Raw genomic sequence first — 72,089 nt, 5'->3', positions numbered from 1 at the left:
GCTTCTTTCAGAAAAAGGAAAAATAGAAGCTGCAGCCTTTCCATCTGCAGATATTCCCCCCACTGCTGAGGCCCTCGCTGCTGTCTGGGCAGGAAGAGCACGCGTTGGAGTTGAACCTTCCAGAACAAGGTGCCAGTCTGCCCTCTCAACACCTGTGGGAGACATGCAACACCTCAGAAGCGTGTTTGGTACTGGTTCATTCATTCGTGGGTGCACACTGCACCAGAGCTGCGTGCTTTATTTAACATATCTGACACGGGAGAAGGGAGGCCCCACCGGTGTGCATCCAGACTCTCCCGCTGCATCTGGGAACTACACCCGGGGAGCCAGCGCACCTGGGCCCCGTCTCCATCGTGACAGGGAGCAACATTTCTGACATACAATTCGCCCTCACAAACTACTTCACAGGAACCTGATGAATTTTAAAAGCTTTCTGTGTTTGGAAACGCTAACTAAGGATACTGTCTAGTATCTCATGTAACACTTCTCATATAAAACTCAAATGAAAATGTTTTATATAAGATCATTGCCAGAAAACATTTGCCTCTATAGATAAAATTCTGGTGTGAAAAGGGAAATTAAAACTACATAACCCATCACATTTTCCTCCAAGTCATGGGTGCCAAATATCTTAAATTCATTGTCTTAGTACTTCTCATCTGCTCAAGTCAGGTGACTGACATTTGTTTTTCTTCAGCTGTTTATAAAAATGGATTATCTGTCTGTCTTTCCATTTGTCCATTTGTTTATTTATTTATTTATTTTTTGACTGAGATTTAGCCTGTAAGAGGGCGTAAGTCCTTGGCAGGAGCAGGTATGCCGGTGCAGACTAAATTTGAAACTAATTCCTCAGACTCTGAATGAGATAGTTGTTTCAAATTGCAATAATTTCTTTACAGTTGTATTAAGACATTTTTCAAGGCTTGCAGAATGGGATCAATTTCTGCCTTTTAAAAAAATCTTATTTTTTAGAGAGAGGAGAAGGGAGGGAGGGAGAGACGGAGAGAAATATTGACACCCGTCTCTTGCCTCTCGCTCGCACCCCAACCAGAGGAAGTGAACAGGCGGCTCTTCATTTTGTGGGACGAAACCTGACCAACTGAGCCACACTGGTCAGGGCATTTCCACCTCTTTTGAGAGAAAAGCTGCATGGGTGAGGGGGTGGCACAGGGTGGAGGGCCAGCAGCTGCATCCAGGGAGACTGTTTCTGTGGCAAGACCTTGGCTGTCTTCCTGCTGCCTTGGATTTAGCCCACGTTCCCAGGCTGGCTGTTTTGCTTTCTGGCCGGCTTGTGAGCTCCCTGATATCTCGCCTGTAGATTCCCTTTCTTCTTCTGTTAATCATATGGAGTTTCTNAATATTGACACCCGTCTCTTGCCTCTCGCTCGCACCCCAACCAGAGGAAGTGAACAGGCGGCTCTTCATTTTGTGGGACGAAACCTGACCAACTGAGCCACACTGGTCAGGGCATTTCCACCTCTTTTGAGAGAAAAGCTGCATCCAGGGAGACTGTTTCTGTGGCAAGACCTTGGCTGTCTTCCTGCTGCCTTGGATTTAGCCCACGTTCCCAGGCTGGCTGTTTTGCTTTCTGGCTGGCTTGTGAGCTCCCTGATATCTCGCCTGTAGATTCCCTTTCTTCTTCTGTTAATCATATGGAGTTTCTTTTGCTTGCAACCAAGAGCTCTGACTCATGTATTCAGTGAATTAATTAGTTCAGTGATTCACTTACTCAATTAGCATTCCCTGAGCAAAATACCAGTGTGAAGTAGATATTATCTCATTTTTATTTTATGGATGCAGAAATTGAAGCTCATGGAATGTTAGTGTTGAACATTAATATTATACTCTAATGTTTGGTATTTAAAGAGGTGTTTTCCATTTCTTCTTGATCTCCCTGGAGGCAGCCGAGTCGACATTTCATCTCAAATCCTAGAGGATTCTGAAGCCTCATCACTGGGAAAGTGCCAGCGATCAAGACCCTGCAGTGACTTACCCAGCTGGAGCTGTACCCCTTCTCCAGGAAGACCCGGCTCTGGTGGCCAGATGGCCTTTCACATGCATGAGCTGACAGGTCCCAGAAGGGAGAGATTTTAGGTGGCAACTTTTTGAACAACACCTCTGGGGAGGGATTGAAATCGGAAGGTTGGGTCCCATAAATCATATGTCATGTCCATCATTTCAGTAAACTATTCTATCTAGAATCCCCAAAGAGGAAGGATTTGCAAATTCATTCCCCTGAAATGAAACAAAGGTCTTCTTCCTCTGATATTTAAGGATAGGCTAGCCCTATTCTTCTCCTTCTAGTCAAAGAAAGAGAAAACAGTGTTAACAGTTTGTAAAACATAAAACCTTCACTCCCCAAAGACCTGGCACAGGGAATTGGAGGTGTGCAATTATTTGATGAAACTAACTATGTGGACAAATGGATAACCAATTTAAGGACATTCTACTAACTCTAAGGTCACTATTCTATAGGAAGTAGATAAAACAAACTCACCTACTTTTTTTTAAGGCTTCTTGGTAAATATTTAGTAAAGGAGGTCTCCAAGCTTCCTATTGTACTTACAGAGGGTGGTAGAGTTGAGATCAGATGGGAGGAACTGGCAAATGCCCTTCTGTGGGTACCTCTTCTGGAGGAGGGGTCACGGAGGTTTTTTTGAACCACGTGTATGGCTGGTGGGGACAGGGTAGAGGTGGCCTGAGGGTAAGGATGCTCTCCAGCTACAGGCTGCATTTTAACACCCTGTAAAGGAACTGTGGAACATGGTAGAAATTCTTTTTTTTCAGTAGTTTATTTTTTATTGTATTTTTTCATTACCATTTATCCTCCTTACACCCTCTTCCACCTCTACCCACTCCCCATCCTCCCCCACCACCACACTGTTGTCTGTGCCCATGAATTCTTTGTCTTCTTAGCTCAATCCCTCCACCCCTCAACTGCTCCCTCTCAATCAACAGGGTAGAAATTCTTAATCTGACAACCCCTCTTCACCTACTGTGCTGTTTCCAACTTATTCCTTAGTGGGTTATTTTCTAATTCTGCATTCTTTTTGCACTACAATTATTGTCATTTATCATCATCTTCATCTTTGGAGCAAGTAAGTTGGCTGGCTGTACTGATAATTATGTCATTTTTCCAGTTCACACTCTGGAAAAAGAGAAGGTAGGGCTGGCCTCAGAGACAGTGATATGTGAGGACTCGAACACCATAAGATCTTTCTCTTAATCGTTATGTGTTGGCTTCATTTCTTCTTAGTACACTCAGTAGGGGATGCAGCTAATAGCACTTCCAGGGTCTTGTCTTCAAAGCTTTGCCACCAGACAGGAAAAGACCTTTTTTCCTTAGTTCTAATTTTTACATTCTCTGGAAGAGGTTCTAATTGGTTTGGGTCAGTCAGGTCATGTGTTCATCCCTGGGTCAATCATGGTGGCTTATAAAAAAATAGCCATTCTGATTTGGCTCATATTATGTGGGGGCAACTTTGCCCGCAAAGTCCCCCCATCCACCATGGATGAAAGTGAAACTACCAAGACATGATCTGCTTGGTGAGGAGAGGTAACTGATCCCTCAAAGGAAAAGGGCCAAGAGCCCCTTCCTCAAGGGGCTTTTTTTGGGGTTGTTTGCACAAGATTACAGGTAAGGATCAAACAATAGATAGCATTCAAAGAACTATGAGGGCTTATTCTCAGTCAGGGTTAGATAGCTAAAGAGCCATAAAACTTTGAGGGAAAAACTTCTTGTTTGGATTCTTATCATTTAAATGAAAACATTTTAAACACAGCAGGTTTCACAGGATTTCATATTCTTTCTTAGGCTTGATTACCCCGGAGAACACACCCTTTCCAGCACAGGGCTACACCACCTTCCCCATCATAGATTTTCAGGCTTAAGTGAAACGCCGGAAAGCGCTTCTCCCAGAGGATGTGGGGACTCGGGCTATGTCAGAATAGCCAGGGGGCGAGGGTCCATCCCTTCCTCTTTGTTGCAGCCCCCCCGCCCCAGTCCTTCCACGATGGCCTCCCAAATGATTGTGTCTGGCTTAGATTGCCCCCCTCTGAGGGGTCTTACCTGTCATAGACTAACCTACCAAGCGTTGGGGGTAGGGGATGAAGCAGAAGCAGCGTTTGCTACCAGAGATAAGCTTTGTCTCCTTAGTGGCTCACATTCCAAAGGTTGCTTGCTCAGCCTTATCCATGGGGGCCCTTACAATTCCTGAAATCAGGCAGAGCAGTTCCCAACAATATTATAGCATGGAAAGCGATAGAGGAAGGAAACTATTTCCCAAAGAAAGAGGACATTATTCCCGGAAGAAAGGCGAGCTGCTTGGCTAACATACAATAAAGTTTATTGAGCACCTAGTATGTGCCAGACAGCACATGTAGAAGCAGGAGACCGAGCCAGAATTGTTCTAAGAATATAAGCACTTTGAGAATTTTCAGATACATTGTAGATTTCTGCAGAGCTTGAAATGGGGCTTCAAGCCAATCTTATCCAGATGACAAAGGGTTGAGAGATCTTAGCAGATTTCTGTTTGCACTATGGGTTGTTTGTTTGTTTGATTTTATTTTAGAGAGAGAGGAAAGGAAAGAGAGATCAGTTTGGTGTTCCACATATTTATGCACTCACTGGTGGATTCTTTTTTTTTTAAGATTTTATTTATTTATCTTTAAAGAGGAAAGGAAGGAGAGGAGAGAAACATCAATGTATGTATGGTTGCCTCTCGTGAGTCCCCTGCTGGGAACTGGCCCGAAACCCAGGCATGTGCCCTGACTGGGAATCGAACCGTGATCGTGTGGTTCTCAGGCCCACGCTCAATCCACTGAGCTACACCAGCCAGGGCTCACTGGTGGATTCTTGTTTGAGCCCTGACTGGGAATCGAACAAGCAGCCTTGGCTTATCTGGATGATGCTCTAATCAACTGAGCTACATGGCCAGGGCCCACATCATGTTTTAAATAAAACAAACAAACAAAATAGTATCGATGGCAAGAAACTCTAAAGATAGAGACTTTTAAAATTGAATTTATTGGGGTGACATAGGTTAATAAAATTATATAGGTTTCATGCGTACAATTCTGTAACACATCATTTGTACATTATATTGTGTGTTCACCATCCAAAGTGAAGTTTCCTTCCATCACCATTTATCCTCCCTTTACCCTCTTCTACCCTCCCTCACCCCCTTTTCCTTCTGGTAATCACCATTCTGTTGTCTGTAGCTATGAGCTTATTTTTCTTAATTCCTCCACCTTTTTCACCCAGGCCCTTAACCTCCCCCCCTGACAGCTGTCAGTCTGTTCTCTGTCTCTATGAGTCTGTTTCTGTTTTGTTTGTTATTTTGTTCATTAGATTCCAAATATAAGTGAAATCACATGGCACTTATCTTTTGTTTTTCCCCAGAAATTCTGACTGGTGGCACCAATGTTCTTGAGTTAACTACATTAATAAGGAACTAAAAGTGGATATGATATAGTGCAATGTAGCAGACTTTTTTGTCAGAAGATTTGATAAGTGATGACTCTGGGAATCGCAGATTGGGCTCCCCAGACAGCAGATCCCCAGGTGGAGGTCACTGGGTAGGAGCTTTGCTAGGACATGCCTCAAGGTCAACACCAGGGTCAGGAGGAAGCAGGCCTGGCAGAGAGGGAAGTTGGTCCTGGATGTGGTCACAACAAGGGCTCTGGAGTGGAGTGGCCCTTCAGAGTGGTCCTAAGTTGGGACAAGCCTGTGTTTGGATGCAGGCTCGCTGCAGCAAGGAATGGGATCCTCACAGAGTCAGCTCTATCTGGGCCAGTGCAGGCCCCGTGGGGAGCGCCAGCAGTAGGCTCAGCCGGGGTACTCCTAACAGCTGGGAGTTGTTCCTCAGTCCCGAAGGAGAACCTGGGCAGCCTAGCCCCACATCGTCTGCATGGGTAAGTCATGTCATCCCTCCAGCTCAGCTGGTCTCTGGTCTATTCCTAACTTAAAAGTCTTCCATTACACCCTCAGGTGGTCTACAGACAGAGGGAGCTGCAGTCCCCAGGGCCACCCTCCTGTCCTCAGTCATGGCTTGTGGTCTGGTTGCCACCAACCTGGGGAGTGCCTGAGGGTACACAGTGGGGTGGACCTGAGGTCAAGAGCTTCATGCTGAACCTGGGCAAAGATGGTAACAACATTTACCTGCACTTCAACCCTCGCTTCAGTATACATAGGGGCACCAACACTGCTGTGTGGAACAGTGAGGATGGCAGGCCTAGGGGCTGGGCAGCAGGAGCCTGACTTCCCCTTCCAGTCTGGAAGTGCCACAGAGGTGCGCATCCCTTTGACCGAGCAGACCTGACCGTCAAGCTGCCAGATGGATGCACATTCAAGTTCCCCAACTGCCTCAACCTGGAGGCCGTCAACTACCTGGCAGCAGAGGGTGACTTCAAGATCAAGAGCATGGCCTTTGGGTGCAGCCAGTCAACCCATGGCCCCCAATAAAGGCACCTGCTTCTGTTCCCCCTGAAAAAAATATCTTCCATTTTAGTGCCAGGTCAATGGTTCCTGTTTTCCAAAGTCCTAGGTCATAAATATGCCTTTGAAAATACCTGGTGATACATGAGAAAGAACAAAGATCTTTATTAATGGATTTAGAGGAACTTCTAGGATATATTGGTAAGTGAAAGAAGTGATGTGTGCACTGGCTAATGGTGCCCATGGCATCATGGATGAGATATGAGACAAATTCACACAGACTACCGAGTCCTGAGGAGGAAGAGGGACCACACGGCTACTCTCTCAAGTTGGGGGGTAGTGCCTCAGAATGGCCTGGCCACTCTCTCAAGGGGAGAGCACGTTGACCCTTGCCCAGAAAGGCTTTCATTGGGTTTAATTTGTGCAGGAATACTGGTACAGCTCATTAATCATTGTCAGGCAGTAAGGATCAAACAGTAGATAGCATACAAGGAACTATTAGAACTTCTTCTGAGTCAGGGTCCATCAGCTAAAAGGCTACAAAACTTTGGGAAACAAACTCATTTCCTGCTTGGACCTTTATCATTTAACTAAGAGCATTCTTAGCAAAGCAGGCTTTACAGGATTTTACATATCCTTTCTCAGGCCTGATCACCCAGGGAGCCCACCCTTTCCAGCACAGGGCTGCACCACCTTCTGTCATTGTTTCAGGATTAAGTCAGGCAGAGGAGGCAGATAGCCAAGGAAATTTTGGAGACTTCTCAAGGACTCAAGGGAGCCAGGTTTCGTCAAAACCTAGGGGTGAGGGTCCATCACTCCCTTTCTCCATAGCCTGCCAAGTCCTTCCCTGGGGCCTCCACATGATTGTGCCTGTCTTAGGTCAATCCTCCCTTGAGGAATCTTACCCGCCATTGGCTAACCGACCAAGCACTGGAGGCCAGTTATGGAAAAAGGAGCAGAAGTGATGCTCCTGCCTGGGAGATAAGCTTTGTCTCCTTAGTGGCTTATGGTCTGAGGGTCACTCACTCAGCCTTAGCCAAGGGAGTGGGGGTGGTGTTAAGCTCCTGAAACCAGGTAGGGAAGTTCCCAACAAAGTAGCAAGGTGCAAAAACATGTATAGCAGGTTATCCTTTGCCCAGAAAGAAGGCAATGTGTGTGTGTTGCAAAAAGAAACACAATAAGGATAAAGCAGAAATTAATAACATCTATAATGAAGTAGGAGTGAGACTGAGGTGTTGGGAATGGGTGTGGGAGTGTTTGAATGTCTTATATAGCTGGAAAGTGAAATTAAATTAAAAGGGATGGAAAGAAGCAAACTCCAACATTAAAATACAATAATTAAACAAATAACTCTAGCTATATTGTATTGATAAAATAACCACATAGAGAAAGGAATTGATTCCATGAACTTTTTAAAAGTATTTTTTATTGATTATGCTATTATAGTTTTCCCAATTTCCCCCCATTTATCCCCCATCCATCCTGCCCCTGCAACCCTCTAGCATTACCTCCCCCCCTTAGTTCATGTCCATGGGTTGTACATATAAGTTCTCTGAGTCCTGTTTCCTATACCATTTTTTTAATCTTTCCCTGTCTATTTTATGCCTACTAATTATACTTCTTCTCCCCTCTACCTTTCCCCCCATTCCTCCCTTCCCCCTCCCCACTGAACTCCCTCTGTGTGATGTCCATTTCTCTGATCCTGTTCCTGTTCTGGCTGTTTGCCTAGTTTTTGTTTTCATTGTTTTTCTTTTTCTTTTAGGTTCATTTGTTAATAGCTACGAGTTTGTTGTCATTTTATTGTTCATATTTTTTTATTTTCTTTTTTCTTAAATAAGTCCCTTTAACATTTCATATAGTAAGGGCTTGGTGATGATGAACTCCTTTAATTTGACCTTATCTGGGAAGCACTCTTTCTGCCCTTCCATTGTTAATGATAGCTTTGCTGGATAGAGCAATCTTGGATGTAGGTCCTTGCCTTTCATGACTTGGAACACTTCTTTCCAGCCCCTTCTTACCTGTAAGGTTTCTTTTGAGAAATCAGCTGATAGTTTTATGGGCACTCCTTTGTAGGTAACTGTCTCCTTTCCTCTTGCTGGTTTTAGGATTTTCTCTTCGTTTTTAATCTTGGGTAACTTAATGATGATGTGTCTTGGTGGGTTTCTCCTTGGGTCCAACTTCTTTGGGACTCTCTGGACTTTCTGGAAGTGTATTTCCTTCGCCAGACTGGGGAAGTTTTTCTTCGTTATTTATTCAAATAAGTTTTCAATTTCTTGCTGTTGCTCTTCTCCTTCTGGCACCCCTATGATTCGGATATCGGAATGTTTCAGGTTGTCCCAGAGATTGCTCAGCCTCTTCATTTTTTTGGATTCTTGTTTCTTTGTTCTGATTCAGTTGGATGTTTATTTCTTCCTTTTGTTCTAAATCATTGCTTTGAATCCTGGTTTTCTTCTCGTCACTATTGGTTCCCTGAATATTTTGCTTTATTTTCTTTTTGGGTATCTTACATGTTTTGACCAAGCTCAATCAGTTCTGTGAGCGTTTTGATTACCAGGGCTTTAAATTCTCCATCAGTTAGGTTGGCAATGTCCTCACCACTTAGTTCTGAGGTTTTGTTGTGTTCTTTCATTTGGGCCATATTTTTTTGTCTTGGCGAAGCCGATAAATTGTAAGGGGCAGGGCCTTAGGTATTCACCTGGGCAGGGCGACCCTCTTTGCTGTGCTGCCTGTGGGGGAGGGGCCAGAGAGGGAACAATGCAGCTGGCCTGCTCCTCTCTAGTGCGCTTTCCAATAGACTCTCGAGTCAAACTGGAAGTATCTTCCATCATGGCAACCCCAGCCGTAGCCCACAGTCAGCTCTGAGTCTCAGTTTTCCTCTTAAGTCAGTCCCTCCCTCACAGCTCTGCTGAGCTCAGCAGTCAGCCTTGCCCCTCAGCCATCTCCCCGAGGTTTTTCTGAGTCGCCCCCTCTCTGGGTCCACCTTACCAGTCTGGTTGATTTTTTCTTTAATTCCTTGGTTGTCACAGTTCCATGAAGTTTGATTTTCTGGTGCTTGTGGTTGTTTATTGATTTTAGATTGGTTGTTATCCGCCTTTTGGTTGTGAGAGGAAGCAAAGGGTTTCTACCTGTGCCTCCATCTTGGCTGGAACTCTGATTCCATTAACTTTTGATACTGGGACTCTGGCTGACCATGCCTTAGTGGGATATATCTTAAGAACAAAAAGACTTTAATGGCATATAAAGTTTTATTATGTTTATTGGTTATTAGTAATGTTAGCATTATAATTTTGAAATGATACATAAGTTTTGTGGGACAAATCAAATAAGTGGATATAGAAATATAAGGGAAAAATAAAAGTAGAAAATAAAAGAAGTTTAGAAAAACACTTTATATTAAATTTGAATATGTGAAGCCTTAAATATATCTATTCCCTAGCTTTGCCCACTTGAAAGGACTCACAGGCAATGACACTTGGGTGTAATGGGTGCACTTGCTGCCCAGATCTTGATGTGAACATCATTTTCCACCAAAAAGGAACACGACTCCCTGGAGAGTGGTAGAATCTAGGCTTGGGGAAGAAAAACCATGAAACAAATTAGAAAAATTTTATTTCCTTGCTAGTCAGCAAGGAAAAACTGAAACAAACAAACAAAAACCAGTGCTTTCTTACAGGAAGGATATAGGATTCATCTTAATGAGACTTTCTTTAGCAAAATTTGGGATCATGTGGACATCAAAAAGAATAAAGGAAATGATTATGCCACATTACATAAAAGAGAAACTCATGAGATCATAGTAATAAGAGGGAGAAGGAGAAAGAAAGGAAGATAAGAGAGGGTAAGGGAAAGAGAAATTGAGAGACAAGAAAGAGAGAGAGCAGGAGAGAGAGGGAGAAAGAGAGGGAAAGATTAAGAGATGGAGAGAAGGAGAGGGAGAGAGACAGATAGAGAAGAAAAAGTAAAAGGAAAGCTCGTCTTCACAGCAGAATGCTTACTAATAAATACAGAAGGAAGCGCAGAATTAGACAATGCCTGTAACCCAGCATAGTGATGGAGACAGGGATCTTCAAATAGTCACTAAAGTAGTTGGGAGAGAGGTTTGGGGGGACAGTTTATTCATATAGTGTCCCATCACTACTCCACAGATCACTAAGGACAAAGGAGGGGAAAATGGACCTTCACTCTGGGGAGATCCGGCCATCACCACCTTAGCCATCTCAGACTTACCGTCACAAATACTGAGACAGTCTGACACCACGTGTCTCCTTGTGTAAGGCGACATGAAGAACACTACATTGCCTACGAAGCGTTCTTGCCAACCATGCTTAACCTGAATCAGATCAAGTTGCCAGACCTAGTGTACAGTGTACAGGAAATAATGGAAATGTGGTATATTTCACCACGAGGAAGCAGCCTTATCCAGAACATGTAAACGTTCTACAGAATAACTGGATGCCTCAAAAAATCAATGTAAAAAAATTGTGAAAGAAAGCACAGAAAGATGAGCACTACTCAATACTTGAACATTTTGAAGGCTAAAAACGTAAAAAGTACAAGAATTGGTACAATTGTAGAAATATGAATGTGAACTTGATATTAGATTATATGAGACTGTGGTAATTTTCTTAGATGTGATTATGATATTGTGGTTATGTACACAATGTAAGAATGTCCTTATTATGTGCATAGTGAAGCATTCAGTGATGGAATGTAATGACTGTCAGTGATTAAGTGATTTCACAACAACAATATTAATATATATATACATTCCTTCTGCATTTCCTCTGTAGATGGATAGACAGATGGATAAATAGATAGATAACAGTGGAGGCAAAAGATAAAGCAAATGCAGCTTAATGTTAACAATTGGTGAATCTAGATGTTAACTCAATTCTTTTATCTTTACTATAGGCTTGAACTTTTTTCCTCCCAAAATACAAACTTAGGAAAAAATGCCTGACTATAAAACTTAGGATCTGGAAGGGTCTTTGGATTTTTATCTTATAAATGTTTCATTTGTAAACTGTAAAATTAAAACCCAAAGAGATTAAGTAGCTTGCTCAGGTCACAGAGTTATTTACCGAGCAAGAGAGCTCGGCCTCTTATTTCTGCTAGTCTTTGCTGTCCCTTGTGAAAGTTAACCTTGCTTTGTTGGTATGTAAAAACTTGAATCTCTAGTAATCCATTGGCTTTTCCATACCAAAACGACTGGGGGACGGCAGGGCACGAACGAGGCTTTGGCATTGGTCCCCAGGCTCTCTTCAGGCTGTGGTTTCTCTTGCTCATTAGCCCTTCACACCTGGACTACAGCATGCCTTGGCGTTCTCCATAACCCCTCACACTCGGTTCCCATCCCAGCAACCAGCGTTTTACCATTTCCTCCTTTCATTATCTTGGTGCCACTTCCACTGACCTGGTCTCAGCAGTTTTCTTAATGTTCTAGGGCATTTTAAAAAAAGATTTTATTTATTTATTTCTAGAGGGAGGAGAATAAGAAGGAGAGAAACATGAATATGTGGTTACCTCTTGTGTCCCCAGCTGGGGACCTGGTTCACGACCCAGGCATGTGCCCTAATTGGGACTCAAACCCCTTGGTTCACAGGCCAGCACTCAATCCACTGAGAGACACCAGCCAGGGCTCAGACTGATTTTTTAAAAAAATCTTTTTTGCATCATTGAGACAAACCCTAACATAGCCAAGCCAACACACTCATACCTCGACCATGCTAACTGGAAACCTCAGTTGGAAACAAAGGTCTACACTCAGAGCAGTAACATCCCCCGGTCTCCAAAGGGATAGCTTGAAATACTCCAGACAATAAATTAAATCACCACCCTGAGTTTGCCCAAGAATATCTTACAAGTAGAGAAACAATAAGAAATAAATATGTGGCCCAATCAGCCCTCTTCCCCCAAGGGAGATGATGGAGATGCCCAGTGAAAATGAAGCATAAACCACAGGGCTGAAGCCTGCTGGGTAGAGAAGTGAGAACAACTCAAAGATCTTTAAGGCGGGGTTGAAATTTTCTGCTATCTCCCTCCCATTCCCTTGGCCTTGCCTTTTTTTCCCCCCATTTTAACATTCTTTTTCTTTTTCCTATTCTGATGTGCCTTGAAATTTATTTTTTTTTCTTTGACTGGAACAAAAATGGTTTTCATTCTTAATGTGCATTAGCAGTTTGGTCTAAAAATTTCTAGACACTTAACCCCCCAGGTTGTCGCTTACCATGAACCTCTTTTCAGTGAATATCTAATGGAGGCAGCTGTTAAGTGACAATGAGTGTCATGTAAAAAGTCGAGAAATGTTATCTTCTACCTTGTAAAGAAAAAAATAGATCTGTGTGGAATGTGCAAGTATAATGTATAGCCGAGCTGGAAGACCATGACATCAGTCACAGAGGGGGCAGGAAAATCTAAAGTCATCAAGGAACGTTGGAGCATATTCTAGGTACTGCAACACAATGCCCAGAGCTTCAACGTGTTCGCTGAGTAAGGCCCTTGGGCAAACAGTCCTGTGGGTCTACATTATCGGCACATTCCCTCCAAAGGAGAGATCATTTCTCCCGATTTTTTTGGGCTGAGTTTCTCAGTTCTAGAATGTTGTATGGCTGCATATGAGGCTCTAAAATTAGCTTTAACAGCAGGCACAACAAGCTGCTGGCCTGGATTTTATTTGGTCTGTGCAGTATTTTTAAAATCAGAAATGTGCACATAAAACCCCTGATTTCCAGCTTCTCTTGACATATTGGAAAATCTGGCAGCACTGGGCTTGAATCTCCTCCTGGTAACGGATGGTTGTCTCCCGTGGCTGTGAACTTGAGGTTGGCTGCAGTCCCTGAAAGTCCTTGTTATCAGGCATCCAGGCAGCTTTACTCAAATGGTTGGCTCCTGCAGGCATCTCAGTTTGAGACCCATGCTTCAATCCATTTAGATTAAACAATTTCTTTTTGACAAATGTAGGTATTTATATCTATTAAGGCATTTTGCATCACATCATTTTACTTAGTACTCTCAACAACCCTTTGAAATAAGTGTAGTTATTTATGACCACTTTGAAGATATGATTCTGAATCTTGGTGACACTGTGTAACTTACCCATGGTCACATAGTTAGTAAGGAGCAGAGTCAGGACCCAAATCCAGCGCCTATGCTGTCAGATAACTGAGGAAAAGTTGCTGTTGAGGCCACAGTTATCTGCAGCTAATTTCCTTGCAGAGCAGAAAAGCAACATGGCAGCATCAGGAGGACCACGGATTGAAGACCCAAGAATTAAGGTCGTGAATACAGGATTTTTCCTCCCTCCCACACTCCTGAGGATCTTACCACTTAGTATTAGTTGGTAACTTGGGGAAATCCCCTTTCCTCTCTTGACCTCAGTTTCACAATCTATAAAGTGAGGGTGCAGGTGGGGGTTGGGGGTCGCGTGGGAGCAGTGAATGAGGAGACCTCTAAAAGCCTGGACCTTTGGTTTTACTGTTTGGTACCTAAGCTGAGCAAGAACTTGTTCCTTTTCTTTGGCTCCCTCTGCTGGACGTGGAGTAAGAGAACACATTTTGTTGCCCAAGCTATTTCATAGTTAATTCGATTATTTGTGGAGGGCTTGCCCTCTACAAGGTCGTGGTGGGCTCCTGGTTATGAGTCACTTTCTGAGAAGATTTTATTGTATACATGGAAATCACAGACTCAGAAAACGGTGTAGTAATGATCATGAAAGTAATGAAAGCTAATATTGAGTACAATAGGCCAGGAAATAAAATATCTCAAGTACTTTATCAATTTTCCTGTCCGTTGTATCCTTAATGTAACCATAACAAAGTTGTTGTTTATTACCCTGACTTTGCACTGGGAGGGCAGTTAGAATCCAATCCCCTCCTTTTCTAGATAAAGACACCGAGGCCCAGGGACATTAAGTAACCCACAGTCATAGCAGCTGACTGGTGGCGAAGCAAAGACTAGACGCTACTCCAGAAATCTTTCTATTCCTTCATCTAGCTTCTCCAATTTAAAATCTGGCTGAGGAGATAGGACTCACACCAAGAAATAACCACCAGAAGGGAGGCACATAATTAGAGTCTGAGATTTCAAGAGTTGAAAGGGGCCTTAGAGGCTATCTAGTAGGACTTCCTGCTGGGGCAGAAACTTCTCTGCATGCCCCCAGGTCAGCGGGCACTCAGCAGTGGTGTCGAGACCTGGTCTAGTCCTAATCTCGTTCCTGGAGATATATAGGGTATAGCTAAGCCCTCTTCTCTATCTAGTCCTCCAAGAATTTGAAAACAGCTCTTGCGAACCTATAAAACATCACGACTGTATTAAAACTCCCAAGTTTATTTAAGTCTTTCACACTATACAAGAATTTTAGAATATAATTCATTACAATCCCGGTTGTCTTCCTCTGACGGCCTCCAAAGAGTGACCCCTGGCACTCCTGTTCTTGTGTTGTCTGCCCCACACTGAATTCTGGCTCTTCCTTGACCTACATGGACCAGGCAGAGGTGACTGTGACAGTTTTGGTCCAGAGCCTTAAAAAAGCCTAACAAATTTTATCTTTGCGTTCTTGGAAGCTGGCCACCGTGTAGGGTCAGCTGCTCTGCTGGAGGGGAAAGCCTTGGGTGATGAGATGCCCCACGGAGAACTGAGATGTTGGCTCTGTTGAGTGGAGCAGCCGCTCAGTGTCCTGCCTGTGGCTGCAGCCGCAGCAGAGGTTCCCAGCCAAGCCAACGAACATCCAGCAGAGCCCGACCAACACACAGAATCGTGAGACACAGAATAAACAATTTTAAGCCACTAAATCTGGGTGGTTTTTTATACAGCGATAGATACCTCGAAACAACCCATTCAAACCTATTCCCGGAACCAGAACTGACCGGTCTCCGGCTGAGGATGGAAGGAACAGTGTCTCTGTTTATATCCTGATGCTATTAACACTGTCCTGGCTTTAGTTTGTGTTTAGCAACCCTATCATTAAATTGAACGTGCAGCCAACTGTAAGTCCCTGGCACTGGTTATAGAAAGACTGTTGGGCTACTTCTTTCCCATGGTTTCCTAAATGGCAGTATGAGCCTAAATAAAGGATTGTTACATATTTTTTCTTCGTAATTTCATCTTGTCTGCTGTGACATCATTCCAGCTCGATAAGATTTTTAGAAGTGTTTGAGTTCTGCTGTCTGATATTATAATTATCCCTCGTGTTCTCTGCAACTTGGCAAACATGTCATACATGTATGCATGTCATGTATGCATCTTTTATCCACGTCACTGAGGGAGTTGCTGAGTAGGACCAGACAAAGTCGGCCTGTTAGCAGCAGGGCCCTGAAGATCTTCTGAGTAGGTTTCGATACACTGAGAACCATTTTTAGAAGACGGACATTCTAGCTAAACAATCTATTCAAATCCGTCATCCAAAATAATCGTCATCCCTTGTGTACCCTGCGATTTGACAAACATGCCGTACATATTTTATCCAAATCATTGATAAAATCATTGGATTGGGACCAGGCAAATTCAGAATGCTAGGCAGGTTTTGCTGTATTGAGTGAGTAATACTTTTAGAAAATGATCATTCCAGCTACAAGTCGGTTGAATCTGTTGTCCACACCGCTTTCCTTGTTTTGATTCCCAGTGACATTGCAGAGAATCTGCCTTGCTGATGTCAAGGAATATTTAGTCTCTAGCTTTTCTGGGTAAAACATTCCAATAAAGTGGTTTAAGTTGCGTCGCACACAATGGGCTGCCCGGTGCAGTCAGTGACCTCATGGAGTCCGGTGAACACCACTTTGCTTTCTGCACAATCGGGGATGGTCTGCTTCAGAGTCTGCGGAGCACAGGCGTGGCCGTCCAGAACACCTTCTCTGAGCTTCAGCTTCTTCAGCGGTGAAATCAGGATAGTAATGCTTTCTTCATGGGTTCCATGTGACGGCTCAGACGCAGTGATGTGTGCAAGGCACCTAGCACTGTGCCCAGCATGTAATAACTCAGCCTATGTTGGGCTTCATTTTTGTTATTGTCTCCTTATTGTAGCGACGAGCTGTTTCTCAGTCTGTAGTTTCTATATTTGACCTCTTTCTTTTCGCTTTTCTGCACACTTGAACAACACATGCCTCTTCCTAATCTTGTGGCGCTGTGTCAAAGAATAGAGCAAAAACAAAGTGGGGCTGCTTTCGATCTGCCCTCTGTTAAGATTAACCATCTCCCCAAAGCTGAATTCAGCTATCCATTTATGGGCATATCCCTTTTTTTTCCCCTCTTCTTGCTCAGAACGTTGATTAAAATGTGTCCCCTGCCCCATGCCCAACTTACAGTTTTTGTGATCCTAGCATATTCCACATGGCTCAGCCCACGGGGACTCCATCTGCCATCAGACAGACCCTTGGGGCAACTATGTTCCTTCTGTATTTTGCATTGGTCTGTCATCATCAGGAGTGAGGTGGGTGGGATCTAGACATTATTTAGCTATGTTAGGACCTAAGCGGGTAGGAGACCATCCAACATTAAGAAGTCATGGGAGCAAGTCTTGGAGAAGCAGGAGAGCACCCTAGTCAGGAGAGCACCCTAGTCATGGATCCGACCATGACCTTGTATAGGGCAAGGAGAGCAGGAGAGAACTAGGCCACCAGGAAAAGAAATGGAACCAAAAATTATTGTAGCGGGACCTGGGTACCAACTCATAGACCCATGTACAAGCCTAACATATTAAGAGATCAGCAAGTATCTTAACAAAAAACCCAGGGTTTCTTACATCCCTCTTTGAAAGTGGTGGTACCAGATCTTAGGGCTGAGTTGAGTCTGTTAAGTAGTATTAGGTGGTCCCAGCAGTGGGGGTTACTGTGCTGTTCCAGCAGAGAGCCAAGCAAGGCACTAAGATACAAGAGAACTTCCAAGGTTCCCGACCCTTGCTCTTCCCATCTGCTTCTTCCAGCTGGCCCCGGATTAAATCCTGGAGAGCCTTTCTCTTGCTGACTTCTGGGTTTTCTGAGAGATGACCTTATTGCAAGGCCAGGGAGAAACTACTCAATGCTTTTCTTCCTGTGGGATGACAATATTTGATGATAGCTGAGTGGGATCAAGGTCACCGGTGACGGGAAGTACTCAAAATGTCAAGTTAAGGCTAGAATAGATTCTATAAGAATGGAGAGAAGAGGTGATAGGTTATACTTCATAACACAGTCATTTTTAATCTGCTTTAATGCCCTGAGGGAATGATACTGGTTATAATTTTCTGGCTGTCTACGGCATCAAGATGTCCTTAAATGTCACTTAAAAGCCATCTAAGACTTTTGTCATTTTTAATCTTTTAAAACTAAAAAATATATTTAAAAGATTTTGTTTTGAAGGAGATGGAGAACTAAACCCCACCACAATTCTACCTGCGGAGACAATCTGTTAAAATTGCGGAGTGCCTCTGAGCTACCTCCTTCCTGCCCTCCTCTCCTCCCCACCCCACTTCCTTTCCGCCCTCCGCCTTCTCTTTCCCTTTGGACCTCAAGGTCAGAGAGTTATTTATTCTTCTCCATCATAGCACATTGTCAACATTTGCATGTCCTTGCCTTTGCTTCTATTATATTTTATTATTTTCCTTATTCATCCTGTTTTTTTCCTCCCTGTCCCTGCTCCTACCGCTGGTAGCTATTCTAAGATGCTATATTTTTGCATTTTCATGCCTTATTGAAGAATGTATTGTATTTATGTATTTTCAGTTTATATAAATGGTACTTGGTCTGGGTCTTGTTCTGTTTCTCACTTTCTATTTTTAGCTCAGCACTGTTTATATACTGTTTATAAGATCTATTTCTAGTGTGGGATGCTAACAGGCTCATTGCTGCTAACTGCTGTGTGGTGTTTGATGGTACGTATCCACCACATTTCAATGATCAGTTTCCCTAGTGATGGACATTTGGGTTGTTTTTAACATCCTGCTGTCAGACAGCAATCAATGTCCCCATGTGTAGGCCGCCATGGCTCTGATGGTCGGAAGTACACAGACAGCGGTGAGGTTTCTGAGTCATAGGGGTACGCATATTTAGTATCACTAAGTGCTTCCATATTGCTCTTAAAATGGTCATAATGTTTCCTTTTATTGAGAAATGATTCATGTACGATAAAATTTGCTCCTTTAAAGGTATATAATTCGGTGGTTTTTAGATCACTCACAGAGCCGTGCATGTAATTCCAGAACCGTTTCAGCACCTCCAAAAGAAACCTGGTAACTATTAGCAGTCATTACCCATTTCCTCTCCCCCTGCCCCGTCAGCCAGGGGATGAGAGTCTGCTTTCTGTCTTTGCAGATTTGTCTGTTTTGGACATTTCACATAAATGGAATTATATTCCGTGTGGCCTTTTGTATCTGGTTCCTCACACTCAGAAAATTGTTTTCAAGGGATACACCTCATTCCTTTTGGCTGCTGAATAATATTCCATTGTATGGAGATACCACACTTATTTATCCATTCATCAGATGACGGACATTTGGGCTGTTATTTTGGTTATTGTGAATAAAGTAGCTATGAGCATTCATGTGCAAGTTTTTGCGTGGGCACATGTTTTCAATTCTTTTGGACACACACCTAAGCGTGAAATTGCTAGGTCATAGGGTAACTGTTTAATTATTAGGACTGTTTTCCCGAGTAGCTGCACCATTTTATATGCTCATCAGCAATATATAAAGGATCTAATTTCTATATATGCTTATCAATGTTTGTTAATGTCTCCTTTTTATTTTAGCCATCCAAGTAGGTGGGAAGTAGCATTTCATCGTGGTTTTTGATTTGCATCTCCTAAAGACTAATAATTTTGAGTATATTTGTATGTGCTTGTGGGCCATTTACAAATCTTCTTTGGGGAAATGTCTAATTTAAGGCCTTTGCTCATTTTAAAATCAGATTATTTGTATTTTCGTTATTGAGTTGTGATAGTTCTTTTTATATTATGGATACAAACTCCTTATCAGATATATGATTGCAAATATTTTCACCCATTTTGTAGACTCTTTGAACTTTCTGGACTGTGTCTTCCAAACACAAAATTTAGTTTTCAGAAAGTTCAATTTATTTTTTCTGTTGTTGATTGTGCTTTTGGTATAAACCATTGTCTAATCCTAAAGTTCATAAAGACTTATGCCTATGTTTTCTTTTTTAATATATTTTATGGATTATACTATTACAGTTGTCCCATTTCCTCCCCTTCCCTCTACCCTGCACATCCCCTTTCACCCACATCCCCCCCTTTAGTTCATGTCCACGGGTCATACATATAACTTCTTTGGCTTCTACATTTCCCATACTATAACCTTCCTCTATTTTCTACCTACTGTCTATGCTACTTATTCTCTGTAACTTTTCCCCTTCTCTCCTCCTCCCACTCCCCTGTTGCTAACCCTCCATGTGATCTCCATTTCTATGGTTCCATTCCTGTTCTAATTGTTTGCTTAGTTTGTTTTTGTTTTTGTTTTAGGCGTGGTTGTTAATAACTGTGAATTTGCTGTCATTTTACTGTTCATATTTTTTATCTTCTTTTTCTTAGACAAATTCTTTTAACATTTCATATAATAAGGGCTTGGTGACAATGAACTCCTTTAACTTGACCTTATCTGAGAAGCACTTTGTCTGCCCTTCGGTTCTAAATGAAAGCTTTGCTGGGTAGAGTAATCTTGGTTGTAGGTCCTTGCCTTTTATGACTTAGAATACTTCTTTCCAGCCCCTTCTTGCCTGCAAAGTTTCTTCAGAGATGTCAGCTGACAGTCTTATGGGCACTTCTTTGTAGGTAACTGTCTCCTTTACTCTTGCTGCTTCTAAGATTTTCTCTTTATTTTTATCTTGGGTAATGTAGTCATGATGTGCCTTGGTGTGTTCCTCCTTGGGTCCAACTTCTTTGGAACTCTCTGAACTTCCTGAACTTCTTGGAAGTTCATTTCCTTTGCCAAATTAGGGAAGTTCTCCTTCATTATTTGTTCAAATAAGTTTTCAATTTGTTGCTCTTCCTCTTCTCCTTCTGGTACCCCTATAATTCAGATGTTGGAATGTTTAAAGATGTCCTGGAGGTTCCTAAGCCTTTCCTCATTTTTTTTGAATTCTTGTTTCTTCATTCTTTTCTGGTTGGATGTTTCTGTCTTCCTTTTGGTTCACACCATTGATTTGATCCCAGTTTTCTTCCCATCACTATTGGTTCCCTGTACATCTTTCTTTATTTCACTTATCCTAACTTTCATTTTTTCATCTAATTTGTGACCAAATTCAACCAATTCTGTGAGCATCCTGATTATCAGTGTTTTGAACTGTGTTATCTCTTTGTCGCTTAGTTTTATTTTTTCTGGAGCTTTGATCTGCTCTTTCATATGGGCTATTTTTTTTTGTCTTGGTGCACCTGTTACATGTAAGGGGAAGAACCTTAGGTGTTCACCAGGGTGGGGCAACACATGCCGCTGCGTTGTGACGCTGTACGTGGGCAAGGGGTTCAAGAGGAAACAATGACACTTGCTCTGCTCTCTGCCGGCTTTTAGTCACTTCCCCCACTTCCTGCAAGCAAACTGGGCCCTTCTGGAGCTGATTCTGGGTAAGTGAGCTTGTGTACATTCTAGGATTCTGTGGGTCTCTCCAAAGAACTCTCCTGTGAGGCTGGGAGTCTCTCCAAACACCTCAACCCCCACAGGTGTTTTCAGTCAGAGGTTTGAGGCTTTATTTCCCTGAGCTGGAGCTCTGGATTGCGTGGTCTGTCTTGCTCCCCAGTTGTTCCTCCCGGTTTATCTGCGAGAGAATGTGGGACTGCCCGGTCTGCCAGTCACGATAGCCTTGCTGGCCAGTTGCAGCCTTGCACGCCCCACTCCACAATCCAGTGCTGGGTCTGCCAGTGGCAACCTTGCCTGCCCTGGTCTTTCAGCTACCACCTTGCCGTGAGTCCTCTCTGCATGCTGGTCTCTGTCCTTCCTACTGGTCTGGATGAATGTGTGTTCTTTAACTCCTTGGTTGTCAGACTTCCATACAGTTCGATTTTCTGTCAGTTGTGGTTGTTTTTGTTTTAAAATTGTTGTTGTCTTTTTTTTGGTTGTGTGAGGAGGCACAGCATGTCTACCTTTGCCTCCATCTTGGCCGGAAGTCCCTATGTTTTCTTTTAAGACTTTTTTAGCTTTAGCGTTTACATTTAAACCTTTGATCTATTGTGAATTTTTTTTTTGTATATGTTTTAGGGTATAGATCCAAATTCAATCTTATGCAAGTGGATATCCAGTTGTTCCAGTGCAATTTGTTGAAAGGCAATCGAAATATCTTTACACCCTTGTTAAAAATCAGTTGACTGCACATATGAAGGCTTAATTCAGGACTCTCAGTTCTATTCCACTGTTACATGTCTCTCTTATGCACACTGTCTTGATTACTGTCACTTCTTACTGAGTTGTAAAACTGGGAGGTAAAAGTCCTCTAACCCTGCTCTTTTTCAAGGTTGTTTTGGGAGTGTTTGGGAGTGTTATCTCTATTAGTTTGTTATGGCTTCTGCAACAAATGACCACCAATCTGGTGGCTTCAAACAACGATGTTTTTATTAACTTACAGTTCTGTGGGTCAGAAATTCCACATGGATTCACCGAAACCAAGGCACTGCGATCCATGAACTAAGCATGGCCCCGTGTAGGTTCTTTGCACCTGAGTATATTAAGAGAATTGTCATTCACCACGCTATTATCCTTAGGGGGAAAGGGGGGAGGTAGAGATGGAAGAGGTCATAGGGGAGATAAATGGTGATGGAAAAATAAAATAAAATTTTAAAAAGACTTATATGAGCTTTGGCGATCAGACCACCAAAAGGCCGCATGAATGCCAACCTCATTAGAGTTTTGCCTTTGGAAATAACAACATCATCATCATTATCAACAACAATAACAAATGATGATAATGATGATGATGGTGATAAAAAGAAAAGAAAAAAATAAAGAGCAAAGGCAGAAAAAAAGAGATAATTGTCAAATCTAAGTCAGTCATACATTGGATTGTCAGCAAATATACAACCCCAGAGAATTTTCTTCATCAGTTTTTTTTAATGTACGCAAAACAGATATATATAGTTGAGTATGTAAATGTGAGATAATGATAGAATTAGCTGACACTTACGAAGAGGGAGATAAACTGGCACCATGTTCAAAGTTCCACAGACATTTTCGTCATAGTTTCAACAACAGAAAGCACGAGCCAGTACTACTCCCACTTGATGGCTGAGGAGACTGAGGATTAGAGGGTCTCAGCTGTTCAGCAGAGAATCAGGGTTCCTCTTGAGCACTAGCCACACAGCCTCCAACCTGTGATCTAAGACTCCTCTCACGGCCTTGTTCAGTGGTTCGGCGACAGAACACCTATTCCCTACCCTTAGACCAGGCTAAGATTAGGCCCCCTTGTGGGCGGTGTGTGGTCTGCTCTTTCCTTGTTCCATGAAGGTCTTCTCTGCTCTGTCATCTGCGAGATGGGAATCTTATTCTGAGAATATCATCAGAGATTGGCCCGCTGAGGGCCATCGAAACCCCCTTTTAGTAGAGGCGATTTCCTTTAGACACAGGTTGAGACTTATTGTGCTACTTTTTATTTGCTTTTATTTCCAAAAGTCTGAAGTCTTCAGGTAAAGAAGTCCAAGTAAATAGGAAGTAGCGAACAAACACCATAAAGATTATAGTGCCTTAGACATTTTTAGGTTTTCACTAACCTCAGTGAGCTAGTGTCTCCCCAGTGATGCATGGCTGTTAAAATGTGGAGTTCTGGGGGTGGGCTGGGATGGGAGTAAAAAACAGAAAACTGTGCCTGAACAATAATTAAGTTTAAAAAAATTTAAAAAATGTGGAGTTCTGTTCACAGTGCACTTTAGCTTTTAAAATATGAACATTTTGTAGAATATGCATTTTTGATGTAACAACAGATACTGATGATTTTTTCCACAATTTCAAGTAAATTCAAGAATTCCTCCGCACCTAAACACAATTTCACTCCTGCCAGATGGCTACTTTTAGTAACAGTAGGCAAAGGCATTTTCCTTTTTGTGTAAAAATGAAAATATTTTGCAAAAATCTTATAGACCACTCTGATACAAAAGTGCAAAACACAGGTGAGCAAGCGCTACAAAACCCTAATGTTCTCCTGAGGACTCAGACTTCAGCATAAACTACCTGTCTGCCGTGGTCACAGAGGCCACACTGTCATCTGCCGGAGCAAAAGGGCGGTCTCACCAGAAACGTACACTGTTACTGCATATAATGTGGATGACATTGAGAAATTATTGGTAATTATTTCTGTGTGATATTAATATTTTTAAAGAATTCTTATCTTTTAGAGATACATATTCCATATTCCTGAATACAATGATATCATGTCTGGGATTTGCTGCAGAAGATAATCCCAGGGAAGCAGTGAGGCAGAGGTGGGGACAGAGAGGAAACACTACTGGCCATGCATTGCAACAGTGGCAGCTGGGTGGAGACTACATTATACTATTGAATTCTCATTCTACTCTTCTGTGCTTTGTGGATTTATTGGCGGTGGTGGGAAGTGTATAAATCCTGACTCAGTTGGCAGGGTGACTGACTCTTCCCAGCTTTAGCACGGACTTCAGACATCTCAGAAAATCCTTGAGTCCCAGGCAAACTAGGACGGTTGTCTACTCCCCTTAGACATGTGATTTGCCTTCTGCTTTGGCCACAGTTCACTCTGAAACTTGGTGCAGATCACTCAGGCCTCTAAGCCTCAGTTTTCTCATCTCTAAATGGGGATAATAATCTACTTGCTAGGCTCCTCTGAGCATGTTATCAGATACTAGATGTGAAAGTGCTTTGTGAACTGTGAGACTGACACAAGAATTATGTGTTAGTAACACAGCACAGGGTTTCTGTTGTTTATGGTGCCCAGGGCCCAGGACCCCCTTGATTTCTTCTCAGGAAGTGAGAAAATACCCTTTCCTACTAGGTACTTCACAAGGAGGGAGGGTCCAAGATATGGAGGATCCCCAAGGCCTTGGGCCTGGCCTCTGCAGTATGCCTCACAACCTCCAGGACTCCCAGAGCTCTCTTCTGTCTTCACTCCCACCTTGGGTTTCAGTCTTCCCTGGGCTCTATCTGCTGAGACCCTATAGGCAGAAGGTTGAGGGCCATGAGGAAAGAGGCTGCTGTGCGGCTGGGCTCCAGACACCAGGGGGCGCGCTAGAGGAAAGAAGCAGGAGGCAGGGCCAACTTTTTCATTCCACACAAAGCCTACAGCTCATTATATTTTCAGTAGTCCACAAAAATGTTTTAATCTTTTCTAACATGATATGAAAAAATAATATAATAGAGTCTAGCACCAGTACAGTCATAAAATATAATTTATAATTTGTGGTGGGGGGGGTAGTAGGGGGAGAAGGTCCCCCAAAAGCAAAAGTGCCTAAAGCCCACAAAAGACATAACGTAGCCCTGGAGGGAGATAAAATCAGATTGTGCTTGATAGTGTCTACACATTGTTCCATGGATTCTGTCAGCTAATTCGGCGCATTTGTTCATATTCAGTTTATAAGCGGGTTCTCCCTTCCTTAATCCAGAGACGCTTCTCTTGGATAGGAGCGGCTCCCTCTCCTTGGATAAGGCTTGGTGGATCGCTTCGGTCATCTGCCTCTCTGCCTGCCTGTCTCTCTACCTATCCATCTGCCACCCACCTACTTACCTATTTATTTGTATAGACTAGAGATTCAACACAGTAAGTCTGACCAGGACTACCGTTTCTTCTCTCCGTGTGCTGTGATGAATAAACATGTTATATCAGAGACCCCAAAGGCCCGATCTGAGAATTGGTATGTGGCATCTCTTTGTGGGTGATGTTTGGTGTGTTGAGTAATTCTGTTTAAACTATCTAATTCATTTATTAAGAAGCCTGAAAAATTATGTAAGTTTGAACTGACATAGAGCTTTTGGTAGTTTCTACCCTTGAAACTATTATAAAAATGTTCAACAACTTGTTCCAAGTATTTTACCAATGGTTTTCAAGCTGCGAAACTGTGTTCTGAAGATTGCACCGCACCTCCCCCCTCTGCCCTCCCGCCCCACTCCGCTGGCCCCACAAACACACATACAGTTTCTTTGTGAGGACATCTCAGGGGCTGTGTTGGGTTTGGGTGGGGAGGGGGTGTAAGATTACGTCACAGGCAGAATGAAACTCTCATCCCCTTCCTCCCCTTTATTACAGCAACTCTAGAGGTTTTCTTGTGGGTTACCACATGTTTTACTGGAACAGCAGATTCTGTGGCTCAATAAAACATAAAATGACTCTTTAAAACTGGAAGTAGTAATTCTTTTTCCATGATGACATTTTTGAGCACTGACATACCTTTAAATAAGACAAGTGTGTGTGTGTGTGTGTGTGTGTGTGTGTGTGTGAAAGCAATAATGGAAATAATAATTTATACCTTAAGGATCAGATTTTAAATGTGACTTTTTACTCCACTTACCTTCTTCGATAGCTGAATATTAACTCTGGCTCTTAGGACTGGTTAGAGAAGTCCTTCAACCTTAGACATGCCCTGAGATCTCAACTGGTTGGAAAATCATACATTCTAGTTTTGGCATAAAAATAAATGTTTCTATTAAATTTTAAGATTAACAAGGAAGAGAGAAAGGGAGCATGTTACAATTGTAGCTCCCAAAGGATCCTTTTAACAAGTAGCTTACTTGTTTCTATCTAACTGACTTCCGAATGAATCACTCAACCTCATAGACATTCTCTTGGATAAGAACCGGACACAGGCTAACCCACGTGTTGGGGCTGGGGGAGGGGAGGACTTAAGTATGAGCACCTGGAATCAGAGGACTTTTTTCCATTTAAAAAAACGTTCCCGAGGCTGATTTTTATAAATGTACATTTCCTCTTCATAATCCGAGTCATTAATCACCAAGTAGTGTATAATGAACACCTGTGTGGATCACTGATTTCACAATCCAACCTGAAAACTCAAATTTTGGGTTGTCTCATCCTCTAATAACTATAATCCACCCCTAAGGTCTGTTCCCGACTTGCTTGGCAACTGTGTTTTTGGCAGAACTGGAATTAGGGAACAGGATTTCAACATTTTCTTTTACTCCTCTCTTCATCTTTTCTCTATTCCAGGGTCTCTCAACCTCCACACTATAGACATTTAGGGCTGAATAATTCTTTGTTGCAGGGGAGGGCGATGCCCTGTGCATTGTGGGACACTTAGTTGCATTCCTGATCTCTACCCACCAGATGCCAGTAACACCCCTTCCCAAGTCATGACAGCCAAAAACGTCTCCGGACATTACAGAATGTCCCCTTTATGGGAGTGGCAGGTGGGAGTGGGAAGGGAGCAGTGGGGACCACTGCTCTCTAGTCTGTGAGGCTCCCAAGACTGAGAAACTTGCCAGGACGACCTGGCCACCACTGGACTTGGTTTTCAAAGAAACCTTAGAGCCATGTAATTTACCAAGTCAGTGTGCTTAACCATGGCTGCACATTAGAATTCCCTGAGACATTAAAATGACCAGCTGGGCATTAACATTTTCAAAAGCTCCTCAGAAGATCTAATTTAGAGATGGGCTCGAGAATCTCTGAACTAAGTGTACTTAGCAGTCTTAATATTTATAAAAACTCAAACAAAAAATCCAATTTTATTTCAAATAGGAAATATCCACATAGTTTTGGAGCAAGAAAAAAATTCCATATGTCAGTAGATTACAGAACACAGGCCACAGGAGGTATTTTACTTCTGCTTTTTGTGGTTCTGCTATCATCACAGAGTAAGTGAAAAACTGGGTCCCTCTGGGAATTCTGGGCTTTTTAACAGTTTGACTAAAGATGCAGCACTTGATGTAGAGCAACTTCTCGGGTATTTGTAACTCAGAGACTCTTTGGACCAAAGAACATCAGTTGGAGGATTTTAAAGGGAAGAGCCTAACCCAGGGGAAATTTCCTGAATGTAGTGTTTGGGACTGGCAGGGGGCGAGAATCGAGGCTGAATAGTAATGGTGGACTCGGAAAGGAGGTCTTCTGATAGTGTTTTTCGGCAAAATACATGATCCAGTCATTACCTCTTTCTTTTGTTAATGCTTCAGAACAGCAAGAATAAAACCAGACAATGGAGGTCTTTTATCTCAGGATGGAGAATTGCGTCCAGAAAATGTGCACATCCCGGCAGCTGTCATTCCTGCTCCTTCTGGCCACCGTAAGGGCTCGCTGAGATTCTCAGCCAGGAGTACCTGATCTTCTGAATGGTGCAGGGTACAGGAGAAGGTGTTCCACTTTCCACCTGACCTAGGCCACTCACTTAGCTCCCCTGACATTTTGTGTTCTTATAAAAAAAAAATCTATGAAGGTCAGACCGTCTCTATGAGGATTCAATTAGATAATACGTGTGAAAGTGCTTTGTTTACTGTGAAGGCCAAGAGGTGTGTTATTTCCAGGGACCTTCTCTCCTGAAGATTACACGAGACCGTGAGCCAATGGCTTTCTGTTTTTGGCTTCTAGGGCACACACAGAAGAATGGATGAGTGCAGTCATTGACTTCACTCATCAAATGTCTGTCCTCAAGTGGGCAATTAGGAAAAGACATTTGAGCTAAAAATAGAGAGTGATGTATTTTTCACGACTGAGGGTTATGATTGTATTTTAGGTTATTACATACTAAAGACCAGGAAATTAATTGGTGCCCTCTAAAAATGCAAGGAGCAAGGGGTTATTCTGATAAATGGTTTCCATTTAAAAATTCCATTTGGTTTCCCAAATTTATCTCGTCTCCTGAGGTTTCTGAATGCCACAGTGTCCTTCTCTTGTGCTTTCCAGCTGCATTCTACTGCTTCTTACATCCCTGGGTTTGGAGAATATCAATGTTTATACAATAGTAGTGGCACGGCAAAAACTAAAGGGAGTTAACCCTTTAGTCCCCCAATTCATGGGCATGTGAACTGAAACCACTGTTTCATCTTTCCATTTAGTTTTGGTTGATATTCAGAATGTAACCTTTGTGGATTTGAAAATAAAGCATTCGGTGTTACTGTTTTCTACAGCTAATGCAGTTGAGATGATCCAAATAAGTCCATGGTCAAAGTTCCAAGTTATTAGTGCGCACCCAGTAATGAAACTTCACATGAGAGAATGAAAGAGACAGGGTGGAGAGAAGGCTGTTTCAGGAGTCAGTTCATGCTATTTCTGGGGAGGGGGGCTGGTAGAGTAGAGGTCAGTGTTTTCAAAACTTCATTCAGATGCTTTTCCAATTAGGTGTTGCGAGTGGCTAGCAGAGAACACTGGTCAGATCTGCCCCAGTCTTGGGAAAACACAGATGCCTGGATGCCATCTTTCCTGAAGGGAACATCAGCTCAGCCAGCTGCAAACCTAGAACTGAGCACGCTGCTACATTATCACACTAAGTTCATGTTTCTCCAGTTTGTCTTCAAACTGTTCTGCCTCCAAGTCTGGGTCAGGGTCCAGATGGTGGATTTCAATGATAAAAATATAGACGAGGCCTCCAATGACAGCACCAAGCAAAGGGCCCACTACAGGAATCCACCAGAAGTTATTTCCAACTCTGAAATCAAACAAGGAGTTAGTAACACATCACTTGGGCTTCCCGCTATTACTGCTTGTGATTCACTAACCAGCACATCTTTCTCATGCTACAACTCCCTTTGCACACAGCAACAGGTAAAGCATAAGGGCACTCACTCACTGCAGCTTGGCAGCCTGGGTTTTCCAATACACCTGATTTCAGATGATGCACTCCATTGTCCTACGAGTACTTAATGAGAGACTTTGTCCCATTTATTTTCCTTTTAGAAGATATCGTCCTTGAATATGGTCATCATAGAGGGCATCTAGCAAAAGTGCAGGGCGATTATTCGGGAGTTTACTTTCCATGATCCTGAAACAATGAGTTCTGAGGATTATGACTGGAAAGATGGGGGGAGATGGGGGTACATCACAGGTGAATGAGGGCAGCCATGTTTTTTGAGGGCACAGCTTAGTTATTTTCTGATGAGGCTATTGTGCTGTGATTCCCTGTCCCTTCCAGAGATCCTCAATGTCAGTACATTATATTAAAGGTATAGTTTTATGAGAAAGCAGCTGTTTTTGTGAATTGTCATCTTCTCTTTGGGAGACAGGAAGTCCATTCACATAACTCAGTAGAAAGGACCATGAATGCTCAGAAGCAAGGACAACTATGTAATATATTGCGTTAGGTACATACATTTGAGTTAAGACTTTTTAAAGCAGGGCAATGATGAACAAAAAATAATTCAGGGAAATGCAGAGGAGGGCAGGGGAAGCAGGAGGAACACACTGACACACGTGGGAGTTTCATGGTGTTCTGGTGAAGGGAAGGATTCAGGCCTGTGCTTAATAACGTGCTATCATTATGCTTATTAACTACACCTAGGGTCTTTTGCTTTGCATCAAATTTTGATGACAAAGGATAATAAAGGAAATAAGCACAAACAAGAGGCCTGTCCTAGGATTCATGAGACTGAGTTCTAATCTCAGGATTGTCTAGGAAGTCTTTGGACAAGTCTCCCCCTCTCTGAGATTCATGCTTCCATCGGCACAGTGGTCTCTCCCATTGGGTCATCTGCACACTCTTAGATTCTAAACCTCAGATCTTCAATGCTGGCTCATGGGACCAGCACTGAGATTGAGCATAGCAGCCACAAGATGTCACTCTTACTGCATGGGAGAGAGGACAGGGCATAGCTGTTCCACAGCACCCTTTACCATGTCCCCAAATCCAGGTGGAACTTTCTGTGAGAGGTATAGGGGTTTTAAAGAACTAGGAGATCCTCCATTCCCTTTATTTCATCACTATTTTATGGTGGATCTCTCATTGTCACTTAACGGATAATGTCAAAAATACCTGCCAGGACACATGTTCTCCTTTCCCTGGATGGACTCTCCTATCAGAGCTGAATACCTTGTGTCAGGGTCACAGGTCATAAGCAGAGGGGCTCAGATGGGGCTCCCTGCCTGGTTATGTTTTACATGTACACAGGGTCATTTGTGCACTCTGATTTTGCTGGAAAAATGTCTGTGCTCATTGCTTAAATGAATCAGGAACTCGTTCCTTCAGATAAACTTTTGAAAAATTAAAATTGCCCCTGAAGCCCTTCATTCATTAAGTCCTTAATATCTTAAGGTGAATTCATGGAGAGAACCTGCACAGGAAACATCCAAATGTTTATGGGAAAAGCAAGATTCAGCTAAGGTCTATCTATCTGTTGACACTTGTCGGGCCTTCTGGAGGCTCATTTTCTGGGCAGCCTCACTGCTTGCCGTACAGGGGCTGGGAGGCGGGTCTGAGAAGCATCATCCTTGGCTTTATCTGAGGGTGCGGGTCCAAGCTTGGATATCTACCGAGTTGCTTACCTTGGCTATAGAACCTTGAAAGGATGGCACGCTGTAGGGACACTTTGGGATGCTGCTGTCTCTCAAAGGTTTTGTTGAGACTTTCTTGGTTGAGGATGATCAGCAAGCCTCGCTCTTTCTTAACTGGTTTCTGCTCTTTCTACTCTCTTCTTTTTAATTCATTTTTATATTATTATGTCAGATTAATTTTGCTAAATTAAAGTTCTAAGCACGTCAAACTTCTGCCCTAATTTTTTTGTTGTTTCTCATAATCTATAGAATAAGGAGAAGCAACACCCCCCAAATTTTCATTCTGGGAGTTTAGGACCTCTATGATCTGTCAATAGTTGCCATTTCTGAACTTCATGCACCCCTCCAGCTAGACTGGATCACTTGTTATTTTCATATTCAGTGTTTGTATACAGGATCCTCTCCAACGGAAATATCCTTGGAAATATCCTGTTTAAAATGTCTAGGTACCACAAAATAAATGCTCACATGTAACTCCCATAATTTCTAAATTGGAGCTGCAAACCTTCTCAACTCCTGGAGGCAATTAGTTAAATCTCTTTTGTGGCACTTCTCAGCTTCAGCCTCATGTAGGACCCTATGCTAGCCCCTCTGAAATAGAACATAACAACAGCATGAAGGGCAGCAATTGGGTTTTAACCATCTTTAAAGCATAGGGCCTTAAATAAGGGATTGGGTAGCTGCATGGATAAATAAATAAATGCATGAAGAGAAAAGACCCTGATGCTAAAAGGGGACATGGAATTCAGAATTTGGCATTTAGTGACTCAGTGTTCCTCCACAGATATGGTCTCCTACCACATACTTAGCAAAGCCAAGAGAGAATAGGTAAGATCTCTGCCTGTTCTAGAACCACCCCCGCTCACAGAGCCTTGGTGAAGAATCACCAAGCAGGGCTCAAACAGAGGCTAGGTCACCTTGGGGCATCTTAGTTCTAGGGGCCTGTGTGGGGCTAACGGAAGTGACTTAGTGGTGGGGGTAAAAGTCTCCTGAGGGAAGCTCAGGAACATGGGAGTAAAACAAACTCATGGGCTGATTCTGGATTCTGGGAATAAGGAGATCTTTAAGACTTATGTTCTGAATCTCCACTAGAAGAACGCAAAGGATCGTTTTCAGTTGGAGACATTTTAGTCAACCTTCTCATATTCTAGTGGTGATTATTCTGGAACAGAACTCCTTAAATGGCACTCCTGATATTTTTGGCCAAGTAATTCTTTGTTGTGGGGCTCTGTCCTGGGTATTGTAGGGTGCTTAGTGGTTTCCCAGTATGCTAACCTCTACCCACTAGATGCCAGTAACAACTTCTGCCCCCAGCTTTCCCAGTTGTGACAACCAAAAATGTCTCCAGACACTGCCAAATGTCCCTGGGGGCAAAATGCCTCTGGTTGAAAATCACTGTTTTAGAAAATTCATTGTATTTCTTGTTTCTTAAAGAAATAGGAATGTTGCTTGATTCTCTTCACAACCCTCATCTCCTCGGACATGTATGGAATGCAGTGTATACCCATTCCTTTGTTCAGTAACTTCTACTGAACTCCCTGTGTGCCAGGCCCTATTTTCATGCATACGGCCACGAAAAAGCTGTCAAGATCTCTGTCCCCCTGATGCTGGCACTCAAGCAGCTCCCAACGCTGTCTGTGGTGGTGATGTGAACGGTGAGTGGTGTCAGTTGCTCTAATGACACCACTCATCTGGGCTTCACAAGTATGTCCTCATACTCTCATATGTCCTCATATGTCCAGACAAACTCTCACTTAAATAAGGTCATCACTTGGGTATGACTATTTGTGCAGGTCAGCATTTAGGGACACTCAAATCTTTTGTTCTCATAGCAAAGATTAAATGAAAATTTGTTGCCAAGTGTTTTTCTTACTTTTCTTTCTCCGTGTTAAAGCCCTGTTTCCTGAGGAACCAAAGTAAGTTCCTTTCCGGTAGAGAGACATAGTGAATGGGTAGGATGAGTCACTGTGACTTTAAGCGTGGGGAGTGGGAAGGAATTAATGGGCAAAGTTTGTCCTGGCAGCTTGGCACTAACCGTTGGCATAGTTCCTCAGCACATCCTGAGGTTGAAAGCATGGGGTCTTGCCATTTCCTGTGCATGGGCTCTCTTTTATCTCTGACAGGAATTTTTTATTCATACCTAAAGACCCAACTCAGCTCTTCCTTCAGTGGTGCCTTTGCAAGCTTTCCCAGCCAGAGCTAGTCTTTCCTCAGAACTTTGTCCAGGGGGTTGCCAGACCACTCATTATATTGCTCACAGCTACTGACTTAGCTAATTTTGAATTTCCTGGCCTAGCTCAATGACCACAGCATAAACAGTGTTCAGTGAAGATCTGCTGAATGAATGAATGAATGAATGAATGAAAAAAGCATAGCTGGCATGGGTCACTAGAAAGAACCCTGAAGTAGTATTGAAAGATGCAAATTCTAGTCCAACTTTTTCAGAAAGTGAATCTGTAGATTCACTTGTATCTCTTGTATCACTTGTGTCTGTAGATGATTGTATCAGAGATATAATCAAAATATTCACCTGAAACCATATACCAATTATTTATAGGACAGGACTGTCTCTTTGGAATTCTTTCTCTCTGTCTCTCTGTCCCTCTTTCTCTTTCTCTCTCTCCCTCACACACACACACAGCCCAATGTTATCACAAATCACCAGTAAAACATTCCACATTCATGACCAGAGTATGCATTTGACCTCCACCTCTGCAATCGTACTCTCCAGGATTCCAATTCAAAGCACAGCCTTCCCTGATAAAGCACAGCCTGAATCTTTCTCTCTCCTCTGCCCCCACCCATTGCTACTTACCTGAAGACCTCAAACCCCCATCCAGCCAAAGCAGTGAATAGTCTGGGACTCAGGTCTCGAGCTGGGTTCATGGCACAGCCACTGTTCAGCCCCAAAGAGGAAGAAAGGGTAATAATCAGGAGGCCAATGACAATGGGTTCTAGGCCTTTGGGGACTCCCAAGTTTCTGGAGTCAAAGATGGCAAAGACAACCACGAGGAGAAACATGGTGGCCAGCACCTGCGGAGGAAGGAGAAAAAGTACAAAGGATTTAGCTTATAGTCTATCCATTTTCCCACCTCAAAATTTGCTCCTTCCTGTTAAAAACAAACCTAGTAATAACTAACATACACTGGGTGAGCATGCTGTACCAGACACTCATTTTATCATAGCACTCCTAGGTGTGGATGCTAATATTTTCGTGTATAAGTCAGTTCTCTGCCCAAGGTCACACACTTAGTGGCAGTCAGGTGTGGATCCAGAGAGTTAGGCTCTAGAGAATGTTACCTTTACTACACTCTCCTGCTAAACTACTACGCAGCTAAACAGAGAGACAAACTGCAGGCTGGAAAATGAACCAAGAAGCTCCTTCAAATTGGCAAGACTAATTTGTGAGCTATCAACAGGTAAATGGGCAAAGGATTGAACAAAACAAATTCATAAAAGAAAAGCAAAATTAAGAAACAAGGGAAAACTGATTTATAATGAAAAGAAATGCAAACAATACCAAAAGTTAGAAAAATGACAGCCGTTCTCTCAGGCTTTCCTGGCAAAGCTAAACATGCACCACACTTCTGAAAAGAAACTCAGCAGGAAGTTAGTGATATGCATTTTTAAAATTATTCAGTTTCACCTCATTCGGTATTTGACAGCCATATCATGAAAATAATCCAAAATACGGAATAATCATAGAACAGATGTGCTCATTAACCATTACAGTTGACCCTTACATAACATGGGCTTTCAACTGCAATTTTTCAACTGCAATATTTTCCAAAAAATACTATAAATGTACTTTCTCTTCTTTATGATTTCCACAATAACATTTTCTCTAGTTTACTTTATTGTGAGAACATATAATACATACAACATACAAAATATGTGTTAACCAACTATTTATGTTACTGGTAAAGCTTCCAACTAAAAGTAGGCTAATAGTAGCTAAGTTTTGAGAGGGTCAAAATTTATATGTGGGGTTTTGATTGCATGGGGGTGGGCACCCCTCACCCCCATGTTATTCAAAGGTTCACTGTACTTACAGTATTGAAAAACTGGAAGCCATCTAAGTACACATCAACAAGGAAATCAGTGCCCATTTTATAGTCTGCTATATAGTCACTAAAAAGAATAGCCCTAGAGCCACTTCTGGTCAAAATGGAGACATAGATCGACACGCTTCCCCATCTCACACAACCATAAGAAGGATCACAACTAACTGCAAAACAGAAAACACGCAGAACTGCCAGAAAATTTAACTGTATAGAAGTCCAACAACCAAGGATTTAAAGAAGCCATACTCATCCAGATGAGTAAGAGGGGCAGAGGTGGAGAGGACACAGGATGGCAGTGGTGAGGCAGTGATGGCTAGGCCAGTGAGGGGGCAGTCCCACATTCATGTGTGGCAGATAAAAGCCTGGAAGGACACTTGGGGAGCAAACAATCCCAGCTTCATGGCAGACCATGCAGCCCAGGGTTCCAGCACTGGGAAAATGAAGCCCTATAACTTCTGTCTATAAAAACCAGTGGTGCTTGGGGCAGTGGAAGAAACTGACAATTTTTCAGGACAGTCTATTTAAAGTGGCTTCACAGTCCTAAAATATACACAAACCCATCCACTCTGGGAAACACCAGTGGGGCAGCAACTAGAGGGGTACCAGACATGTACGGGAAGAAGGTAAAGTGACTAGAAATGGGGTGAGTGCCAAGCAAGCCTTCACCAACCAGACAGTGGCATTGTCCTCTCCCTGACCCCTCCCCCACATACAGAGCCACAAAGCAGGGAAACAGGTACCCAGCCCTGGCAAATACCTGAGACTCTGCCCCACACAACTTAACAGGTGCACTGAGGTAGGAAGTCAAAGCAGCTTTACCTAATACACAGAAACAAACACAGGGAGGCTGCCAAATTGAGAAGACAAAGAAATATCACCTAAATGAAAGAACAGAACAAAGCCTCAGAAAAAGAACTAATGAAACAGATAGCCAACCTGTTAGATGCAGAGTTCTAACCACTGGTGATAAGGATGCTCAGATAATTCACTGAGTATGGCAAAAACATCAGGGAAGAAATGAAGGCTACACTAAGTGAAATAAAGAAAAATTCACAGGGAACTAATAGTGAAGGGAAGAAAGCCAGGATTCAAATCAATAATTTGGAACATAAGGAAGAAATAAACAGTCAATCAGAACAGAATGAAAAAACAAAAATTCAAAAAAAAAGAGAGGAGAGACTAAGAAGACTCTGGGACATCAACAAAAGAGCCAATATTTAAATTATAGGGATGTCAGAAGGAGAAGAGGAAGAAAAAGAAATCAAAAACTTATTTGAAAAAATAGTGAAAGAAAACTTCCCAAATTTGGTGAAGGAAATAGACATACAAGTCCAGGAAGCACAGAAAGTCCCAAACAAGTTGGGCCCAGAGAGGACCACACCAAGACACATCACCATTAAAATGCCAAAGGTTAAAGATAAAGAGAGAATCTTAAAAGTAGCAAGAGAAAAAGCAGAGAGTTACCTACAAAGGAGTTCTCATAAGACTATCAGTTGATTTTTCAAAAGAAACTTTGCAGGCAAGAAGTAGTGAAAGTGATGAAAAGTGAGGAACCACAACCAAGATTATTCTATCCAGCAAAGCTATCATTTATAATTGAAAGGCCCATAAAGTGCTTCCCAGTTAAGGTCAAGCTAAAGGAGTTCATCATCACCAAGTCCTTATTATATGAAATGTTAAAGGGGCTTTTCTAAGAAAAAGAAAATCAGGCCCTGGTCAGGTAGTTCAGTTTGTTAGAGCATCGTAATGACCAGGTTGTGGGTTAGTTAGTATGACGTGGGTTAGTAAAGTTGTGGGTTTGATCCCTGGTCAGGGCACATAAAAGAATCAACCAATAAATGCAAACATAAGTGGAACCACAAACTGATGTTTCTTTCTCTCTTTCTTCCTCTCTCTCTAAAATCAACCAATAAATAAACATTAAAAAAGAAAAATAAGATCAAAACTATGAACATTAAAATAACAACAAACTCACAACTATCAACAACTGAATCTAAAAAATAGGAACAAGCAAATAAGCAAACAATTAGAACAGGAACAGAATCATAGATATGGAGATCATTTGGTGGGCTATCAGTGGGGAGGGGAAAGGGGAGAATAGGGGAAAGGTATAGGGATTAAGAAGCATAATTTGTAGGTACTAAACAGAGAAGGGGAGGCTAAGAATAGTACAGGAAATGAAGGAGCCAAAGAACTTATATGCATGACCCATGGACATGAACTAAGAGAGGGGATTGCTGAAGGGAATGGGTGAACCTGTCAGAAGGGGGCAAAGGGGGACAAATTGGGACAACTGTAATAGCATAATCAATGGAATACACTTAAAATATCAAAAAAACTATAATGCTAAATGAAAGAAGTCTGTTATAAAAGACCACATATTGTATGATTCCGTTTACATGAAGTGTACAGAATATGCAAATCTACAGAGACAGAAAGTAGATTAGTGGTGGCCTCATGCTCTGGGGTGAAATGAAGTCAAGGATTACAGATAACTGGTATGAGGTTTCTGTTCACAGTTATAAAATTGCTCTAAAATATACTGTAGTGATAGTTGCACAATTCAGTAAATTACTAAAAGCCATTAATTGTACACTTTAAATGGGTCAACTGTATGATACGTAAATTTGCATCTCAATAAACTGTTTAAAAAAATAGTCCTGACTGATGTGGCTCAGCTGGCTGGGCATTGTTCAGCCAAATGAAAGGCCACTGGTTTGATTCCTGGTTAGGGCACATGCCTGGGTTGCAGGTTCAGTCCTGGGTCAGGCGTGTATGAGAGGCAACCAATCAATGTCTCCCACACCAATGTTTCTCTCCCTCCCTTTCTTCCTCCCTTCTTCTCTCTCAATAAATAAATAAATAAAATCTTTAAAAAACCCCAATAAATATAAAAGCTAAGGAGTAACATTTGAAAATGCTTCTGATATTAAGTATAAAAGTTGTATCACATCATATTCTACATTTACAAAAATGCATAAAAGGAAACTTCTAAGAGAATATAGGAAAAAATGATCATAGGTATTCTGGAGGCATTTAGCTTGTATTTTTCCACTTTGTTTTCTAAAGTTTCCAAACTATTGTTTTACTTTAATAGCTAAAAGACAGTGACTATTTGCTGAACACTTATTCTCGGCCAGGTACTTAACATCCTTTATCGCAATAGAACTTCAGAATAACCTATGGTATAAGTCCTATTATTATTCTCAGTTTACACATGAGAAAATTTGGGTAGAATGAGGTTAAGAAACTTGCCCTTGTGCCAGAGCTTATAAGCAAAAGAATCAGGATGACAACCAGGCAACTGATTTTAGAGTTTAAGCTTTTCATTATTTCATCTGCTTTCTGAATTAATAATATTACAAGAATTTGCATTCAAAAAACATGTTCTCCCAAGAGCTCTTTTCTCTGGAAAACCTATTCCACCCTCCCAAGCTGAGTAGAAACTTCAGCCTCTGGGCTCCCGTTGCATTCTGACTTGACTTCTATCCTTGCCATTGTCACCCTACAAGGAGTGATCCATATGTTACTTGTCAGAGTTTTGGCCCTGTGCCCCTTGAACAAGGAACAGCATGGGGCTGTGCCTGCCTTAGTAGGTGCCTGTAATTATTTATAAGGTAAAAGAATGATTGTCTGTTGATTAAATTATAGAATATGCTTGAATAATATTTGGAGCAAAATGAGTTAGTAATCTTGAGATGGGGTGACCTAAAAATGTCCCGGGGCCAGCTTACTCTCCAGAGAGGAAATTTTGCATTGTTTCTTTTGTTCTTATGTGATCATTTTGTTCTTCAACCAGATTCCAAATTCCTCAGGCAGATGCTGTTTATAATGCATGTTCCTCATATTATTCACTCTAGCCTTATCAGTAACCCTAAAAGGGCCAATATTAGCCCAATTTTACAAATGAACAACCTGAGACCAAAAAAGTTCAGTAATATTCTGACATTGCATAGGGAGTTGGCAGAACCATTATTTTTTTTATTTTTTATTTTTTTGCAGAACCATTATTTTAATCTAGGCACTCGGGCTCCAAGTCTTGGGTCTTTACAACTTACATTTCCTTTCAACTCATAGCCCTGTGTCCTTTAAGCTCCAGACACAGGGCTGATCACATAGTTAGTGTGCAGTAAGAATTTGTTGCTTGTTTGGTTTACTGGCCAAAGTGTAAAGGAACAGGGTGGAGGCCATGAGAACTTAGATTATAACACAGATTTTTCACCCACTGAATGGAGGAAGGCAGAGTCAGCAAACTGAAATAGCCATTTTATCCACATGTGCACTCTTACTTGTGTAAGTCCTATACACAAGAAAAAGACTTAGAATTGCTGGAAATTTCCTTTTTCCCTTCCTCCTTCCCTTCCTCCCTCCCTTCCTTCCCTGTCCTGACCAAGCTGGCCAGCAGCCTTCCTGGGATACAGTAAGGGAGGAAGAGTCTGTCAAGCTGACAATGTTGGTCCCGCCACAAAATGACCAAAATAGTTGTGCTATTGGCTACACCACAGGTTCTTGGGTGTAGCCTGTTCAAATGTTAATGAGGCAGAGAAACTTTGATATTTCTAACTTCCTTGAGAATTTGAATAAACCTATTCACATGAGGAGACAGAAAGGGTCTGTGATAACATAAGGCTCAACTTCCTCACTTCACAGTCTTTGAATTGAGATTGAAGTGTCTTTTCCTGTGTCTCCACATTTAGATCATGCGCACAAAAGAGACATAATGGTGAAGCAAACCCTACTTGCAGCTGCAGAGGTTGACATGTCCAGTCGTCCACTATTTTCTGGACCTCAGCTGGTATGAACAAGTGGAAGCAGGGAATTCTTCGCTGACAAAGCTTGGGTGATGCCTAGTGACCTGTGCCTTTGGAAACACAGCCTTTCTTTTCTAATAAGCCTATAGTGCTCCCATGCAATTTCCTTATTAAATCCCGTCTTTTCACTGCAGTCAGTTCTCTGTTGACTGTACACTTACTTGGTCTGCAAATGCATTCGCCAGAGACAGATAAGGAGCTGGGTATGTTGCAAAAATGTGTGCTGTTGCATTTTCTCCCACGATGAGTAGTTTCCCACCAGCAAAGGACATAAGTCCATCTGTGGAAGACAGAGCTCTGCACATTATGTTCTCTGGGAAGAGGTGAGGGAGACCTATGCCAGGTCTTGTGTTAACCAACAGTAGTCAAACACTCAGGTTTACTTTGGAAGATCCATATTGTTTGCCTTCACTTTATAGTATTGTGAGTTCAAGGACGACCAGATAAGTCACAGGATGGCGGGCCAAGGATAGAAAGCACTGGCTGCCCTCAGTGGTTCACTCTAAACTTGAGCCAAAGCCTTAACCACTGGGCCCTAGAAATAATCTTCTTTTGGAAAGTTGTTGGAATTTTTGAGACTGACCAAAAGCCAATGTAGAACTTGGAGCTACTCTAGGCAGAGTTCATAGCTCTAATATCAGTTCACAACTTGAGGGTGTCATGTATAGTGAGGCTGCCATTGGGGGAAGGGAGACAGCAGTCCTCACAGAGCCCGTGCTAGCTCCAGGTTTCTCCTACCACAGTTCAGTCCCCTTATTTTTCCAGAGAGGAAACTGGGACCAGTAAGACCAGGTGACTTATTTAAGTCACACAGATCCTTACTTTGTGCATGTTCACAGCATAGCACTGGTTGGGCCTAAATACATCCTTCCTCTAATTTTTGCTCTACCTCTTAAGCTGTGACCATTTTCATTAAGAGGCTTGATGGATTTCCCCTAATAATAATGTTGGCTCCATTATTTAGAACTTAGAGCTCTTAGAATTGCTAGTCTATTGTAGACTGTTTCCTATTCTTGCCTTATTGCACCTATTTCAAGTAATCCTGATGTTCAAATTATGCCCAGCTCTCCCTAACCTCTGGACTCAGGGGTCTTACTCACCATAGTAAATACCAAAGAGGATCGCGGCACCTACAAAGCCTCCCAAGAACTGGGCTCCCACATAAAAAGGCAATTTGAACCATTTCATCCGTCCAAAGAGACACATTGCAAAAGACACAGCTGGGTTGATGTGGCCACCTGCAAGGAAAATAAGATGATTTGGAATGTTAGACAGCAGGACAGGGAGAGTTACTATGACAAAAACCCTGGGAAGAACTTAGTCTTCTAGGTAGAGATCTGTATGTGAGAACATAGAATCTTGTGTGTATGTGTGTCTGTGTTCAATGTGTGTGATGGCAGGGGAAAGAGGGAGAGAGAGAGAGAGAGACTGAGTGGGGAGGAAGGGAGGACTAATAATCCACATGGCATCATTAGATATTGTTTAGGATGTTTAACTTTGTGATACATTGAATAGAAGAAATTTGTACTCAAGTGCATAATTTTTTCTATGTATCTGTCTGTCATCTATCCATCATCTCTCTACTGAGTTTTCTCTCTAAAGCAATAACCTCTATGAGATTGATGTGAACTGTTAAGTTCACTATACTTTTTAAAAAGTCAATGTACACTATATTTATGAGGTTTAAATCTATATCTAGTCACTTCTCAGTCCATGTCCAGAGAATAGAAAACAATCTTAAAGTGAAAAAGAGATGTCTCTTTAGGGCAATGCCCCATGGCTATGGGGCTATGCCTGTCACTGAGGTAAGGGGCTCAGTTTACTTTGAGGGGATCACACCATCTGAGTGGACTCTCTGCAGTTCTTCTGCATAAACAATACATTTCTCTCGCACACAGATGCAGGACCACTTCTGTCACCCCACCTAAACCAAGGCTAGAGAAACCAGCCTCCCGATTCCCCTCTAGCCACAAGATCAGACAGAGTTTGCTCTGGGAAGTCACTGACAGTCCCAACTGGCTTCGCTAGTAACAACAACATTCACTGAACACTTGTCAGATGCGATCACAGGCATCTTACATGCCCTTGATCTTCATAAGAACCCAGTGAGATGGGTACCACTCCAGTCAACTGGTAAGGAAACTGAGGCACGGAACTAAAGTAACTTCCTTAAGGCCACATGGTTAGTAAATGGTAGAACTAGAATTCAAATCCAGGCTTATCTGAACTCTAGAGCTTCGGTCCTATGTTATGTCACTTCCAGACCTCTTCACCAAGTTTATAAAGGCTTATCTGCCTTAGTGGGCAAAACATAAAAAGAACACGAGTACGTAGGCTCACTTCCCTTCAGACAAAAGGCTGCACATCTGACAACTACAGATGACATTTTGTGTGCAGGGGAAATTAGAGTCACTGTCAATGTGACCACATTAAAGTGGGGACCTTCGGGCTGTAGATGTAGTTGTAAGAAAGAGTGACGATAACGATGATGATTATGATGATACTTCGACATTCGACCCTCCACAGCGCCTATAGGTAGGCTTATTTCTGGAAGCCCTCCCTGTGAAGGGAAGGAAGCTCTGCTTATCCTGAATCTCTAAGCCGAGTGGGTTTGCAGTGGGGAGAGGTTGTTCTATCCGCTGGCTAAACCAGAAGGGTCCTTTCTACATCCGCCCCTGACACTCGGGGGCTAATATGAGCAAGAGAATACAGTGTAGCAAAGCACAGATGATTTTCTTACAAGAAGACTTACAAATACATCACCTGTTTTGTTTTACTTTTAAATCCAATAGAGTTACAATTCTGGAGACTAGCGGGAATACAGCATGCTAGGAAAGCTGGAAACAGGGGTTAGGAGCAGGGAGCACACAGTGTGGTGGAACATTCCTGATACCAACCCTGTTTCCCTTCTCTGAGGGCTGGGCTGCAAAGTAGCTACCACCCAGCCAGCCCAGGGGAACCCAATGTGAAAGGACCGAGGTACATCAGAAATCAACTCCAAACAAAAACACCTCCCCTCAGTTGAGTCCATCAGTGGAGGAGTTATTTGTTTAGAGAACTCCTCTTCCAAAATAAAACTTCCCATAGGTAGCGTTTTGCTTTTTAGTCCCTCATAAGCACCCTGAGACAGGAACTGTTATTCACCTTGGACTTCCCAATGCTGCAAGGCAGTTAGTAGGTGTTCAAGTTGAAGAAATAGAGACCTTTGTTCAGATAGCTCAGACCACAAAGATCTACAGAGAGGGGGCTTTGGAAGCCGGAGCCAGTGTGTCTGGGAGGGTGCTTTGCAAAGCAACGAGGACAGTTCCTCCTCACAGAGATGAGTGGTCACTCTGGCTGACCCAGCAGGACCAGGCGGAGCAGTGTATTGGAAAGAACATGAGTGCCAGAGTCAGAGTGCTGCACTAAAAGTCTGGCCTTGCCAAGGTTGTTGTGATGATCAGATTATTTGCCTAAAGAGCCCCTAGGGGCAGCCAGAGCCCACGGAAGCCTGAGATAAAAGTCCTAAGTGAGCAGGCTGAACTCTTTTAAGGTTCTGTTCCAGACCAGTGCCTTCTTCCCCACCGCCCACAGACAATTCTGTGACAGAGATAACCTCAATATTTCTATTTGTCATTAAGCAAAGCTATTTTGATTTTTCAATGAATTTATGTTATATATAAAATGCTACATCCAAACAACCACCATTGCTTAGATACAAGTAGGCAGTGGGACACTCAGTGTTGGATGGTGTATGAGGGTATTGTGAGTTCTGATTGGCTGGGTTGGGTTCCCAGGCCACCAGCACATCCATAAGGGAAGAAGCAAGGTGGTAACTTCTTTGCAGTAAGGTAATATTTTCTAGTTCAAAACTGGAGGCTAGCTCACCTTACCAGTCTGCAACCACAAAAGAGATCTCACTTATGTTTATGCCCAGTATACACTGGTTATGTTCGAGTCCTCAAACAGGGCCTCACCACGGCTCATAAACCATTAAGTTAGCTGTAGCTGCCATGAGAAAGTCACCTCCTGCACACAATCTTCTCTTATTCCTGCTGCTTCTAGAGCCAATACTGAATCTGCATGGATGTCATTGGTGGGCTAGGGTATTATCTGTCCAGGGAGCCTGAACGGTGTTAAGTTCCAAGCTGAGAAGAGTAGATAAGCTCCATTTCCTACCTTCCAACATCGATCAGGATCAGAAACTGCTGTACTTGTATTTCGGGATCTCACAATCCCTCATGAACAGTCTAGCCAGTTCCCAGCCCTCACCTAGAAACAAGTCTATTAAAAACAGTCCCATCAGTTCTGGTCTTCACCCCTCTAAACCCAGTGGCTTAACCCCAGTCCCGGGGCCTGATGGAAAGTCTGCAGACCAACCTTTGCTCCCTCTTCCCCGTCCTGTGGGCCCCTGCCCTTATCTTCCTATGGTGACTGCCCAAATTCCCTAATATATCAATGAATGCCAACAGTCATGGACAGTGGTGGTGGTAAAGGGTGTTAGTGACACTGGTAGGGTATGGAACAAAGTGATCTTAAGTAAATATTTGACAATGTTTAATTCAGGGTGCCGTGTAAGCAAAATATTTCAAAACCACATGTCTACACACACATACGCAAGCAAACTAGCTGAGAATATGCTCACGCGTGCTAACACAGAGGAAACCACACTGTGTGAATGGAATGGGAGCGTGTAGGCATGGCAGCAAGCATCCTGCACACTTGTTTTAATTTGGCAGTGTGTCCTGTGTGTGGTGTTGAGGCCTGCACTGTAATTAAGCCTTAACACATGCACATTTAGGGTGGTCCCCTGGTTATTCTTGTACCTTAGGTAGGCAGTATGGTGCTGGGATCACAGCAGAGGCTTGGCAGGAGCTTGAACAGAAACACTGCTCATGCCAAACAAATTATATCTATAGGAATCTGTAGCCTGGACCGCTGCAGGACTGAGTCTGATTGTGATGCAGAAAGGGGGCCAGCCAGCAAGCGACTGTTCTGGGTGACCAGCCTGAGGAGGCAGGCTCCCAGGGTGTCTGAGCCATCATTCTTCAGTGCTGCAATGACAGCACTTGTCACTAGGTCAGCTGGCTTAACTGCAGGCCCTGCCTGTAATGCCTTCCCAGAGTACTGTTGCCTACTAACAGGGCATGAGCTTTAATGTCATGTAGACCTGGGTCAAATCTTTGGTCTGCCTCTTCACTGGCCATGAGGCTTCTGGCAATTTATTTCCTTCCTCAGAGCTCAAGTTTTCTCTGTGGAAGGGAGACACTAATACCTGCCACAGAGTCCTGCTGGAGAGGAGAGAAGACAAAGTCTGTACAGCAGCCAGCGCAGTGCCAGGCACGTACCATTCATTTGTGTGCCTTGTCACCAACAGTCTTGTCTTAGAGTTCTGAGCACCCAGACAAGGCTGCTGAAGGATTCCAAGAACCTTTGGGAGCTGGGTCATTTTCATAGTTCCTTTCTAAGTTCCCAGGTTGCATTAAGTATCATTTCATCTTGCTTCTCAGAAATTTAAGAATGGCTTCTAATCAGCCCACCATTTGGGGCAGAATTAGATCAAGACCTCTGGTTCAGACGTGCATGTCCATGAAAATGCCAATCAGTGACCCAGACTCCGAGTGCTGTAGATACAGGTCCAGGGACTTTGCCTTTGCTGAATGGCAATCTTCACTGGGCTAGTTACAAGGCATCTGGGAAATAGTTTCCAAGTGTGGCATAGAGCAAGTAAAAGACTACATTGATGGATGAACACAATGATTCAGTGGCCAGATACTGGAATTAGTTCTGAGTTTTAACCCCCATCTCTGTCTCTTGCTAAATGTTGCCATTGCACATGTCACTTGCCATTTGCTAGACATTTAATTTTATTATCTCTAAAAATAGAATCAAATACATACTCTTGCGGGACTCCTGAGATCTAAATAAATGAAGGTATATAAAGCAGCCAACATTGTGCTAGCACATTGAAATTGTTGAGATAATAGTAGCTACTATTATTTCTGTTACATACCAGAGACACCTCCAGTCACATAAATGGCCATTGAGACTGCCATTGCGAATCCAACATTGACAGTGACGATTCCTCCAAAATGTCCTCGACTGAGAGTAGCTTGGGCGACACAGCCACATCCAAGGACCTGGAATGAGAGGAAACTCAACAAGTGGACATGGCCACTGTCAAAGACTTTGACAAAGTAACAAGAGGTACTTTTTATGCAAATTCATGCATTGGCTGCCACAGGCTTCACACAAATCAAATGTGATGCTCCAGCTATGTGCAGATCATCAGGAGTCAGAGCTGACTTGACAGCATGTAAGACGCAATATGCACTGATCACAAAAATGATGGTCCTGGGGCTGCATGTGGTAGACAGATGAGACTGTTTTATTGGGACTGTGCAGTGTTAAAATTTTGCCTACATTTATTGATCAGGTAATTTCACACAATGATCCAAGTGTCTGGTTTTTATTTTAAATTAACTTTATACTTTTAGATAATTATAGATTCACATGTGGGTATAAGAAATAAAACAACAATATCCCATATACCTTTTATCCATGGATTCTTTTTAATCAATCAGATCTAGCAGCCTACAGGAAGAGAATTTCCTGGAGCTAAATAGCTGGCCGCTCCCTCTAAACACAGCTTGTGCTCTCCCAATTGGCTCACTTCACTTCGCTCATTTAGGTCTCCTTCATGGCCTCCTGCTTGAGAGGCTGCCAGCATAAGTCAGATCAGCCTCACAATCATGTGCATCCAGCATGGGTGTGGAAAGGCCACTGACACCATGTAGAAGGCTATTAGAAAGAATCTGATATGCTTGAGAACAAAGGAAAACTGTGGGGCAATCGAATTGGCAATCAAGCCTTCCTCATCCCCATGTCTTTTATTGCTGGTGGAGCTGTAGTTTCCTAGAGAGCAGAGGCTGCCAAATTCACTGTTTCTTGTATTTGCCACAGCACCAAGCACAATGCTATTGTGCACTTGGGAAGCAGCTGTGCAATGAAGATGAAGTATGGTCTTCACCAGTCTTCAGGCGGTAGGGGATACTTTGGAGAATAGAGTAAGTGTTTAGAAAGGTTTGGAATAAATATATTATGGTACATCCACTCAGCAGAATACTATACAGTATTCTGTGTGGTATAATAAAATAGAATGAGGAAGATCTGTGTATACCAAGGTATATTATTAATGGTCTATTAAATTTAAAAACAAGATGTAGAATGGTATTAAAATACACTGCCAATTGTATTAAGAATACATTATATATATAAAAAAAGAATACATTATGTAGACCTGGTTGGTGTGGCTCAGTAGATTGAGGGCCGGCCTGTGAACCAAAGGGTTGCAGGTTCGATTCCCAATCAGGGCATATGTCTTAGTTGTGGGCCAGGTCCACAGTAGGGGGTGCTTGAGAGGCCACCGTACATTGATATTTCTCTCCCTTTCTGCCTCCCTTCCCCTCTCTAAAAATAAATAAATAAAATCTTTAAAAAAAACAGAATATTATATATGTATACAGACAATGGGAAATGTGACTGGGCCCTGTGGGAGGAAAGTGGATAGTTGAGACGTGGGTTAGACAAAAACTTTTCATTTTCTATTCTTTTTCTTTTTACCATGTGTCTTAGTCCATCTGCGCTGCTCTAATAGGATTCCACAGACTGGGCATCTTATAAAACAACAGAAACCTATTCCTCACAGTTTTGGAGGCTGGAGTCCAAGATCAGGGGCCAGCAATCAGGTGAAGTCCTCCTCTGGGTTGCAGACTTCTCACTGTGTTCTCACACGGTGGACGGGGCAACCTAGCTGTCTGGGATGTCTTTATGTGAGGCACCAATCTTATTCACAAGGGCTCTGCCTTCATGACCTAATTATTTCCCAAAGGCCTCACCTCCCAATACCATTACCTGGGGCATTGTGTTTTCAACAGACGAAGTTGGGATGGGGCAGGGAACACAAGCATTTAGGCCATAGCACCATGTATTTTCGAACATTAAAAAAAGTCCACGTGTTCATTGAATAACCAATTAAAACCATTTAATCATGGCCTATTAAATAAATATTTGATTAGAAACATATTTATATATATAAATAATGTACACACAATGGAATATTATTCAACCATAAAAAGAATGAAATCTTGCCATTGCAACAATATTGATGAAACTTGAGAACATCATGGTAAGATAAGTCAGACAAAGACAAATACTGTATGATCTCACTTATGCATGCAATTAAAGTAAAAAAGCCAAGCTCATAAATACAGAGAACAGATTGGTGGTTGCCAGAGGCAGAGGGTAAGGGATGGAGGATGGGTGAAAATGCTCAAAAGCTGCAATTTTCCAGTTATATAAGTCTTGGGGGTGCAGTAGACAGCATGGCAATTCTAGTCAATACTGTGTTGCATAACTGAACACCGATAAAGGGGAGATCTTAAAAGTTTTCATCACAAAGAAAAAAGATCTATAACTACATATGGTATGGATATTAACTTGACTTATTATGGCAATTATTTTGCAGTGTATACAAGTATCAAATTATTATATTCTACAACTGAAACTAATATAATGTATATCAATTATAACAACAAAAAAAGAAACATTTGGTGGGGGAGGGTTGTTGAGAAGGATAGGACAATGATATACAAGTTTAGTAGGAAAACAACAGGACCATCCTCACACTGTTTTAAAGAGCCAGTATAGTTCAGGAGGAATAAGTTTTGTTCTGTAGGATCATTGGATCATTGTTCTTCTACGTCAAATTGGCCAAACCTTTTCTAGAATACAGAGTCCTGTTTGGAGTTCCAAATTAAAGAAGAGCAACTGACTTGAGGGAGGACTCATCAAGTAATGAATATTATTTAAGGGCACATAAGGAAAAGTTTCAGAAACAAATATATTTAAGGAAGAAGAGATTCAGAACATGAAGGCTTCTTATCAGGAAGATAATAACCAGCTATTTTGTCTCTCCGCAGAAAAATGAGAAAGGAAGTTCAAAACTGAAATATGAGAGGTTGTTCATAAACAGTTCTATGATAGTAATCAATTAATTCTGAAGAGCTTTCCCAGGGATCATTGGTGAGGTCCTTCAGAAAAATGTAATTTAAAAACGAAGCATGTTTAATACATTTGGAATGATTTTGGTTTACTCCTCCCTGAAGGCAGATAAATTATCTAGATGATCTTTTACATCCCCTCCAGCCCCCAGTTTGAAGCTATATTGACTTGCACTAGTTCTAACAGCTAGACAGTAAGAGAGAAGTAGAGGAACTTGGTATCTTGAAGAACTTAGGCTACATGTCCATGGTTGAAGTATTTAGGCTACAGGACCATGGCTGCCTTTGAATTTTATCCCAGACTTGGCTGCAGACCATACTTTGAATGCCAAATAGAAGTTGCAGCAGAAAATGTTCCCTTTAAAAGAAAAAAATTCCTCCATTCCAGGTATAACAGGAGGGAGAGAAAACATTCAATAAGAAAGGAAGAAAGCCATTTGAAAGGAAGAATTCCTACAAAAAACTGATTGATGGGCACGGTGCCCCATCATTCCCAACCACCCAGGCCAGACATTCTGGAATCATTTGCTATTCTTTCTCTTTCTCTCCCTTGGCCACCCATAGGCAATCATTCCCAAATCTTCCAAACCTTCTTCTGCAGTCTATGACCAGTGTCCCCACCTCTAGTATCTCCTCACACAGTGCCACATGAAGCATGACTCATACATTTTCTCCCCGCTTTGCTCAGAAAGTGTCAGTACAAACCTCTCAGTCCTGTACTCAGCATTTCTCCAGTGCCTTGACTCATGATTCCCAGACTGGTATTCTTCAATATAAATCTGTATCACCCAGGCTGGCATCCTAGTCATACTGAGCTCATATCGCGAGTGATGCTCCAATCTTATGAGTATCCGCACTATAGTTTTCTCTGTAAGTGAGCCCCCATTCTTTGTCATAGACTGGAGGTGCTGGACCTCCTATAATGCCACCAGCCCTACAGACAACACTGGCACCGAAGAACAACAGGGAGTCAACATAGGTGACTCAGCTTTTATTAATGCGGGTTTAATCCAAATCTATAACAACCCAATAATAATAATAATAATCACTCAGAAACAATCAGTAATAATGAACCCAGGGGAACTGGGGGATAATGAACCCAAGTTCTTAGAGTCCAGGTCAGGGAGGCAGCTGGTCAGCATCTTGCAAAGCAGAATCTACCACCGTTTCAGAGTTAGCCAGAGTAGGGTCAGTCGGAGCAGTGGGGCTCCCTTTAGCTATCCAAACTGTCTGTTCAAAGTTCTTGGGTTTCATCCTTGTTATGATGAAATGTTGCATCAGCCTTTGATTAACTCATGTAGTTTTGTGCCCCCTCAATAAGGACATGTTGATTATGTTGCTCTACTGTGCATTCTCTGAGAGGTTGATCTTACCCTTCAGACAGGCCTGTGTTGTCTACCACATTGTACTCTGCATGCTTGAAGGGTTGTATCATCCCTCTGAGCTGTTGTTCTACTGTGCATGCTTGAAACATGGCTTCTTATTTGACAGGACTGATGCCATCTTAGTTCAGTCCTGCTCTCCACAGCTCATGACACCCATCTCCACCTATGCACACCTGCTCATACTATACCTTCCAGCAGAATCTTTTTGCCCTGCGCTTTCCCCAACCAAACCCATTCTATTCTTTTCACTGAGCTAAAATACTACATTATTGTGGGAATTCCTCTGACAACTTAAGGCCTCATGGGCTCTTCTGCTTCTTCTACCATATTTTTATGTCATTTCATTATACGCATATTTCACTTTGCCCTGTGGATTAGGGCATATAGTCTTGGCACCCCACCAAGACTATCATGTCCATCAGGGCAACTTGGGCTTCCTAATGGTCCAGCTCAAACAAAATTTGATGAAAGATATCAAAATATCTAAACACAAGCAGGGAAAAACCACTGTGCATATGCCTTTTCAAAAGAAAAAGTTAGTTTGGGGGTAGAATGTGAAAAGTGGGAGGTGTGATTTCCAAGAAATATCAGTTGGGACTCTGGGAAGTTCCCAACTGAGCCATGACCTCTATGACAAGCTAATTACTAGACACAATATGAAACCTAATGTAATGAAGTGATTATCATGAATAAAAATGCTGATGATGGAAGAGAAAATAATAAGCCCTCAGATTTTCTTTCATTTGACTTTTTGCAAATACCTTGCACATCTACTACAGTACTTCCTTTAAGGTATAGACCCAGGTGATTCTAGCACAGTACACAGCAAATAACAGACTCAATGAGTATTTTTTTCAGTGAGTATATAAAAACTGAGTACTTTCAGAAAAGAAGTAGTCAATGAAGTTTGGAAATTCCTTAGAAAAATGTTTGCAAAGGCATGCAACTGGGGTCAGGCATCTTCAACTTCCTTGTAATTACCACAAGGGGTTTGTGAGTCTTTGTGCACATCAAACATTGTCAAAAAAAGAGAGAAAAAACATGTCTTGTGTCTACCTTTTGTGGTTCAGTATTTTCAGAATTAAGAATGGTTCCTACTCCATAGAGTTCTTGAAAGTGTTTGAAGTTGAAGGGAGCTCCTTGGGAAACATTGTCGTGAACTTTAATAAAGGCTGTATGAAATGTTTGCTATCTCTACTCATCTGTTTAAGGTATGTGACTAAAAGAATACAAACTTCAGCTACCATCCGTTTGGTGTGTTCTTTGTGCCACGCTCCATGCTGAATGCCTTACTTGTATTACTTCATCATCATCCCATTACTTACTTATAATCACCCTGGGAGAGAAGTAGTGTTATCTTTATTTTGTGGACGAGGAAATTAAAGCTGAGAAAAGCTAAGCAATTTGCACAATGTTACATAATACAAATAAAGAAAACAGAACAAGAATTTGATCCTGTGTCTGTCATAGAGGTCATACTCTTACTTGACACGTGGGATGAAGCAAACAATGCCCCCAAGAATTCATGGAAGGAGTTAGGGAGAGCACTGGGCTTCCACAGGGTGCGGAACCGGTTTCCTATCTGCATATTGAAAGTGAAGGGCTAGGAATGTTGGAGGACTTGGAGATTCCAGGTAGCAGCCATGTTAGCAATCTACCCAGTACCAAAGGCCTCCTTGTATATCAGATACAGTCTGAGAAGAAATGACTGAGGCTGAAGCCTACTTGGGAGCCACTTTATAGGTCCTGGTCATTGTGCAGGACAAGTGTCTTTTCTTGTGACTCCCAAAGGTTGTTATTCTGGTTTTTTAAAAAATACCCAGCAACTTGTGGTTTTTTCCCAAAGCTTCTCATGACCTAGAGAAAAGTTCCTTTTAGCCCCATTTCCCTTTTTTATTTCTCAGAGATCAATGAGACACATTTTTTTTTTGCAAAACCTATTTATTGATTTCTATTCCCTTGTTTCTTAGCTCCCCTTGCATAGAAAACTTCTACTTGTTGATCAAGGCCTCACCAGGGGAAAACCAGACCTGAAGGCAGAGTTAAGCCCTTCCTTGCTGTCTCCTCCTTCATAGTGTCTCCCAACTTCATGGTCATTAGCAGAAGGCATACTCGTCTCCCTAATGCTGACCATATCCACCTAGTAGGGATGTGTGGGCTGAAATGATAGTAAGGTGGGCCTTTTCCACACTGATGAACCATACCCATGAACCACACAGATTTTCTGTGGCACTGGGTAGTGTTTGGGGAACTTATTAGCAATCTCAACACCAAGACCAAAGAGGTCAAGCAATTTCCCCACCCACGCCTGCCCCTTCAGTGACTTATTGAACCAGAACCAAAGAAATAACCCTAGTGACCCTTCTAAGACACCTATTACCTCCAAAGCTTACTCAGCTAGTATATATTTATAATTGCTCTTTTAAAAACTTTTCTAGGAAGTTAACATTCTCTTTTAATTCAGTAGTGACAGTTTTGGGCACGTTTGCAGCAACAATATGTAGCTCGAGAACATGAGTCATATATGACTGTTTGCTTTATACCTTGCTGCAGGTCTTCTTGGAAATAGGCAAGGAATATACTCTATGTGAAAAATATCCTTCAGGAGATTATGTGTCATTAAATAATGCAAATACTCATGAAACAAAATTCATCATTAAAAAAGCATGCCTGGAGTTGCTGAGCCCATCCATGCCCTGTTAATCCTTGTCCTGGAGCTTCATCTGACATGCCACCTAGCAAACCATCCCTGCTGCCCTCTCATTCCTCAGCTCCTCCTCCTTCTTGCTCAGTTTGCCAGGAGTGAGAAAGGAGAAGGTGGAGGAAACCCCAAACCCCTCTGCTCCTGCCTATGGTCAGTACCACTACCATCAGGGGGCTCACCATCTCCTCCTGCCTCTGCCTTTTCCGCAAGAAGCAGATGTGCATTTTGATGGTTGGCTTGGATGCTGCTGGCAAGATGACCATCCCATAAAAATTGAAGTTAGGAGAGATAGTCAGCACCATTCCTACCACCAATTTTAATGTGGAAACAGTAGAATATAAGAACATTTGTTTCACAGTATGGGATGTTGATGGTCAATGTAAAAGGCCTCTCTGGAGGCATTACTTCCAAAATACCCAGGGCCTTATTTTTGTGGTAGATGGCAATGACCATGAGAGAATTGAGGAAGGAGCTGAAGACCTGCAAAAAAAGAAAAAGCTTCAGGAAGATGAGTTGTGAGATGTAGCATTGCTCCCTCTTGCAAACAACCAGGATTTGCCAAATGCTATGGCCATCAGTGGAATGACAGATAAATAAGGTCTTCAGTCTCTTCCTAACAGAGTACGGTATGTTCAAGCCCCTTGTGCTACACTAGGAATGAGTCTGTACGGCGGACTCAACTGGCTTCAAATGTGCTTCCAAATGTTAAGTGAAACTGAGTACATTGGATAGAATTGGTCTAGGCTTGTTGCAACAAAATCAGTTTGCATCTTGGTTAGTAAACAGTATCTGGGACTGGTTTGGGCAGAATATAACAGCATTTAAACTTACTTTGTTGTCAACTATTGTTTACCAAATATAATGTTGCGCTTTAGCAATAAGCTTGGTTTTAAAGAAGTTCTCCTTAAGTTGGGACGAAAAAAAGTGTCTTTTTAAAATTTTACTTCCCTTAAGCCTAAATGCCAGGACTTAGCTATTGTAACACCTTTAAATAAGCCCATGTGAATGTTTTTTGAGCCCAGAACAAATCATGCTTTGAAGTTATCCCATTGCTACTTTACTAATGCCCCATTCAAAGGGCAGTCTGCTGATTTAAACAAATATGTGTAGCATTATATTTATATTTATTTTCCTCCCTTGCCAAAAAGGTTTTCTAATATTACTCGCGCCAGCCAGGGAAAAGCTCCATAGCACAGGAACTCATTCCCTCCCCCCTCCCCCATTATTGACTCCTGACTTCCATCAGCCTGGCTCACCTTGGTGTGGTTTGGATTTAATAACTAGAATAATTAGTTCTGTGCTGGTAGCAGAGTTGAGATGATGTTTAATACCCAACGGATTGTGTCTCTTTTTATATTGTATCTTTTTTATGTTGCATGTTGCTTTGGTTATCAGCCTGATATGTTGCCCAGTACATGATTGTTCTGCTGATGTTTTACTGGTGAACATATTTTCATAAAGATTTTTTTGGAAAACTCATCAAATTCAAATGAATAAATTTTTTCATAATCCATTTAGAATTTATTACTGACAGTAGAAAAGCATGTCTGTGGCAATACTTATATTTTAAGTAAACTGATTTGTTTTATGTGTGCGTCAGGTCTGCACACACACATCTGTTAGAAATACTCTTGCTTAGTCCCTATGATAACCTGAGATGGAGGAAAACTCTGATGTTTCCATCTAAAGAAACCTGGAAACAAAGAAATTAATTTGCTTGAAATCATATAACTAGAGAAGAGATCTTTTTGAACCCAAATTTAATGTTTGTGTCCAAAGTTTTAGGTTCCTTCACTCACACTAAACTGCTCTCACCACTACCTGAGCCACATAAATAGTTTGTCCAGATTCGTGTTTTAGAAGTCTGTCTTTCAAATAATCGAATGGTAGGAAACTAAGAGCCCCACCCATATTTACAAGAACCTCTAATTGGGAGTTGGTGCTCCTTCAGCCATTTCTTCCTTTCTCTCCTCCACGTGTATGTGTATTTGAAAATTCTAAGTGCCATACGTGGTGTCTGGTGCTGGCGAGGACGTGAGAAACCAAAAACGAGTCCTCTGAGAACTTATACACCAATAGAAGAGGTAAGATAGCCAGGAACTGGTAAGAGTCAGAAGAAATGTGCAGATGAAGTGTGGTGCTGCCTGTCACTTGATGTTATAGGCTTGTGGTCAATGAATAGCTCAAGCATTTAGGCCTAGGAAAAGTGTGTATGGAGATACAGTTTTGTAACTCAGCTTTACTGAGTAAGTAGGTGATGGTTATTTTGACATTTAAGGCTCCCTGAATTCTTGAATAATTTGATTAATACTTCAAATTATTGAATCACCTGACACAATACTGTTGAATCTGAGCTATATAACATATGCACATGAGCGCACAACAAACTGGCCTGATGAGGAACTTGATTAAGATGATATGAGATCAAGACCTCTCTTCTGATGTTGCCTGAAATGAAAATGGTTTTCATACTATTGCCTTGATGATTTTGGTCAGGTGGTAGAACAGGGGAAAAGGTCCACCATATTCTGTATAGGAATTAGATTTCAAGTAGTCAGGCCTGTTATAAACAAATGCTGTTGAACAGAAGGCTTAGACCCTCACAGTCTCTCCAGTTGCCCATTTTTCGTGAAAATATTTTGTTTTTGTAGAATGTGGTTAAGGACACGTTAGAGCAGAGGCACGAGCTGGTGGTCCAAGGCTGAAGATAGCCTATAAGTAGGTCTAACTCATGGGTGTGCTATGTTTGGCCCCCATAGTGATTTTTTTTAAATGTTAGTAATTGTTGACAGTATTTAAAAATAAAAAAATTACACATAGACCTCGATGTCTGCGCATCCTTGAAAAACTGGAAAATCTGATGAAGACCTCTAGCACTCCCGCTCAGCTGCAGAGGAGGGGGTCTGGGAGGCAGGTGGCCCGACGACAGGGCACACCCTGTCTGTTCCCTCCCCAGCCCCACCACGTCCGCTTCACTCATATATGGGACCTGCCTGGTCACAAAAAGGGTTGGGGCTATTTACTGCATTATTTTTTTAAAGATTTTATTTATTTACTTTTTTGGAGAGAGAGGAAGGGAGGGAGAAAAAGAAGGAAAGAAACATCAATATTTGAGAGATACATCAATTGGTTGCCTCTCACACTCTCTGAACCGGGGACCAGTCCCACAGCCCAGGCCTGTGCCCTGATTGGGAATGGAACCAGTGACATTTTGGTTTGCAGGTCCTTGTTCAACCCACTGAGCCACACCAGCCAGGGCCTATTTACTGCATTCTAAAATCCTGGAGAGGGAAAGCTATTTTGCTTTCGGTGCCAGTGTCTTCCTGGCCCCTGATGTCATAGTGATAACATACCTGGGCTGAGATGCAGCAACACCTCCCAGTTCTTGGAGGAAGGGACTGGACCACCTTCAAACGAAGGGCCCACTACAGGTAAAACTTTAAGTTGGTGATGCTAGGGAGACCAAAACACAGTCCCCATTCTTGAGAAGGGAGTCACTTTGGAAGAGGCTCCCCTCCCCATGAATACTTTGCTTTTTACAACTGGAGAGAAAGGAAAACAAACGCCAACCTGTCAGTCCAGCACTCTGCACACCTCAGCTTTCCTGCCTGTGCTGTGGGCATGTGTTACCATGGGTCCCACGTCCTACTCCTCCTGTCTGTACATACTATTTTGTTCATGTGACTGTACACACTGAAACATACAGTGATCATAGTGACAACAGCAATACCAACTAAGGTTTATTGCTTGCCTTTTATGAGCTAAGCACTTTCCATGCAACAACCCCATGAATCAGGTCCTCTCATTTGTCTCCATCTTACAAATAAGGCAACAAAGCTTGGAAAGGTTAAGAGGTCAGGGGACTTTCTCATGTTTACACAGGTAGTAAGTGATAAGATCCAGGTGTGACTGCACATAATTTTCACCCCTGAACGGGTGAATGGGCACATATTCATGTATGGTTTGAGTCAGGCACTCTCATGTACATTACTTCCTTCGTTCCTTTCAATACTTAATCTGCATTCAAAAAGTAGAAGACTGAATGACTTGACAAATTTCATATTGCTAATAACTGGTCTTATCCAATTCTGGAGACAGGTTCTCTGAATCCCAGCCCTGTGTTTCTCCTGGGACAACTGCTGCTGTCTTGGTGGGTCTATTTGTTCCTTTTTTTCAGGACAGAATGCATATGTATGCACGACTATCCAGTCAGTTAGTTTTCCAATAAAAAAAAAACAAAACTTTCTCAATTATAACAAAAATACTCACAAAAGACCAGGACTGAAAGTTGGACATGCTGGTTAAAGATAAAGTATTTGGTGGCCTGCAGCCTGAGAGAATATCAGGGTGACATCAATCAACCCTTAAGTACCAGCTGTACTTGAAAAGAGATATTAGGGCAGGCTCATCAAGAGGGAGGAATCTCAAACCTGAGATTTGAGAAGCAGGTGAATGGGCAAATGGCCAACCTCAGAGCTCTCTGAGTAGAAAAAGTATCAAGAACAAACTTGGGCCTCAGAAATGAAAGGTGATTAAACTCCATTATTTCAACTAGGCCGAAAAATACAATGCTCTTCTTTTCTAACCTACACCACATCCCTCAGCTCATCCCAAATAATGCTCGCTTTGACAAGAACTTGATCATGATCCCAAGGCCAGAATAAAAGCCTAATAAAGTACTTCTTTATCAAGGTGTGCATGTTCATGTTTGGACAATCCCGGGTCCGAGTGTGCTGTGTGCGGGTACATGTTAGTCAGGTCAGTTCCCTGTTTATTCAGAGTGGCCTGTTGATATCACTTATACCATGGTTCACTCTCAGTCTGGAAGATTCCTGAAGACGGAGGACTTCTGGGAGCTGATTTGTTTTAGAGTCACCCTGGCCCCTCAATTCCTGAAGTGTATTTCACAGATCCTCAGTTCCATGAGATGCTTCTCGGTAAAAGGGATTTGTGGTCAAGTAAATCTGGGGACGTCTATATATTCTATTCCTCCGTTAGAGATTTCCAGTGAACATTTAGAGCTTCTGCTAATTTCTTCAGTTGAGAAATCTGCTTAACTTGGTTTAACTCAGCGTTTCCCAAGTGTATTTGGGAAAGACAGCATACGTATTTTCTTACACTTAATTTCTTATCTGCATTCATGGAACCAGAGTCTTTCAGAACCTATTCTGAGCAACTCTCTAAAATATTCAGAAGGGACAAACCCTGCTGAGTAAGTTCTTTTGTGGGGAACTGGGGAGTGAAGAAAGTGCACATGAACATGTAAAACTTTTCAGTTACAAAGGGTATACAATAAAATATAAGACATTTGTCTCTTTGTCACCCTAGATGTTATAGTTTGTTCTCCACAGGGAGCTAATATCAATACTTTCTGGGATATTCTGTCAAAAACGTGTGTGTGTGCAAATAAGAATATTTTATAAATACCATTCTCTGCCTACTTTTCCCATTTGATAGCTTAGAGAGCTATTCCATGTTATCATATAAAGATTGGCTTCATTATCTTTAAAAGCTATATAGGGATTCATTATACGATGCGTCCCCACAATCATATATTTGCAAGCTGCTCCCTTCCATGTTTCCAGCACTCACCTGACACCATGCACAGTTATTTACAATATCATTGACTATATTCCCTCTGCTGTACTTTACATCCCCGTGACTATTTTGTATATACCAATTTGTCCTCCTTAATCCTTTCACCCCTTTCACCCATTCCCAAGTCCCTTCCTCTCAGGCAACCATCCATTTGATCTCCGTACCAGTGAGTCTGTTTTTATTTTGTTTGTTCCTTTATGTTGTTAAGATTCCACATAAGTGAAATTATATGATATTTGTCTTTCTGACGGACTTATTTTACTGAGCATAATACCATTGAGGTTCATCCATGCTGTTGCAAATAGTAAGATTCCATTCTTTTTTGTGACTGAGTAATATCCCATTGTACATATGTACCCCAGATCATTATTTTACCCACCCACTCATCTATTATAATGCTGCAATGAACATAGGGGTTCAGGCAGATATTCTTTGGAATCAGTGTTTTGGGTTTCTTCAAACCCGAAAGTGGAACCACTACCCCAACTCCTTCGATCACTCACCTAGTGACTAGAGGCATGGGATGTGGGGGAGAGCTTCTAAAAAAGCCTAAACTTTCACACAGAGACTAGAGTGTGTGGGCTGATGCTAGTCTAAGAGGGGCGAAGCCCTCCATTCCTCTTGGCATTTACTGGCCATTCCAGGTCTGTGACTTAGCATGACTAGCCAGTCTATCAAGATGGAGAAAGGGAGGGGAAGGGACACATTTTGCTGGCATATTTTCTCTTAAAACATTTGCTTTGCTTTTAGATAGCAACCTGAGCTCAGGCATGAACAAGGTACCCACTAGGTGATGGGAGTACCCTTCTCTGCAGGGCTGCTTTAACATTTTGATCAGTTCTATTGATTATTTCACTTTCATGAGGCTCGTCTTCCTCGCATGTCCTTCACTTTATGCCGTGTCTTCATCACAAGGCTGTGAATAAAAACGAGCCATCATCTGCTGTCATCACTGTGTTCTCCTTTCTTGTCACGTAATGAGAACATGTTGCAATGGACTTCAGACACCAACCAAACTTGCTTCTGGGAAGTAGAAAAGTATTGCTTCCTCTTTGAAAGTCAAAGAAACTAGCAAGTTTTCTGGGTCAAAATTAAAACCCAGGGATCAAAAGCAGGGTTCTGTTTGGCAGAATCAAGTTGGCTTTAGGAGTCTGTGGCACTTAGGTCAATGATCCAGAACAGACTTTCATCTCTAGTCTTTTGGAACTCTGAAATTTCCTAGGCTGGTCTGGCCCTCTGCGTTCAGGCATATAAGTAAATGTAATAGGAGTTCTAAAAGGAGAAAATAGAGAAAATGGAGGAGATGAAATGTGATAAATCTGAGACTTTTGCAGAACTGGTGAAAATTCTAAGTACCTAAATTGAAGATGAACCATGAATCCTGAGACTACAAATAAAATGTTAACCCCTAGTCATATTGTAGTGAAATTTCAGAATAAAAAACAGAGAATCTCTTCACTGTGACCAGAGCAATGCAAACATTTAAGGACAAAATTCAATCAACACAGATTTGTCACCAGCAATAATAAACATTGGGATGACACCTTCAAAATGGCAAGCAAAATCAATCATCAACCTAAAATTTAGCATTGAAACTTGAGAGTGAAATAAAGACATATTCAGGCAAACACGGACTAAGAAAGTTTATCTCTTGTGCACCCTTCTTGAAAAATTTCCTAGACGAAGTTTTTTACTGCACAAAGAAGAAGGCTGCACCTAAAAGAAAGTAATGCATGAATGCAGTAATGATTAGGAAATAAATCGGTATATGATAGTATATTTATTTAAGTATTCACTATTTTAAAAAAATATTTATTTATTTATTTATCTTTAGAGAGGAAGGGAAGGAGAGAAGTATCAATGTATGGTTGCCTCTCATGAGTTCCCTGCTGGGAATGGGCCTGCAACCCAGGCATGTGCCCTGACTGGGAATCGAACCATGATCATGTGGTTCGCAGGCCCGCGCTCAATCCACTGAGCTACACTAGCCAGGGCTTAAGTATTCACTATTAAAAACACCAATAACAGTAATAATGAGAGTAGAGTTTAAATATTAGAGCCCTGGCTGGTGTAGCTCAGTGGATTGAGCGTGGGCCTGAGAACCACATGATCGTGGTTCGATTCCCAGTCAGGGCACATGCCTGGGTTGCAGGCCTGTTCCTGGTTCCCGGCAGGGGATGCACGAGAGGCAACCATACATTGATATTTCTCTCCCTCTCTCCTTCCCTTCCCCTCTAAAGATAAATAAATAAAATATAAAAATAAATAAATATTAGATGATAATGACACGAGTAGTTGATTACAATTAGGATTTGATTTTTTTAATGTTGTTCAGAAGGAGATATTCACTTTATATTTCATTAGCTCAAGAATACATCTTTTGAAAAAGCATATAGGCTTCTGGCCAAGATGGAGGTGTAGGTAGGCACACTGTGCCTCCTTGCACAACCAAAAGGACAACAATAATTTAAAAACAAAAAGAACAAAAACTGACAGAAAACTGAACTATGTAGAAGTCGGACAGCCAAGGAGTTAAAGAACACACATTCATCCAGACCAGTAGGAAGGGCAGAGAGGGGCAGCTGGGGTGGAGAGGGCTCATGGCAAGGTGGCAGCTGGAAGATCTGGTGAGGCAGCGGGTGGTGGAGCGGGCAGTCCCACATTTGCATGCAGATAAACCAGGAGGAACAACCACAAAACGGGACAGACCATACAACCCATGGCTCCAGCATGGGGAAGCAAAGCCTCAAACTTTTGATTGAAAACACCTGTGGGGGTTGAGGCACCAGTGGGAGAAACTCCCAGCCTCACAGGAGAGTTCACTGGAGAGACCCACAGGGTCATAGAATGTACACAAGCCCACCCACCCAGGAATTAACACTAGAAGGGCCCATTTTGCTTGTGGGTAGCAGGGGAAGTGACTGAAATCTGGCAGAGAGGAGAGCAAGCACCATTATTCCCTCTCAGACCCCTTCGACACTTACAGTGTCAGAATTCAGTGACATGGGTTACCCTGCCCTGATAAATACCTATGGCTCTGCCCCTTACCATGTAATAGGCACATTGAGGCAAGAAAAAATGGCCCAAATGAAAGAACAGATCAAAGCTCAAGAAAAAATACAACTAAGTGATGAAGGGATAGACAACCAATCAGATACACAGTTCAAAACACTGGTAATTGGGATGCTCACAAAATTGGTTGAATCTGGTCACAAATTAGCTGAAAAAGTGGGGGTTATGCTACGTGAAATAAAGGAAAATGTACAGGGAACCAATAGTGATGGGAAGGAAACTGGGACTAAAATCAATCGAGTGGACCAGAAGGAAGAAAGAAACATCCAACCAGAAAAGAATGAAGAAAGAGGAATTCAAAAAAAAAATGAGGAGAGGCTTAGGAATCTCCAGGACATCTTTAAACATTCCAACATCCTAATCATAAAGATACCAGAAGGAGAAGAGGAAGAGCAACAAATTGAAAACTTATTTGAACAAATAATGAGAGAGATCTTCCCTAATCTGGCAAAGGAAATAGATTTCCAGGAAGTCCAGGAAGTTCACAAAGTCCCAAAGAAGTTGGACCCAAGGAGGAACATAGCAAAGCATATCATAATTACATTATCCAAGATTAAAAATAAGGAGAGAATCTTAGAAGCAGCAAGAGTAAAGGAGACAGTTACCTATAAAGGAGTTAGACCTTACAGGCAAGAAGGGGCTGGAAAGAAGTATTCCAAGTCATGAAAGACGAGGACCTACATCCAAGATTACTCTATCCAGCAAAGCTTTCATTTAGAATGGAAGGGCAGATAAAGTGCTTCTCAGATAAGGTCAAGTTAAAGGAGTTCATCATCACCAAGCCATTATTATATGAAATATTTAAAGGATTAATCTAAGAAAAAGAAGATAAAAATATGAGCAGTAAAATGACAGCAAACACAGTTATTAACAACCACACCTAAAACAAAAACAAAAGCAAACTAAGCAAACAACTAGAACAAGAACGGAGCCACAGGAATGTGGATTACATGGAGGGTTAGCAACAGGAGAGTGGGAGGAGAAGGGGGGAGAAGATACAGAAAATAAGTAGCATAAATGGCAGGTAGAAAATAAGTAGCATAAATGGCAGGCAGAAAATATAGGGGGAGGGTAAGAATAGTGTAGGAAATGTAGAAGCTAAATAACTCATATGTAGGACCCATGGACATGAACTAAAGTGGGGGACTGTGGGTGGGAGGGGGTGTGCAGGGTGGAGGGGAGTGAAGGAGGGAAAATGGGACAACTGTAATAATGTAATCAATAAAATATATTTTAAAAATACATCTTTTTAAAAAAATGTAAGGGTAAATACCTATAGAAAGAGCAAATGGGAGGGGGATGGAGAAATAAAGAAAGCTGATCCACTGAAAGCAAGGATATAAAAAACCAGAAGCTACTGAGTAGAAAACAAAAAAATCAACGTTGAAAATTTAGGAGGATATCACAGGTAAAGATTATACAAGTCACAAGGAAAAACTAGGAAAAATTATTTCAAAATTACTGCTCTCATTGTATTAATTCTGAAAGCACTAATAATTTGAAAGCAAAAATGAAGTACAGTTTCCTAGAAAAAACATAAAATTGCCAAAAATGGAATTAAGAATAGAAAATCTAAATTAGACATAACTACTAGGGAAATTTCTTGCACACCTGTGTTTCTCTCTTCTCTCTCTCTCTCTCTTGACTTCAATGCATATGCAAAATAATCTTCAAGGAACAGATAATCCTATTTTTATACAAAGTATAAATATAAAGAAAGGGAAAGAACTCCAGTTTATAATCTTGGTAATAAAACAAGAAAAAAAACATCTAATAGAATTTATAGTCCAAGGTCCTAATAAAACATTGCAAACTAAATGATGCATGATTATGTGGGGATTAATCTCAGGAATGTAAGGATGAGTCAATGCTAAAAATATTGATCAATGTAATTTTCTTTATCAACAGATAAAAGAGAAACCTCTATGCATATCTTGATAGATATGGAAAAGTTATTTTTAAAAATTCAGTGATTCTTTCTAATGAAAGTTTTGCTAAATAAAGAATAAACAGACATTTCCTTACTCAAACAAAGAGCATCTAGCAAAAATCTAAAAGAACTACCACACTTAATGGTAAAACATGAGAAGCAGATTCTTTAAAGTTGGAAATAAAACAAGAATGCCACAATTACAGCTTCTTACAACATTGTGCTAGAAGTTTTAAATACAATAATAAGACAGAAAAAATTAAATATCTAAGGACTAGAAAGAAAGAAAATTAAAGTTCTCATTTTCTCAGAAAAAAATATCATCTGTATCAACAAAGTCTAACAGAACAGTTTGCAAATGAGGGAAAAGTTTTGTATCTTTGCTGCCTGGTGCTGCAGCAACAGTCAGATACGGCGCTCGATCACTCGAAACGGAACTGGTAAGACTAAGAAACTAATTTTTAAAATTTTTTTGTTCAATTTAAGTAACCACAAATGGCCAGTGGCTATAATATTTGACAGGTCTAATCTATATAGGATATTAAAGATAATCTATTAACTTACTTTAATTAATCAGAGTTACCAAGTTTGTTTGCTATGTACAAGATCAACATATAAAAATCAATAGTTTCCAAACCCTATAATAACCAATTAGAAAATACAATTGTAAAAATGTAGCATTCACAGTAGTAATGATAACCAGTAGGTACCTAGAAATATATCAAGCAAAACATTAATGACTGATACCAAGTAAATTAGAAAAGTTTAGAAAGAAATAGAAAAAGCAAACCTGTGAATGAAGAGCTATTTCACGCTCATGGGTGAGAAGATTCAATATTTGAAAGATATCAGTTCTATCTAGAATAATATATAAATTCAATGCAATTCCAGTCAATATCTCTAGAGAGTATTTATGGAACTTGATAAACTAATCCTAAAATTCATGTAGAAGAATAAAGGGCTAAAAGTAGCCAAGATGATTCTAAAAAAAATAATAGGAAAGAAAAATACCAGACAAAAATTATTTAGAAAGTGATTATAAGAAAAATACATGGCATCAGTGCAGGTTTGGACAGAGAGGTCAATGGCACTAAATAAAGTCCAAACATACAGCCACACCCATGAGTGAACCGATATACAATAGAGGCCATCACACTCTGTAGAGATAGGACAGACTAGTCAAAAATGGTACTGGAACAACTGGCTATTTCTCCAGAAAAAGACACACCTATTCTACATCACACACCAAAATAAATTCTAGTGACTTAAAGACCTGAATACAAGAAGCAAAGTATTTACCATAAAAAGAAAATACAAAATATAATTAATATCTAGATTTTAAATAGATACCAATATCCTATAACCAAAAGAAAAAAATTTAAATGTGTAGAGGAATAAACAGGCAATTTACAAAAAAGTATCTAAAGTCTCAGTAAACATGATAAGATAATCAACTCTACTAGGAATTCATTAAAATTACTAGTGAAATTCCATTTATTATATATCAAAAGGACAGAAATATAAAATTTGGATAATATCATGGTCAGTGAGTATGTGGAAAATGGGAACTCACATGTTGCTGCTGGTAGTATAAATTGAAAACCACTTTGGAGAGCAATTTTACAAAACCCACCCCATTGAAGAAGCCAGTCCTAGGGCCACCAAACCCACTTCTAAGTACATACTCAAGAGAAACTCTGGAACATGGGTACAAAGAGACACGCACAAGATGTTCATTGCAGCAATTTTGGTAATTGTGACAAATTGCAGCCAACATAACAGCTTGTGAGGGGACTGGATATATAAACTCACCACATTGCACAATGGCTGAAATGAATGACCTTATTTCTACATATCCCCAAATAGCTGAATCTCGAAAAGCGTCTTGGGTGGGGGGAATCTCAAGTTGTAGGTGTACAAGCTATGAAACCACGTGTATAAATGTTCAAAACACTCAAAGGGTAACATTGTTACAGGCGACAGTGGTACAAGTTGGAAGGCATGCACAGAGAGTAAGTGCCTTTGGCACAGAGAGGAGCTCAGAGATTTGGTCCCAATCCCAATTCCACCGCAGATTTGCGTGTGGGCAAGCTGCTAACGTGCTGAGCCTTGATTTTCTCTGTTGTAGTAAAATAAGAACAATCCCTTTATGTCATGAGATTTTCTCAAGGAATGAGTGTCTTGGTGTAAGGGTATGCTCAGTCAATGTTAATGAACCCCACCCACTGTCCTTTGTCATCATCACTGTTTGAAGGGAGAGAACCACGCCTCTTTAATGTCCTGCTTCAAGGCCTCTTCCTACCCCACCGAAGGTACAGGCAAGGACCCCCCATGTTTAGCTCTTTCACACATTCAGATTTTAGAAATTTGGACTTTCAGCTGCGACAGAACGCCCAAGTGCCGAAGTGCATATCCATGAAAGGCTGTGTACAGGGCATAAATCATAAGAAAATAATCAGAAATAGGTGGGATTGACTGTGGAGGGCCTTTCTGATGTCCTGCTGTGATAGAAAGAGCATTTGACAGAGTGTTGTGAGTGTGTGGGTCCCTGTTCCTACATCTGAGAGACACCAGGGCTGGACAAAGGAGACCACTTCGTTCCAAAGCCAGGCGACAGTGGTACAAGTTTCACCTCTTTGAGCCCTCATTTCTCTATCTGTTTGTGGGTAATAAAGCCTTCCTAGGGCAGCTATTGTAAGGATTAAACAAACGTACGCACCAAAGCTAACAAATGGAGGTACTTACTACATGGTCCCTGCTTTTGCAGCTCAAGGCTTCTAAACCTCTTCTCTGTGATAAGGAAGACGCATTGCAGACCTCCTCCCTGACATTAACAAAGGACAAAAGACCTACCTATCTTAGTGCCGAAAAAAAGCCAAATTTGAGCTAGTTCTTTGGCTTATAATTATTGTTGTTTTTAGTTGTTTACTAAGAATTTTTCATGGATTGTCTCTTCCCTCAGCACTACAGTGGGTCTGTAGTAGGCAGGTCAATAGGCATGAGCAGAGTAGGGATGGCAGGCCAGGTGCAGAGGGTCACCAGGTAGGGACCCCGAGTGCCTAGCAATGGGCAAACTACAAGCCCTGTACAACCACTCCCTTCAGTACTAGCCCCAGGTGCCAACAGGTATGAATAGTTTGAGTGGCTTTCCCTAAGAGAAGGGTTTTGTTTTGTTTTGATGTGGGGGAAAGACTTCAGACTCCTGGGTCTGGGGAAAAAACCAACTTCACAAACATGAAAGACTAACGAGTGATGACTGTCCTCTGCCATCTTTTTAAGGCTCCCTTTTCCCCTTGCCTTATCAAAGCTTTTTAGTAGAGAAAGCAAGGCAAAATGCACATTTTCTAAGAAAGCAGACAATTCAGAAATATTTGGGGAAAACCATATAGATTTATGGATCAAAAAATGATTGTGTTTGTGCAGCAACTTCTTGTCTACACATTCCCAGGGCCTCAACAAAATTCAAGTTTATAACCGAAATCACAGATTTCATTAGGGTTTGCTTTAGGTAGAAGATACAAAGGTTAAATTTTTAATATACCTTGTTTTGCCATGTATAATGTGCACTCTTTTTGCCCAAAATTTTTAGGGAAAAATAAGGATGTGCATTATACATGAGTAGTACTACTTCTGTATCTATATAAATGTTTTTAATTCTTTTATTTATGCTTATGGGTTAAAAGTATAACTCTAGAAAGCAATAACAGTATCCATATGCAAAATAATATCTTGGCATATGCTCATTGGTTTTATTTCTAAATACAAATAAGTAAAAAAAATAAAAAATTAAAATGGAATTTTTTTCTTTGAAAGTGTGTACCAAAACGTGGGTGTGCACTACACACAGGTGCACATCATACATGGGAAAATACAGTACATTAGTAACATATTATTTCTTTAGCTTCCACCTTGAGCACTAGGGGAAGACACAGAGCTAATTATGTGACTAGTTTTAAAAGAAAACCATAAGCCCAAAATGGCATCATGATACCAAAACTAGATTTTTTTTTAAATCCTCACCTGAGGATGTGGAGAGAGAGAGAGAATGGGAGAGAGAGAAACATCGACATGAGGGGGAAACATCACTCGGTTGCCGGTTGCCTTGAGTACTCACCCCAGCTGGAAATTGGACCCTGAACCTAGGTGTGTGCCCTGACCAGAAATTGAACCTGCAACATTTTGGTGTATGGTACAACACTCCAAGTAACTGAGCCATCTTGCCAGGGCCAAAACTAGATTTAATACCTGACTTAATTGCAGTTTCACCCTCTCCCTAAACCATAATTTTAATCAACAAGTCTGGAATTTTCTGGGGAACACCAGTAAGGTAATTTGTCCCGTGGACTCTCTCTGATCCCCCCAACACATAGGAAGAGGAAACCTGCAGGTTCAAAATCCTTCCCTTCACCTTGGTGGGTGTGGTTCAGTGGATTGTGTGCCAGCCTGCAGACCAAAAGGTGGCCGGTGCAATTCCAGTCAAGGCACATGCCTGGACTGAGGGCCAGGTCCACAATGGAGGGCATGAGAGAGGTGACCATCAATGTTTCTCTTCTCCTCCCTCTTTTCCCCTCTCTCTAATAAATAAATAAAATGAATATTTAAAATGTTTGGGGAAATAACCCTTCCCTTCTTTTTTCCCAAAGAAGAGGTGTCCTGGTCCCAAAATAGTCATTTCTTTTCTATAAAACTGTGCTCATAATCCCCTGCACTGCCCTAGAGGAAGCAGCCTTGCGTGAAAAAATCCACTCTAATTTCTTAGTGCCACCTCATTCTGCCTATCAAACCTTCATTTCTGTACAATTCCTCAGACTGCCCTTTAATTGCTAGATGGGACGGACACTGCCTGATTTATGAATTGCTTAATAAAGCCAGTTAGATATTCACATTCATGCTGTTGAATTTTGTTCGTTTTTTTTTTTTTTTAAACAGTAGAATAATGAGTGGCTGAAGTAATCACTCAGCCCAGAGGGGATGGGATTATGAAACAAGTTCTCATTAAGAAATAGAGTCTTAACCTTTTTGGTTGCAAAATGAAAATTTACTTCACTTCCTCCTCTGTGTTTTCTGCAGAACTCTCAGAGCTGTGACTGAATTTACTCCACTTCTCTAGACCACAGTTCACTGTGGAGCTCAAGTCAGTTAGTGGTGACCACCAGTCTCCTCAAGTAACGTGCCTCAAGTAACGTGCCTCAAGGGTAATTTTCCAGCAAGCAAAGGCTGGAATCAAAAGAATCCTGGGACTTTATGTCTTTTTTCCTTCAAAACCTCCCCTACTTACTCATGTGAGGTCAGCCCAGGAGTTCAGGGAATTACCCATAAGGCTTTGAAAACACTTGAGTAAATGAGATAAAAAAGAAGCTGCCAGACACTAGAAAATATGACGTGCGCTCATTTTACACTAATTCAATGTTTTGAGTTCACATTTGTTTCTCAATTTTTCCCTATTCTCCTAAATCACTGTACATTCACCCAAAGCAAATAACTTTTTAAAAACTAAGGTATGACTGACTTATAACATTGTTAGTTTTAGGTGTACAAAATCACAATTTGATATTTGTGTATATGGTCACATGATCACCACAATAAATTAACATCCACAACCACACACAATTAAATTTTTTTTCTTATGATGAGAAGTTTTAAGATCTCCTTTCTTAGCAACTTTCACATATACAGTGCAGTATTAGTAGCTGTAGTCACCATGATGCACATTACCAAAGAGCTTTTAATGTACAAAGTTCATGGGCAATTCTCTCTATCCTTAAGAAAAATAAAATTATTTATACCTGGAGTAGGGAATTCTTGAGCAGATTTTTTTTTAAAGCAAGTTAAAATCGGTAGTATCTACACATGGGAATAATCAACGATTTAATTGTCTGTTCACAAATGGTCTGGCTTCAGCTGAGTATTCAGGATCCTGAGAACGCAGGGCCATGCACAGGGCAAAAACCTAGACCTTGTTCCACTTAAGTACACTTTCTAGGTTCTTATTATTAGCTGAGCAGATCTCTGGATAAAATCCTCAAGAGATTTAGAATCAGTTCCTCCCTTATAAACATACAAGGGTCTTGTAATTGTCTAATTAAAGATCTCTAGAGATTAGCTTTAGAGAGAAAAAGTGATGCAAAGCCCAAACTGCACTATGGTTTAGCACACTATTTCTACCTAGTGCAATTTTCAATTTAAAAATCCAGTGATCCGTCAACACACTCTTTGCCAAACACTTGAAATAATGAGCTATTTCTTGCCAGTGGGTTTATTGACTGTTGATACTTATTTCAAGTGATTGAGTCACTTCAATGTTTGTGGGAAACAGCAAGGTATAAATTAACTAATCAGTGAAAAAAATTGCTAGTGTTTGACACTAACCACAAAGCCATCTTCGAGTCCAAGCAAATCTCTAAAATGAAGAAAGTACTTCACTCTGGCTCTTCGACTCCCACCAGCTGTTGTGGACAAATGAAATGAGTAAATGGAAGCCTAACATTGAGGCAACTAAGTAGCCAAACAAACTGGAAGTAATTTACTGCTTCCTGGAAGAGATGAATCCAATGATGAACTTAAAGAAAAGAAACCAAAACAAAACTCTCCACCATCGGCTAGGTAGATAGGAGGTGTTACTTTTTGGAACACAGAAAATCAGCAAGTACTTACGACCATTATAAGTGTGCCCAAGAACTCAGACAGTGTTTCTTTAGCTAAACTGCTCTTCAGGACCAGTCTCTGCTTGAAGCTTTTCCTCTTTTGTCTCTTCTCGGGCTGCATTGTGTGGCTTCTCCAAGGACCACTCTTTCCGCCAATACCTGCTTCTTCTGGTCTCTCCTTCACTCACACAGGAAAAAGGAAGTTTGACAACTGCTCATAAATTCCTTGAGATCTCTGATGAGATTATTTGACTCCACACTGTTCCAGTGACAGCCCGTGACTTAATCCTCCTCTGTTGAAATTGTCACTCCCTGTTCGCTGCTATTTATTTGAATTAGCAAGTTAAAGCTTTTGAAATTCCAAAAGAATACTTTTATACTTTTTCTGCCTGGAGGATTAATCATTACCTTTATTCTGAAGGTACTTTCTTTTGAATAGATTGGTTTGTTTGGTTTTTTTTTTTCTTTTTCTTCAAGAGATGAAAAAAGAGATGTGCTGGTTGTGTTGCCAAACCACAGCGATGGGCTCCCGTCCAGAGGAGATTTCTGTTACACAATGGCAGGCTTCTGATCGTGTTCGTCTATTCGGAAGTGGGTGGCTGGGGTGCAGTTTGGAATTGTCAAACCAGGTGTATATACAGCTGTGTGAATGTTCTTTTGTGAAAGAGATTGTCATGCAAATTGGAGAACATGAAGAATATATTGGTGTGTCTTTCTGTAAGATAAATCACTCTTGTTTTCTTTTAATATCCTTTCAGTGATTGAATGACGCACCCCTGAGAGTGATAAAGAACCATTGGGTCCATTCTAGAGATGGAGAGATTAACATACAGACAGATCACTGCAAGTCTGTAGCGTAGGATGATGGGGTCTCTTCCTCAGTCACGGTCACTGAAATTTAACATCATTTCCTGAGGAAGTTTGGGATCCAAGAATCAGAAAGATGAAAAAGGCAACTTGTTGCGTTCCTTCTGAAGAAACATTCCAGTTTGAAAACCAATTTTCTCCCTTTTATGTACCATAAAATATTTAGGCAAATTACATGAAAAATAAAAAATAGCAGCCTAAAAATTCATATTGCTTAAGATCACTGAGCTAGAAAGAGATCAGTCTGAATGTATGCCACCCCAATTAAACAAGAAAGTGGGTAGAGACACCTAAATTAGGCTTCTAGATTTTCAGTTTGATGAATTATATCCTTTCAGGGAAGGGTGTTGAGAGCTAGCTTCTTGCCATGTAAAATATTCAAGCCTCATTTTTTTCAAAACTAGTTTGTCTGAAGAAATAGAATCAAGCAGTTGTTCCTAAATACAAAGGCAGTCCCATGCTTTCTTCCAACCCTCCCACAGAGAAGCTGGCTTTGTCTTATGCCCTCGCCTACCTTTGTAGGAGGCCAGCAGACATTTCCAGCTGGGGAGGCAGGCTGGAAGGGAAGGAGGAAAGGTCTGGAGAAAGCTGTTGAAAAATTCAAGGGCAAAAGGAGACACCTAACCCATAGGTAGAACATAGAGTTTAGGACTAAAAAATTTGTATCTTGCCTGAAGACACACCCTTTATTGCAAAGCCAGGACAAGAACAAAGCATTTTGGTTATAATTGCTGGTTAAGTTATTGTGGCTATCATTACCTAGAAGAGTTCATTGTAACCACTCTACTCCCAAGCCCCAGAGGATTAACCAGAGAAACAAAATTTCACTGCTGTGACTATAGCTAACACCAGACAGAGGTTTATTTTGGTCTCTTTGTTGGCTCATCTAAGAAGTATTTATGGCATACCCATTATGTGCCACACCCTACACTTAGCAAAAACATGGGGTTCTTGCCCTTCGTGAAGAATCTACTGAGGGAGACAGACATAAGTGAAATAATTGTACACACGGAAACATGAACTCACAGCTAAGATGTATTCCATAAGGTTGGGGGACATGAGTGAACATAACAGGGAGATGTCACTTTGCCAGAGAGATTTCTCATGGCTCCTCCAAAGAAATCTAACTGAGCTGAGATCAGAAGGAAGCTTAGGGGTAAATGACAGATACTGGA

At 41.5% G+C, this 72,089-nt stretch overlaps 1 protein-coding gene and 2 pseudogenes across 1 annotated transcript; 2 read left to right on the top strand and 1 right to left on the bottom strand.

The window, feature by feature from the left end:
- The first annotated feature begins 5,993 nt into the window (after positions 1-5,993).
- Positions 5,994-6,609, top strand: LOC118992258 (galectin-1-like; annotated as a pseudogene).
- Positions 6,610-25,631: 19,022 nt separating this feature from the next.
- Positions 25,632-70,408, bottom strand: AQP9 (aquaporin 9). Its single transcript, XM_037053983.1, has 6 exons — positions 70,058-70,408; positions 45,666-45,792; positions 40,774-40,911; positions 39,835-39,953; positions 33,614-33,831; positions 25,632-28,960 (listed from the first exon to the last, which is right to left on the bottom strand). Exons 1-6 carry the CDS (start codon positions 70,166-70,168, stop codon positions 28,786-28,788), a joined length of 888 nt encoding a protein of 295 aa, XP_036909878.1. The 5' UTR covers positions 70,169-70,408; the 3' UTR covers positions 25,632-28,785.
- Positions 52,951-53,535, top strand: LOC118992465 (ADP-ribosylation factor 4-like; annotated as a pseudogene).
- Positions 70,409-72,089: the final 1,681 nt, after the last annotated feature.

This window comes from Sturnira hondurensis, unplaced genomic scaffold (genome assembly GCF_014824575.4).
Source record: "Sturnira hondurensis isolate 20B ecotype Veracruz unplaced genomic scaffold, ASM1482457v3 Scaffold0008196, whole genome shotgun sequence".
In the NCBI taxonomy this organism is placed as follows: Eukaryota; Metazoa; Chordata; class Mammalia; order Chiroptera; family Phyllostomidae; genus Sturnira; species Sturnira hondurensis.
This window is presented reverse-complemented; position numbering and strand designations above follow the sequence as displayed.

Coding starts and splice junctions, on each gene's coding strand:
- AQP9 (XM_037053983.1), bottom strand. CDS start 70,168: ATGCAGCCCGAGAAGAGACAAAAGAGGAAAAGCTTCAAGCAGAGACTG. Junction 39,954..40,773: donor CCTCTTTGGTATTTACTATG/GTGAGTAAGACC, acceptor TGTCTTCCACAG/ATGGACTTATGTCCTTTGCT. Junction 33,832..39,834: donor CGAATGCATTTGCAGACCAA/GTAAGTGTACAG, acceptor CTTCCTCCGCAG/GTGCTGGCCACCATGTTTCT.